The following is a 72089-nucleotide window of genomic DNA, read 5'->3' on the forward strand; positions in this document are numbered from 1 at the left end:
AAAGTAACAGAAACTAATAGTCCCTTAATAAAACATGAAAAACTTTTAGCTGGAGCTCAGAGTAGACTGTGTGGTCTCTTTTGGCACATGATTGGATTGTTTCATCATTACCTCGTTACCTCAACACCATTTTAACCACATAATCCCAACAAAAGCACAACCTCAACAAATTTTCATAGAAGTAATTGTTTGTTGGTTCAGTTTTATATAATAACCCTCACTGTTCCCCAGTTATGAGGACTTGACATCTAATTTGGGCCATGGATCTCCTTTATTTTGTAAGTGCATACATTGCAAATGCTAAACTAGATTTTCTGTCAATGTGATGAATTTTATCTATATCTGAGTGAATATTCAGAGTGTCTGAAACATAATGCTCTTAATATGTAAACGTTTAATATGTTTAGCAAATATTTTTCATTAACTTCTTAAAGTTAATGAAAAGAGATTTAATCACTGTTGTTAAGTTCCTTGTAATAAGTAATCCCCATTCTGGGTTTTATTTATTTACAAACAGATGCCAATATCCCACTGCACAGCCTGATGTGGTGACCATAAGCAACAACCTTAACTTTCATTCAGATATGGGGGAAGTAAGACTTATTTACTGTAGGTTAACATATACATATGCAAAATATGTATGTATATATGTGAGAAGTATATTTGCATACATCTGTGACTCACAGAGATTAAACTGATCTCAGCTTTAGTAAACATTTTTAAACTCGGTTTTCCTCAATTTGTTGTCACTTCAGCAAACCAGGTAGGACCAGGATGGTGCTTTAGAGATGTATTAAGTATTCTGTGTTTCAAGAATAGAATCTCTGTCCAGCAGAGGTATATTTAGGAATGCATTGGGCTGTCTTTCTCTTTTGTCTCAGCTGACAGCATCTTGCAAGAAAGGTTTTACATCAAGAAAGATACTGCTTTCCTTTAGAATATCTCTGTATTTTGGCAATGCTTGGTAACTTATTTTGAATCAAGCCAAGAAACAAAAAAGCCAGTTGTTCACTTTACAGTTTAGGAATATCTGAATCTATTCCCTACTTGCAAACATTCACCATTTCTGGGCAACCTCCCTTCTAAAGATAACTTTGCCTTGACTGAATTTAGTTACAGTGAATATAATAATTCAGTCTCTGATTAATCTATTAGAGATATTATTAATATATCTTTGATTTATTACATATAAATACATCTGTTATATATCAGTCAGTGAATTTATCTAGCAGAAGTTATCTTGCAAAGGAAATGTGCCTCTCCACAAGGAATACTCTTACACAGTCACAGTAGTTGTTAAATTTAGGAAACAAATCTCTCTGTGATTTGACTTTTCCTTCCTGCTTCAATCTGGTTTATTAAGGATTAAAAATGGTCTTTATGTCATAGTATATAAGCATGGCAAGAACTTGTCCTGCGCAGAGTTCACAATATTCCATGTCAATAAAAGCAGACACCTGTAAAACCAACAGTGGGAGATCTGCCATGCACACTGTGAACCACAGGAATCTGATCAAAGACAAATAAAACCTCATCAGCATGAAGAGTTAAATGCAAATCATTCAGAAATTTTTGAAGTGCTGCAATCACCTGTTGCAGTTTTTGTCACCCAGGCCCAAGAAGGGCTTCAACTTGGCCAAAGACCAAGTCTATTCTTAAAAAGAACAGATAAATGAACAACAATAGATAGCAAAACCAGAGTTAATAGAACAGCTATATCCAGGCTTCTATCATTTGATGTAATTCCAGCTTACAGGACATTTTGCCATAATCCTGTTCCATTTGTCAAAACCAGTAGTCACTTACATGGATAAAATACAGATTTCATATCCATAAGAAAGGAAGATTTTTTTCTCATTTTCATGAGACATGACATTGTGGTGAGGAATTAGTGGCACAAAACACTTCAGAGAACTAAAGATCCTACTACACAAAACTCAGCTCCTACTACACTAAAACATTCAAGCAAACAAGTCTCTGAAGATGTGTCCACCTACAACCATAATTTAAAGAACATGAGTACAGAAAAAACCTCAGAGAACTGTTTCCATTCCAGCTCTGTCTCTAGATCATCATAACCAGTCAAATAGTAACTCAAAAATTATATACTTTAAAAAAAAATATCTAAAGCATTTTAGTTTTACACCTGTATTTTACCAAATGGTTCTAAAAAAGGTCTTGGGCAGACCACATACAAAAGTATGTTTGTGTTTTAATCCTTCCAAAAAGAACTCATGCTGAAATGCTGAGAGTTCCTTCCAATTGAGGGTGAGTGTAAGCTGACCTTGATTTCTGATCATTTAAACAACCTCTGAAGTTCAGGGCTGGTTTTGCTCCATAGTGTTGGAAGACTAGAAAGGGAGTTTTCCTTGGGATGAAAGTTGCTACAGGCAGGGCTTAGTGAGCAAATCCAGCCTACAGAGTTCAGTACTCCTGGAACTGGCACCTTAACCACTTGTCAGCTAATTTCCCTGAACCAAGTAGGGTAATTTACACCTGGGAAATGTCAAGAAGGAGGAGGAGAGGAACCCAACACTAAAACAAAGTATGGTTTTTGTGATAGCTCTAATATTGGCAGGTGAAGTACAGCTAGCAATCTTATGCGCTGATTGTCACAAACAAAAACATGAGGAGATTGAATGGAGGGAATGCTAAGAAGCTTTCTAGTTTGCATAAAAACTTAGCTATCATTTTCTTTTTATGATATTTTCTTAGTGTTTGATTTCTTTTCTAATGACAGTGTAATGCACATTGACACCTTTTCATTTCCACATCATCAAAAGTTCGCTAAAGGCTTACACTGAATTCTCACTGCTATAATCACAGTGGAATCAAATTAGCATCCTAATGAATTCTCCATGGACTTGTGCCCTTATGTATTTTCCCCATTCTAATCTCATATCATAATAGCACCATAACTGGGTCCCTACAGATTCCTACCACAATCATTATGAAACAGTTAACATGACAGCTACACTACATTAAACTGAACAGAAAGTAAGAAGCATTGTAAAAGAACAGATTCTGAAAAGTAACTCCTAGATAGTTATAATATCTGGTTTGGTGTTTTGGGTTTTTTCCCATAATATTCCCAAATAAGTAAGTGGGAAAACAGCTACCAGGTAGCCCCCTAAAAATTTTAATATTAAAGATATTCAACTGGAAAAAACTTAAACCATGCAGCACAAAAGCATGTTAGCTGTTAACTAAACCAGTGTTTAATGGTCAAGTGAATGAACATCTGGAATGTAGAATACAACCTTTTGAACATATACACCCCAGTATATAATTAAAAGTGAGCAACCACCATGCAATGGGTTTAAGGATGAAACCAGAATTAGTACTATGAGCAGCCCAGAGAGTTGTAAACATGTGCTCATAATAACCATATTCATTATATCATGGCAATCCTATCATTAGACATAGAATCACAGAAGAAAAAAAAATAATTCATTTTTCCTTTTATATGGCTGCTGAGTGATAAGAGGCACCAAAATATTTGGCATCTGTACCCAAGGCGCTCAGTCTCTTTTTGCAGACCTCAGTTATGATTCCTGTTTGAAATAACTGTCAGCTTTTTTCCCTCCCATAGAGTTATGTCACAGAGAGCACTGAAGAGAAGCTGCACATCTTTCCTGTAGTATAGCAAAAAATATGGAGAGAAATCCAAGAGGAACAGCTAAAGTGATTTTCATGGAGAAGCAGAAATATCAGTAAGATGGAGCCCCATAAATTCTTATGAAAATCCTACATCTCCACTTCACTTCTATCTGAATTGGCAGTGGATTAATTGCTTAGGTCTATCATATTTTAACAATCTGAAGGAAAAAAAATGACTAAAGTTTGATGGTACTTATATTCGGAACAGAACAGAGTATAATAATTAAAAATAAATGACAAACTTGGCCGTGACAGAGTGTTACTCAAGGAAAGGTTGAGTCACTAAAAAAAATTAGCTTATTAAACTTCTCAAGTACCACATGAGTTACAGTGGTAATGGATAGCATTAGTGACAGCTTGCCATAAGACAGAACATTCTGACAGTCCTTTTGCCATAAAGACTCTCGTACAAAGGGATTTTGCAAGTATTTTTCAAAGATGAATCTGTTGAGGGCTTAGATAGCAAGGCAAGAATAGCTGGAGATGAAAGTGGTATACAGTTTACATCTGGAGAATGCAGTCCTACAACAGCTCACACTAGAAGGATGAAAGGATGAAGTAAACTCAGCCAGTTGACAGTGTTCAGCATTCCTTTTGTAGGCATAATTGGAAGTATTCAGGCCATGTTGTGGAATCACTCTTCATGTAATCAGGAAGCAGACTGCTCTTGAAGGTATGAATTAAAGTGGTCAGAGCAATAATGCAAAATCCAGGCTGATTGTCAGTTGTCTGAACTGATTTGACACATTTTCAGGCATCCTGAACAAAAAGGGAAACTGAGCCTTCTCAAAGTTTGCCCTGGTCTTTCACACGGTTTCATTAACTATGCCTATGTTTATTATAACTTACAATGCCATGAAAAATTAAAGATATTTAGAAATTGAACATTTCCAGTATTTTTCTTAAAAATACACCATAAAAATAGTGTCTTTTTAGCTTATAACTACAAAATACAACATAGGTTAGCTTTTGAATGATCTTTCACAGATCTCTAGCTGAACACAGAATAGAATCACAGCTTTTTCTGTCCACTTTGCTCTGACATGCCACTTAAGATTCTCTAATGTGAAAAAACTCCACAAAGAAGTGGCATGTTTGTACAAGAAACCTTGAAGTTAAATGATTTCCAAGTGCAATAAAATCTTTGGCGATATGTTGACTTTCTCCTCCAAAAGAACTTCATCTAATTGACAGAAAAAAAAATGGTTTTGCTACAGATGCTGTCAAGTTAAACAGGTTAAAAGCTTAATTTAAATTTTGTAAAAAAAGAAATGTCCAGAATGTGATGGAATGATCATTTGAAATTGTTTTTCTGTTTTGTTTTTTTTTTTTTTCTTACCATGTTGGGGGCTCAATTTGCACAGTCTTAACAGTAGTGATTTTAATCTTAGCCTTATTATGGCAAGAACAACAAAACATAAAAGGAAAGATCCCTCATAATGACAAAGGAGTAGGATACATATGGGCCATCGAAGTCTAGTTAGAACCCAACTGACACATTTGTCAGTGCTCTGGCAATAAAATGACCAAAATAGTTTTGCTGTTCTTCTTATACAAAGAAAAAAACCCTAATTGAAGGAAAAAATGGCTATGACAATTTCACTTCTGAAAATGCTATGACAATTGAAAACCTGAAGTGTTATTAGCAGTCTAGTAAATGCATGAAAAAGACAAAAAAAAGCTGCCGGTGTCTTGCCAGTGTTCCCTTGAAGGCAGAAATTACTGTCCTGTTCTTGTATTAGTCAGTGCAAGCATTCCCTCTGAAACCATGTGGTAGCTATTTGAAGCTACATGATGCTGTCTGCTTCCATCCTAATTTAGTGTGTGGCTTACATAGCCTCCACATCATTAGTACTTAGATAGGTAATAGTACAATAGGTAATATTCCAATATGAAAAGCAAACTGGCTCCTCAAAAACCCTGCAAGGAAATTGGTGTGTAAGTGCCAACTGAAGAGAAAGGCAATATTGTGCTACTCACAGATTTTCACCAGTGCACAGCACAGGAGGGGAAGGAACATTTCCTGGGGCTCTTATCTTACCTCATGCTTCACACACTTACACGACACATGCCAGAGAGTCAGCTACGTATGAGTTTTCCTGGCAACTCTAAACAGAAACAAACTGCACAGCCTTGACATTACTTCATGCTATGCTGCCTGACAAACAAACCCAATTAACTTTTCACAAAGTTTAACAGAGATTCTTAGGGATTGCTAAAATCACCAGGATCAAGATGTTCCTCCATCTTCTCTGGAAGCACAGCAAAATCATCACAGCACAATCTACAAACACCTCTAATGGGCAGCAGAGACCTTTTAAAGTAACACAGCTCCAAGAAGAGCCGACTTCAACACTGTAAGGAAGTTGTAAAACATTTTGAAAAGATTTCTTGTCATTTGAGCATTTATAGGTAGCTCCTGCTATTGCCTTTTAAATATTTCTCTTAAATTCTATCATGTAAAAATTATGAACCTGGGAATACATTTTAAGAAAATATAGTAGCATGTACTTAAGTAGGCAAAGAAAAAAACCCCACATCATCAAGCCATTTGTGAATAAAAAGACTTATTGAATGGAGTTTTATGTCCTGAAACATGAAGACCTTTTGGCTTTTTACACTTTCAGAATATGGTAATATTTTATACACTAAGATGTGCATAAGAAATAGCACCTCTTCTACTTTGATAAGCATTTCTCCACACAAAAGCTCACAAACACTTCCCTCATATCTATCCAGGAATTGCTACTTAAAAAAAAAAAAAAAAAAAAAAAGATAAAAAATCTGCACTCTACCCTTAAAACAGGGTTTTTTTGAGGAAAAAAAATGTATCAAGCAGTCTCTTTTGCAGACCACAGCAGTTTTACTGAATGGCAAACACTCATTGTTATTCACTGATATGCAGAAGATATTACTGACAATTCCCCAAGCGTTCCCTCTTTCATAAATAGACTGTTGATGGCTGATGCATAATCCATCTGAGAAGTGCAATAAATGGAAAAGTATCACAAATTGTATACAGGGCAGTCCAAAAACTAGATGCCAAAACTGCTACAGATAGTAGACAATGTATTTTCTTGACTGCACACAATTCTCATAGTCAATGGCATTATTTGTGAAGAAATGTAAACTCTTACACCTCACCAGTCAATCTCTGTGCTCACAGAGACTTCTCAAGCACTGCTGGGTTGTAAAGAGCATTTCACTTGACACAGTATTAAAAGTTAAAAAAAAGTATACTGATATGACGTTGACAAAAGTCTTGTTTTAATTCCTTGTGGTGTGTGGGATACCACCTGAAAATATACTTCTTTATGGTATAAATCTATGGAACTCTCATGCCTAGACAGTCCTAAGTCAAAACACACCAAATCCTACAGAACATGAATGCAGCAGCAAATCACCAAATGTGATGATGCTTTTTGGCCCCAAGTATTATTTGTAGAGACATTCTTCATATAAATATTTCATTTTACTGTCTATACACACAGCCTTTAGCATACTGGTTGTCTTAATGTCAACTTAGGCCTCCAGGTGCTTTTGTTGTACGAACCACAGATGCAATGAAAGCTGGAGAATTATTTATTATGAATAATTTGTGGCAAGTTTTACGATGTGTTTTGAAACCAACTGTTCACAAAGACTTGCAATTCCAAACAGTTCGGCAAAGAGTGAAATAGTATCAGTAGATAAATCACTGGACATTATTCCAGCGTCAGCCTGCAGCCAAAGCCCTCCCCACATGCCCCTGCAGCCACCAAGGCTGGCTGTCTCACTGGAAAGCTGGAGCAGTGACTGGAACCCAGGAAAACCCCAGAAGCTCTTCGAGGCCATTTCCCCACCTCATCCTTGGTCACAAAAGACAAACCTCCATTTGGGTACTACAGAGCAGCCCCAGTTCTGAGAAGGGCTGCAGGTGGGTATTGTGTTCAATTTTTTTCCACAAAGGTTGAAAACATTTCCAGGGCTGCAGAGAGAGAGAAATAGTCTGGCAAAGCAAGGCAGAGAGCGAGCAGAGCTGTGGCCAGTGTGCTGGCACAGAGCATGGAGCAACTGGCACAGCCACGCTGGCATCCCGTTGGGAGCACAGGGAGCAAGAGTCACTGACGCTGAACCCAGTTAGAGAGGGGTTGGCAGGAACAGCTACAAGTGAACAGATCCAGCAGGAGCAGTTGGTAACAAGGACAAGCAGGGACACCTGCTCCTGGCCACCACAGCTGTGAAGATCAGCACTGTAGATGACCAACTCTAACAAGATTATTATCTAACAGAGCAACCGTGGCTAAAGGGGTTTGCTTGGACCCAAGGAAAGTCAGTGCCCAGTTTAGCAGCAATAATCCATGCACCTGAGCAGCAGTTGACTGACTTGGCAAGACCCTCTTGCCCAGATGTTTTGAGGGAGAGAACAAGGAGAATGAGAAAAAGGAAGGGTCAAGGAAGGCAGCCAGAAAACTGTCTCAGAAAGATGAGTTTTCTGTATTGTGTTATCAGAGACAATGGCTGCTGTAGGATTGGGACATATGCCACAAGATCCTCACTCTCCACACTCCCTAATTCCATCTTCAGCAGCAGCAATAGGGTCAGCAGTTATCCCTGTTGGCAGGAAGGCTTAAGGCTAGTCTGACTCCTTGTTCTGATGCACCAGAAAATCCGACAGTTGATTTCCTTGCACCCCTGCTGTGTGACACTGACACAGCCCGACCTGCTGAAACTCTGGGCTGACACCAGTTCATTTCCAAAACCACGAGCAACAAATTCTGAGTGGGATCCAAAAACTGAGCACAGGAGCTAGCCCATCTCTGCAACTCCTTTGTCAAAAGTACGAAAAAAGATTTAGTTGGGATGATAACCATTTTGGAGAGGTGTTGGGGCAGAGGACAGGAGGTAAGGAAAATAATTCTGCCTGCTTTTGGTGCAAGAGATTTTTCAAAGTGATCTGTTACCCTGCTAACTGTCTTCTCCCCTTTCTCCCCTTTGTTTCCTTAAAAAGAAAAAAAGTCCTTTCTTCTCTCTTCCATCACATGTATTTAATATAAAAGCAAGACAAAGCCAGTGCAAGAGATAAAAGGAGTTAAGGGTTTATTCACAATTAATGTCACGAATGACTCTTGGTCAAGACTTGATTTCTGCTTTGTTTTCCCATCACCATATTTTTCATAGAAGTCCTTCATGATAGCATTCAAATATGTTAGTGCCTTTTGCTCCTGAAATACAAAATCTAACCTTTGTTTGTGACACACCAACTCATATTGTGCAGCAGTAATTATATAAGCGTGATGTCACTAAGACAATTCTATCAGTTCAGGTGAAGGTTAAACAAAGAAAATCATAGAACATGTATAGAAAGGCTTTGCTGTAATTTTAATACTTTACATATTTTTCATTATATGTTTGCTATTCCTTTTGAGTCATAAATTTAAAAAAAGTGTGAGAACACTACTGTCCACAGGCTTACTGGACTATGAAACTTGCCTCTGTGAAATTTGGTGCTATGTCTCAGTAGCTGAACTATGCTGAAATGTCAGCAACATATTGTCATAATTAATAAAATGTCTGAATTTAATCAGACTTGCAACTGGAAAAGGCAGAACCCCTATTTCCAGCCTTAGAACATTCAATATGCTATCACTGCTCCTAATTCTGCCTAAGTCCCATTTATAAAATAAAATTTGTTTGTTTCTTTTATGAACATATGGGAATTTAATTATAACAAAGCTGATGCACACAAAAATTTGCACAAAGCATTAAATATATATAAGAAGTATATTCACTTTCAGTTTTCACAGTTCTGCATACAATGATATCAGATAAATTTGTATTCCATTTCTAAACTCAGACATATACATCACAATTTCTTCTAATCGAGATATATAAAGGTTACAACCATCTGCTTCCCAAACTGCCTTCCTAAGTTATTAGACAAACTGAAGTTTTGAATTTTCATTGCATTTAAGGGGCTAATTTATTGATATTTGGGGAAAAAAAGCCTACAACAAAAAACAACAAAGGTCAAATCAATAGCTAAGAACAGTTCTAATGATGTTTTGTGGTAAAGTCAAAATATGACTGATAAGGTCATAAAGTTCAGTACTTGAATAAGCTTGTTACACCTGTACTCTTGAGAAGGCTATATTCCTCTTCATACTATGGAAATTACATACCAGTGCTCTCAACCTTACTAAGACTCAACACAAGAAACCAAAGGAAAGTAAAGAAAGAAGTTTTCAGCAAAAGTTAAAAAAAAAAAAAAATCTATTAAAGAAACCCCTTCTCTGAAGAACCAGTTAAAAGGAGAAAAAATTGATGGAGATCATTAACTGGGGTTATGCAGCATCAGCTTTCTTATTAAAAAGTCACAATTAAGAGAACAGAAAATATCACAAGAAAGGCTACCTGCATTTTTCCCTTTGAAATATGTTACCATGATATATTTTTTAAAGAATAATTACATAATTGAACCATATGCTGCGTGGAATACAATTAGATCTTGAAGTTGCTTTGGATTCCTGATTGCTGCTGCAGTTAATACTGGCAGCCCCAATGACTGAAACGTTCTTCAGACAGACATCCACACAAATGGGTACTTCTCTAAGTAACACATTTTGTTTCTAATTATTTGCCTTATGTCAGTCGATAATTTAGGGTATATATAGGACACATTTCCCAATTAATCTCTCGGAACCCTGAAGCATGAATTCCTTTTGTGTAACAGCTGGCATTTTCAAACGCAGAAATCTAAAACAGGAGTTCAAAATCCCTCCAAGATACCTTGAAAATAGTTTTTGTAATATTGCAAACCAGAAGCTAATGTTACTAAAAACAAATCCCTTCCAGCCTAAATAATGCAATTTTAGATTAATGAAAGAAATAGATCAGCAGAGGAAGAACATTCACTTCTCAGGAGCAGTGGAGTATGTGCTTTCACAGTATCAGAACACAGATGCTGGTGAGCTTTACACACCAGGAAGGTTTCCAGCTAAAACACAGGCATAATGCACAATGACCAGTGCTAACCTATTTAAAGCCCTATGTAGTCACACTTCCAAAAAGGTGTTACTTTTGGTACTTCCTGTTAAAACTGATGAACAGGAATGGTAACAACTGTGGTGTATGAACAAGCTTTACACAGCCTTCACCAAGTAAAACTCAGCCAACTTTCTTGTCGGTAAACAGACTTTTTTTTAGATGTAGTGAGGTTTTACCTGTAAGTGTCAATTTGATGAAGCCAATCTGAAAATGGTTTTTATGAGCTTCAGAATAAAATTTCTAGTTGGGGACAAAAAGATGCACACATGTTTGCATTTACTACAGATGAGTCTAAAATAATGAATTTCAGATTTTGTCTCCCTTTGCTTCAGGCCAACACTGTATTTCTCAATTTTCCATGTCTCCCTTTAGTATCATAAGGCTACTAGCTGTTTCCAAGGAGGTCTCTCAACTTTTCCTGCTGGAGCTTGATGATTTCCCACAAGAAAACCACAGGGTAGAATGAGACACACCTGTGCCAAAGGTACAAACCATGTGTCTAGCGCTTGTTATGGGATATGGAAAAGAGCAGATCCAGGATATGACGAGAGCATCCCAGTTCCCTAGGTCAGTATGCTGAGCTATTTTGAGTCTTGCTCTTGCCATTACAACACTGATACTTTTCCCCTTTTGACAGGTGGAAAAATAGTTGTGAAAAGACACTTGCATGGCCATGATTTCACAAGAAAACACAGTCTCTCCCCTTAATTTACACCTTAGAATCTAAATTTGATGTTCAAATACAGTACATGTACCTCTACATCTTCAAATGCAGATCCATCTTATAAGGGGTGTTACAAACTTCTAGATTTCAGGAGACAGAAAGTTGAATTTTATCACAGATTAGCTGTTAGTTTCCTATCTCCTGTTTTAAAGTCTGGCAACCTGACAGGTTTTTTTTTCAATTAATTTATTCTGTTGCTATGGTGATGGTTCATCTTGTCAATCAGCAGCAAAAGATGAAGGCACACCTTTCTGTTAGCAACTGCAGAAAGGCAGGATTCTGTAGCCACAACAATTAAGAAATTGGATTAGTTTTGAGGAAATTAATATTTATCCTCACAGTAGGAAGTCCAAATGATGTTTATCTCCTTATAAAATTTATTTTTGTCATTAGAGTGCACATGGGTGAGGAAATGCAATCACCTGAACCAAGCATTTGGATGAATGATCTACCCAAGCCCTGGGGAGAGGAGACTGCTGTGGTGAAGATGGGACAAATTTGATGAAATTTTAAATTATACATTTGAGTAGGTATGCAGTAGTGGAATGCCTGTAACTTTAATAAAATAGCGGGATGGGTATTAAATTGAGAATACTGTGAATGCTACTTGGAAATCTTTTCATACCATATATTAAATGGCTCCATTCATAAAGCAGCTTCAGAGTAAGCCTGGATTGAAAACTGCACTTCCCCCCCCAGAAAATGTGCCAGGCTCACTAACGACAGAACTTTGGTTTGAAGATTATCTTGTTAGGGTGCAGCTCAAATCTCTCCCTCTTACCCAACACTTCATTTTTTTCACTTCATTATTTTAGATCAAGAGAAAGCAGACACAAGACCATCACAACACTATTTAACTCAGCCAACAGTTTTCAACACTGCAGTAGATTTTTCTCCACTGGATCACTTATTTTTACTATTTCCCATTAAATGTAATCTAGCAAAATATTGAGTAAAAGTCGAATACTTTTTTTTTTGTTTCAAGACTCTTCAGAGTTTTGCACTTTTCTCATTTTTTCATATAATTTTCTTTACAATTAAACATTTCACCATGCTTATTCTTGCAGATATTTTGAAGAAATAATCTTACTATTGTTTGCACTATTCTTTATGCTCACCAGTTAATCATTTTCAATTGCTTTATTAATTCAATTTAATTAAACTAAGTTACAATATCATTGCTGCTAACAATTTCTTAAACATTTCAAATTTCTCTATTAAATGATTCACTATATGTTTCACAGATACTTAAATTCCTTTGGGCATTTTAATAGTCCCTCAACATCAGCTGCTTCACAATCAAACTTTTGTTTCTTTATTTATTCTTAAAGTGCGCATTCAGATAATAGTGTTATCATTAGTTCCTCCATGCTCCTTTTTTTTTATTAGACTTGTCTTCTTCACAGGATTAGCTCCCAAATAGCCTTTAAGTATGCAGATTTTTCCTCAAATTCTCTCACTAAGCAATGCAGTATTATCATCAAAAAATGTATTTTGAATAATATAGTTATCACGATCGAAATCTCAAGAATAAAATTCCTTCATGATCAAAGTTCTGGCTCTCCTGCAGACTTTTTTCTTCTAAATCAGTAATACATTTTGTTATCTGCTTTTCTTAACTGCCCTCAAGGGTTATAATAACTGGATTGCTTTATTATTCTTATCTATTAAAGCTTTCTGATGTATCAGGCAAAACACATTTATTTCACTGTAACTGCCCAACACCATCTCACAATAGAATCAAAAACATTGCTTTGCTTTTTCTTGTTCCTCCCCCAATAAATTTTATAATTTTCAATGTTAAATTGTCAGTGATTTTTCTTCCTGGAGAAGCTCTGATTTCTGTTTAGGATACTGCACTGCATATGGTCCTGCATTTATTCTAGGCAAAGACAGGTGTTTTTTCCTCTTCACATTTTCATTAATTCTAATAGCTTAAGCATTAAGGGCTCTAAAGTTGTACTTTGTCTTCATTTTACCCATTTTTCTTTATATCTAGTCTAGAAGTGTGTGCTGCATAATTTAAGTCAATCTGTTGTCTCCTCTCAGGACTCCTGTGTGGCTTTGAACTGTTTTACCAATGTCACTCTCCACAGACATGCAAAATCACTCCAAAACCTGACTGTAAACTTGGATTCCCAGCAGCTCCTATCACAGCAGGACCATCTTTATAATGTGTTGCACCAGAGAAAGAACCACACAGAGACAGAGATGAAGATGATATTGCTGAGGAGGTGAAAAAGCACTGCCAGGCAACTCTATTAACAATTGCATATACTGGAGTCAGGTGGAGGGAAATAAAAGGGCTGCAATTGTTATAGGATGTACATCCCAGGAACACCATCACAAACAAAGGAATTATTATGCTGTGAGTTGATGGAAACACAATACCAATGGTGATATTTCCAACTGATATTTTAGTTCCCAACACACACAAAACGATTTATCTTAGAACAGTGATTATGCTACAGCTCCAGATTTTAGAGGTCTCTGTTGCTGGTTTTTATCATGAAACGTGCCCATTCAAGTCTTTGGTGAGGTAAGGAAAATCCCTGGGTGCTTTTGATACCATCTCTCTAGTCAGCAAATGGTTGCTGCTTTTGAACAATCATAACACAGATTATATAAAAGCTACCAGCCAGTCATTTGATTATTTTTCCCACTAAATCCTGTTTATGATTCATTTTCATCAACAACCCTAACATACTAGCAATATGTTAACTTTGTTAAAGACAAATTCCATTTAAATATCGTTCTACATACTCTGGGTTGCTCTAAAACAGAACACTCCTGCGATACACTTCAGCTGTAGGGACACAAGAACTTCTGTACCCAATGTAAATGAATTTTTAAAGAGATGTCTGAGGAATGGCAGGATTTGGGTTTGGTTTATTTTGAAAAACAGCTGTGCTGGAAAGTCCAAGACCAAAAGCTTGACGATGAATACCCAGAGAACACAAAACTATATGACAGTGGAAGAGGCCAAGCAAGGACAGACGATAAAACTTTTCTATTGACTCCCTGTATGAAGAATCAACTTTTTCATCTTATCTGCTGTGAAATTAATCAGATTTTCACATTATAGCAGTACAAAGAGCTACCACCTGTGCAATTTCCTGAGCTCACTGGATTTTCTTTTGTCTGGCACCTTCTGTGCTGCCCAGTGTCATTCCTGTTTTGTTCATAGGCTTTGACAGTGTGAGTACATTTTCTCTGCAGAGCAGACAGCCCCCAGCTGTAGCTTTCCACATTGTGAAGCTGACACCACACAAATCAAGATGTGCCTTAAACTTGTCCTTGAAGTGCTTCACTTCTGTACTGACCCCTCAGCTATTCACGACAATTTTATACCAAACAAAAAGAGGGGGACTTGTAGCACCTTTTCAGTATATACAACCCATAAATAAACCAAAATAGATAAATCTACAAGAGTACTGCCACAATAACATTTAATCTCACCCTCAATTCAGCTTTTCAAATCTTTTTCCACAAATATCCAGGTACCTAAGGATATTAAGTATAAAAATACCTGAGATCTTGATGCAATAACTATATATTTGTTAAAATTTTGCAATTTCATAGAGCAGCAGTAACTAAAGATGACTTTGTAGAAATTTATTTCTGTTTGAAGTTCATTGATTCTCATTCTAGACACTTTTATTTCACCAGACAGTAGTTTTTGAGTAGTTTTACTATTGATCACCTTCTGAAACAGCAGGCTGCCAAAGAAAAAGTTAAACTAACTAGAACTAATAAGCAGTAAAACTCCCTAGCACAGGTCCAACAGTGGCCAGTGTTTAAATGTTGTGGTGAAATGCTTAGAAATTGTCTGGATAATGAATCTGAATGGATCTATCACATTAAATCAATAAAAACATTTTAAAACAATGTTAAAAGGCATACTTAATACACAAATTAATTCAGGAGAAAAGAAAATAAACAATAAAAGTTGTGCAAAAGAGTCTTATTTCAACTTGATATACTTCCCTTCACCAAGAGTAAATGTAATACCTTCCTTCTTTAGACAAAATTAGCAATGTCCTATGTTAAAGTAGCCTTTTAAGACCAATTGAAAGTACTGATGACTGTTTCCATATACTTTCAGTCTGTGTGAAACTTTTCAAAATGAAGGTTATTTCCCCTTTTTTGTACTTTTTTTCCATAGTTCTTCAACATTTCATGTGTTTGTCAAATGTTCTTTGGATCTTATAATTTCTCTCCTTTCCAATGAAAATGTAATTAATTCCTGAAGGACACAATTAAGATTTTGAGTGAAAATCATGCTGCAGGAGTGAGACAAGGAAGGCTGGTGCAATGCCCAGCTAGTGATTAGCAATGTTACTGTTACATCTCTGAAACCACAAGCCATCCCAATCCCTGCAGAGAAGAATGAGTATTTTAAAAGTTCAGTATTCATTTATTACAATGTATGCAAGACAACACTTTTGCTGACTAGATATAAACCAAGTGTTCTTATGATGCCTCTGGGCTGTTTTGAGAGCATTCTACTGCCACATAGGTGCCTTGTGACCACAGTGAGTAATATTGCCTTGGAATAACCAAATTTGTACTGGAACACTCTTAACATTAACACAGCTAGAACTTGGCTTCACTTTTTCACTTACTGACATCCTCATCCTCTATAGGTGAACACCAGCACTTTTTCAACAACATCATCTGCAGTTTGCCTCACTACTTCAGCAACTTCCTTTTTTTTCCTTTTTCATAGAGTAGGTAATTTTAAAGACATTTATCTGCAAAAACTGAAAGGTTTCTGAAATCAGGTCAGAGTCTGCTACATTTATTAACTTGCCTTTTCCTCTTGCATTTACAGAAATCTGTCAAAATACATCACAAAGTAAATATAGCTAAATATTAAAACATTAATATTACACAGATATACATTTTGAGGCTTTATAGTATCAAAATACTGGAAGAGACAATAATCATCTCCTAAGAACAACCTAATTAGTAACAAGGAGAATGATTAGAAGTGTTTCTAAAAAAAAAATTTTTTGCCTGTAGATTTTAAGGAAAACAATGGTGTCACAGAGAGCTTGAGCTTCTCAAGAGCCTGAGAAGTGTCAAATAAGAAGAATATAAGATGGAAAGAAAAAAAAAAGGGGGACTTTTTGAAAGCTGAGGAAAAGCCTGAATAGACAAGTCTAATGAAAGGAGATAAAATCTTACAGACCAATGTAGAAATATTTGAGAACTAGATCCAAGATGAAATCCTCAGGCTACATGGGCTCCCATATGATCTGGGTAAGAAAGAGCTGGTTAATTTTCTTGAAAATTGGATTGCAAAAGCTTAACAGCTTGCAGTTGAAGATGACCCACTTTGTGTTGAAAAGACATACAAAAAACCCTTTAAAATGAGAAAAGAAGGGGAAAAAAAGAAAAATAAAGAAATCCTGAGTAGGAGGCAGCAGTATGCTTGGCCTCTCAGATCAGAGATGTAAGGGAAAGATCTTCCTCAAGGCAGCAGTAAACTTAATGAATATACTTCATGTTTCTTTTTAATTCTTTTCCTTCTGTCTTATGTTCTATCACAGCAGCAAAGATTCAGATTAGCCCTGCCAAGGATGAGAAGTGTGGTGGCCATTTGCACTTCTGTTTCACAGAAATAAAGTTTCACATTTCTTTTCCAAGCAAGATTGGGAAGCACAGGACATGCATATCTATGACAGAACACACATCCCTCTTACAACATTCTCTGCTGTTTCAAAGACATTCACAGTTATACAACTTTGAAAAATTCCAAAGAGACACAATCCAATAGTTCATAGTATTAATTAGCTCAGTTAGTTAGAGCATGGTGCTAATAACACCAAGGTCTTGGGTATGGGCCATTCACTCAAGAGTTGGGCTTGGTGATCCTTGGGGGTCCCTGCCGCTTCAGAATATTCTGTGATTCTGTAGTGAGACTTCATAGTTAAGTCTTTTTTTTGGAAAAATATTGCTTTGATAAAAAAAAAAAAAAAATCAGCTCCAGGTTTTGATCTTTACCACCAAATATCAAATGGTATCAAATAACAAGCAATAAATACTTCATTTCAATACTGGTCATGACCACAAATGTACTGATTTTTTCGAATTTTCAGCTGTTCTGCACATCTGAAGACAAGGTCTGAGATATGAAGTAACCCATATGAAAACTTAAATTAGTGAATCACTGACCTCGCTTTCACCACAGGATGCTGGTCAGCAGCTCACATTTTTTCTTCCCCATCAAAATTCCATGGCAGCCTTCTCAAATCACACAAACCTCCCAAACCCAAAAACTTTCAACAACTTTATCAAAGCAGTTCTATGTTCAATACCTACTAGAGTGACACAAACAAACATTCAAGATAATGGCATGTTAAATTAAAATGCCATACAGATCTGGTATTATCACCTGACTTTCTACTGCTATTAGGAAAGACTAAAAGATAGAACTGTAACTTAAGATAACTGTAGAAATTTTACACTTCAAGAGTTCTCCTCATATTAGTTTTCTTAATTGTTTTCACTCACATAAATGAACATGGGATCATACAACATCTCATAGTTGACCAACTGTCTCAAAATCTAAATTAAAACCATTCCAAGTTTTCAAAACCAGTTTTTGTAGTTCGACCTATAGTATATGTTGATCTTTTCTAGGTGCCATTCTTGATTCTTATTTGTAGATAATTTTTCTCCCTTGTACCAAGTTATTCTTCCTTCTTTCAGAGATGTATTGGTATTGTCTATTTAAATCACTATTTATCCAATGTATTCAGCTTTAAGATACATAATTGACCTACAGTTTAAATAGTCAATGCCTAGATTTCTCTGAAAGTCCTGTATAAAGTCCAATTTACTGCATTTAGATCTTTATTTAAATGAAACATGTTGTTTCTCACTGTGACTGTAATGAAGGGAAAAAAAGAAGCTACTTCAGCTGAAATACATAATTAGAAAGCTACTTAAATGAATTTTGAAAAGATTCTCGGAGTTCTTTTGGAGGTTTTATTTGTTTGGTTTTTTTTTTAACGGTTTTAAAGATTTTCGAAATGGTTAGTTGGAGAACATTGGTCTGCATTCAAAAATATAAAGTGGAGTGTATAATCAAAGGAACATAGCATTTGCGATAATTATTTGATTTTTTTATTTTTTTTTTTAGATCAAGTGTGTTTTAAACTAGTCTCTCATGTGTGTACGTAACGAAAAAAAATTCTATTTCAGCAGATAATTTTTCAGGTGATTTTGCTTGCAGCAAAACAAAATGCTCAGCTAAACAGATGATAGAAGACCTAATGTGTTAGTTCCATTTTTTAAAAAAATTACTACTCTCATGGTTGGAAACTAGTGATTTCTTTATCGGTGACTGAAAAAACATGGCAGTGTTATTCTTCTTACTGTTGAGATAATACTGCTTCGAGAACCTCCTGTAATGTTACTTAACTGTATGACCATCAGCATTAGCATCCCAGGCTTTGACCTTATAATTTTCTTCTCCTTGCAAACTACCATTCCCCACTCCACAACATGCAAGAACCCAAACTCCACCTAACAGTGTGTTACAGACAAAGAATTCAACAACTTTTAAAACTGAGTAAAACATCCATTCACTTCTCAGATGCCTCAGTTCTTGAAAATGCCACATACCCTTTGATATAAATTTTCATTCAAGTTCATTAAGAACTTGTAACTCTTCACATCTACTTTTCATGCCATGTTCTTTTCTAAATGTTCGACAATGATACTTTCTGGATAAAATTTGGGTCTGAACTACAGGATTATGCAGTTTTTTGTCTCTACCTCAATTTCTGCTCAGATATAAATATATTCTGCTGTGCCAACACGTTCAAAATTCTTCCTGAACTCCCCTAACAAAGCTGTTCTTTCTCCTAAACCCCCTTCATAAAGTGTACTTTTAGTTCCAGGCCTTTAACGTGAGTTCCTTCAGTTCAGTTTAAGCCACCTCACTATCTATCTCTTCTACACATTTTTCTGTCCTTTCCACAGGAACAACAAAAGCAGTTCTGAGCTGCGTAGCTTCCAGAAGTCCTGTCTGTTGACATACTAAGACTGCAATCACATGAGTACGCTGAGGTTGGCCTGGGAGGAGGGGAACAGCAGATTAAGGCAGCAGGCAGATGTCTGATTTGTGCTGTTAGCCCTGCGATCCCCTGGACGAGGGGCTGGGCTGCCTGGGGAGCAGCATGTATAGGCAGTTTTGTAACAAAGCAGACAGCTGTCCTCGTTGTTCCTTTGATATGTTATCAGCCAAGACACAGAGTGCTACTAGAGAGAAAACTGGAGGCAGTTTTATGGCTCCCTGTATGCCATTTCCTTCTGCCCATCTCCACATGATTCACCTCAGCAGCAGCATTCATCATCTCTCACCCCTGTGTTTATTGCTAGCTAACCCTGAAGCACCTCAGATATTCCTGAAATGATACAACATGTGCATTAAAAATCAAAACAAACACCAACAACACAAAGAACCACTGCAGAATCTAAAAACCAACCAAGTCCCAAAGAAAATGAAGCCTATAATTCTAAGCACCCACCAGCAACACAACTAAGCAAAATAGATGACAGTCTGTGTAACACTCATACACACACTCTATATGTCACCAAATTTCCTTTCAGTGACTGTTGTAAGTATTTTAAGCCATGATATTTGGACAGAAAAATTAGACAATAATGAAACACGTGAACATCACAAATTACCTAAAAGTAAACTTTTGAAAAATGCCAAGAATGTTTTTTTTCATAAATTTCTGCCTAAACTCTAAGACTAGTGTTTATGAGCAACCCAGAGTCATTCACTGACCTACACCACAAGGGACAAACAGACAAATTGTGAAAACAGGAAGTACCACACTATCACAAAGAGAAAAATTTTCCAGGGAATTCAAAACCTTCTTTTCTCATGAAAATAAAATGACAAGAAAAGAGTGACACAAGAAGAGTACCAAGCCTTCCAAGCATTTGAATATTACGCAAAGGTTGAATCCAAAACAGCAAAATAAGACCATAAACATCAATTTATATCCTTCAAGTCTTACCTTGTCTTCCCAGATCTTGATTCTGAAGCTACATCAGTTCCCTGGATTGGAAGAGAAGGGAGAGCAACGTTTAGCACACAAAAACTATTTCAATTGATAAATAAGAGCTGTCAGCAAGAGTTTAATTTCAATTTAGCAGTTAAACATTTCAATTCTCTATCAGCAACACAACTAAAAATTATCTTGAAGAGGAAAATTATTTTTTTTATCTATATAGTATAGGAGAAAAAGGTGTTAAACTCATTCTGGTGTCTTAAAACTTCTGTTGTTATAACCATGTTGGATTTCACATATTTTCAAAATTTCAAAGTTTACTTTTCCCAAAGAGAAAAGGATAACACTTGTGCCTATTGGCAACAAAGTAGCCAAGGTTTTACTTCAAATAAGACAACGTCCTTCAAATAAAGACAATGCAGAAAAGGTCAAGACAAAAAACTCAACATAGTCCTTCATATCTTTAGCATTTTTGTCCATGCAACATGAACCAATGTTCCTGTCATGACAAGAGGAATCAACCTTCAACAAATACCATTAGGTACAACTTACATCCACTCTGCAAACTAAAGAAACCACATTACAGGAAGTAAGTTAATGTAATACAATACAATATTAAGCACAATGAATACTTATCAGTAAACATGATTAGCTCTATCAGCACCTCAAAATATAACAATTTACAGATCTCTAGAAAGCTTTCTCCTTTGTCTACAAAACCATTTCACTACTGCATCAACAATAAACACAAACTACTTTTGCAATTTCTATTCACGATAAATTAAAATGCATCTGAAAACATCTATCAATTCAGCAGATTATTCAAGTGAAAACATTCAAAAAAATATGAATAGGATAAGAAGTGAAATCCAGAGTTCAATAATTACAGATATAGCTCACTTTATTTTGACCAATCAGCTCTTAATTGTTTAGCTTAGTAAGACAAAAGTCAATTAGTACTTCTTTAATAGACTAATCCTTTTGCTTTTAATTGTCATATCAATAATACTGGCATATCCCTAAAGAAAAGTCAATAGTTATTACATCAACTAATTAAAATCTGAGTTAAAAGGTAACTCACTGAGTGTTCTATTCAGAAATCTGAAGTTCTTAGACCTAAAACATCTTGTTATAGGAGGGAAGGAGGGAAGGCTCATTTTCTTCCGTGACAACCAAAAATGTGTGGCTGTTCATACTATTAGAAGTGACTTTTTGATTGGCATAATGAGAAAAACAGTAAAACAGATGGGTTTCCTGTGAAGATGCACAAGATTCCCACTGGATAATATAAAATGCTGACAGATAACAAAAGAATTCCACACTTGTTATTCACTGCAGATTAAAATTTAAACATTGTCTGAGCAAGCCAAGCAATTGAACATAGTTTCTTAGCACAGAATTATAAAATACAATAACCTGCAACAGGAAATAGCTGTTTGAGAATACAGGTCTATTAATGACTTCAGGAAAAAAAAAATCCCTATTTTTCATAATGAATCCAGGAACACTACAAGGTTGTTACACATTCTTCTGCTCTACACAAATTTGAAAGGCTTTCATAGGAGCATTGCTCTTAAAACAGTCTGGGGAGTCACAAGTAACAGCACGACACATATTACTTGCTGAAATGAGTAGTCAAAGCAGACACGAAAAGATCAAATATTGTGCCATGTCAGACTTTTTCAGAATGATGCTATTGAACAAGTTTGTTTATGTGTTAAAAAAAGCCCAAAATATAGGAGTATAGAGTTTGATAGCTGAGTGTTAGCCAAAATTGCTGCAATTTTTTTAATGTTTCTCTGGCAGATAAGTAAACAAAATCCAAAAAAACCAAAACTCAAAGCACCTAAGATATCTGAAACCCCAGGATTTATGGTTGAACTCAAAATTTATGTCAAAACTGAAAGTCAAAAAAAGACAAAGCTGAAATCTTATTTCTGAAGAGAGGTGAGACAAAGTAATAAAAGAATAATACATGTAAGTGAATCTACAAAAAAGAAAATGTGGGAGAGGGAAAAGAGTAACAAACATTAGCAAGAGGAACAACGCCATGAGAATTTCAGAGATGAATGATCAATGATGCTTTTGGGAATACAGTAGTTTGTGGAGATTAAAAGAAATTTTGAAGTGCCCAAGTTAAATAACCCTGTATTACATGATGAATAACATCCTGTGTAACAGAAGAAAAGTTGACATTCTTCTCCAACTGCAACTACCATCCAAAAAACCCCCAATATTTTTCACAGGTCAATTTACAAATATAGACTATAAATAATTGTGTTGTGAGTTCATATACGTTGTGCACAGATTCCTTCACTGTGTTTCATAGCAAATACACCTCAAGCTGCAATTCCAACATGATAATTTCTAAATAAACTTCTACTTAGGAGTAGAAATTGACACAAAATTGACCTTGATTAATATCATAAAGCAGCCACCAAATACAGTTGGCACATAGAAAAAAAATACCATTAGCACACACCTTCAAACATGTATATTCTGTATGAAATAACTTTAGATACAGTTTAGCTCATATATTCAGGATTAGATACAAATCTCTTCTATTCACAGAATATAACTTGGGTCTGATAAAACCAATTTGATAAAATTAAAGCAAACTCATTGAGGAGCTGAGATTAAGGGAGAGGCAGAAGAAAAACATGTCATAAATGTCAGATTTTTAATCCTCTACACCACCACTAAGTGTTATATCTCTAAAGGAAAAAAAAGAAGAGATGCAAAAACTAGCAAGTTCAAATTTTGGCAAAGAGGACTGCTATGAATAGAATCTCCATATCCTTGATCCTTCAGCTTCAGGGATATAAATCTCTAACAACTTTTAGCAGTTTTTTTCTAAACAACATTGATGATATTACAGTTTTCATGTTTATTACACATATATATATATACATATGTGTGTGCATTTCACACATGCAATGCACACCAGTACTAAAGTACTGGTAAGTCCTGGCTGAATGTTTTACCATAACAATAACTGGAAAGAGAAGCAGCATTTGTGCTCTCCAGGAAAAAATAACTTCAATGATTCTCATGCAAAATCCATCATCTTTCTTCCTGCAATATATCACATTGTTTTTATGAGTAGAAGAGCTAAAAAGCCAGCCTAAAAAAATTACTTTATTGCAGCCCTGGAACAGATTGCTTACAGAAGGTGTGAAGTTACTATCATTAGAGATCTTTTAGTATAAGTTCTGCCAGCATCTATTTGTGCTTTGATTTCATCGTGCATCAGGAGACAGACCAGACAGTCTCCTGAGGTCCCTCCTTTTTTGCAGATCCACTTTTCCTCTTCATACTATGGAATGCATAAGAGAAATCAGAGGAAGTGCAATGGGATTTTTATTCATAGTAAATAATACTTATGAAAATAGAATTTAGGAGGCCTATCTATCACTTCTGTGATTTGACTACTAAACCACAATACTTCAAAGTACGTAATCTCTTCCCTCATGACCTAGTAATGCATTCAGGAAAAACTGCAAGAGTCAGAGATTTATTCCTCTTCCAAGGCGTGTAGTTTGTTGTATGAACCAACTAAAGCACAATATATATTAGAATTAAACCCTGTCCACCTCTTCAGAAACTACTTCAGGAAATTCATATCAAATCTGTCTGCTGCAGTTAGTTTTTGTGACAGAACTATTACAGAGAAAAAACGTGCCACTGGTGAAAGGAATGTCAAGCTGCTTTGAATTGGCTAAACAGCATCTGATGTCCTCAAGGATTATAGTGCATTATGACCCTGCCCTGCCAATCTGTTTAGCTTCTGACGCTTCACCATATGGGGTCAGAGCAGTGATTTCTCATATAATGCTAAATGACCTAGAAAAGCCCGTAGCGTTTACATTGCAAACACTTACAAACATTGCAAAGACTTCAGCACAGATGAAAAAGCTTTAACACACGTATTTTGATAGAGTCTCATTACATTACTAAATTGGACTATCCCTATTCCTCAGTGGCCAGGATAATCAAATAAACGCCCACCTATGTGTTTGTCACATATACCTGGCACTTCTTTTAACAGATCTCAGCTAGGAAATGCACACAATGTTTCTGATATCACCTTGAGACTCGGACAGTGTCATTTTTCACTGATCATGGCATTTCATGGAAATTATCATGGCTTGGTAGGCTAGCAATGCTCCCAGGGAAAACAAAGATAAGGTGATAAAAATAAGAAACTACTGTTCGAGCTTAAGAAAAGCATTCTGAACAAATAGCACATTGAAATGGTCATTATAAATAAATAAAAATACTTTCTTGTGATGAGACATAGTTTAGCAAAGCAAACAACAAGGCACATATTCCAAGTCAATAAATGATTCTTTTTTTCCCCTTTAAAAATCACAACATTAATTGTAATTGCTATTATAGCTTTTCTATCTCTGAAGACAGAAAAATAAATATGCTAAATTTCATAAAAGAGAAAAAAAATTTCAAGTTTGCCAAATGGGTAGATGCAAAGAAACTGGAACAATATAGAAGTAAAGATGATCCCACTAAATATGTATCAATGCATTCTTTAAACTTTCAACACTTGCTGTTTTAATGGGAGTACCAGTCCAAAAGTATGCAGGCTGCAGAAACATACATAAACAATGAACAGAAGGAGCTTTGAAAGTTGAAAGGTTTTATCAAGATTTTATTTCCTTTTCTTCATAAGATAAATTGGTCTGTATTCATCATTAACATTCATAAACATATCTGTTAAACCAACAGAAGCAATACAATTAAACATCCCATTCCTTAAAAACAAATGATGATGTTACTACTACAAAACACTACTATATCCCCCACAAAAAACTCTCTTTTGGAATATATGCATATTTTAATCTCTAAGACTAACATTAACATGACAGCTATGGATAATGAGAAAGCAAAGAAGAGGAATGGGAGGAGAAAAGCAATGTAGGGGAAGTGGTAACAGATCAATAGGTTAACCATCTTCAGCAGTTATTTCCCACTGCAACACACTAGAACATCTTAAATTAGCAGAAATGGCTCAAAAGGATACAAAGGGGTATATTCTACACATCCGAGAAAGGAATTTTGATGTGTTTACAAGACTGTCAAAGGGAGCAATGTCAAATAATAAAGTGGATATGATTTGATTTTATAGACAATTATGGGTGAATGTTGAGTGCCGTGTTCAGGAGCAGAGACCCAACCTCCATTACTGTTAATGGGAGCACTGACTCCAGCTAGAATTGTAATTGTGCTAGAACTGTAATTGCTTGGCCTCCACAAACCAAAGTGCTGCTCAAATAAAAGCATATTGAGGACTTCTCAGATGTGGAGGCACAAGAAAAACTACACCAGGTGAGTAAGACACTTCAGCAGGGAAAGAAACCCTCAGCACCTATTAAAGTATTTCCTATTTTAGGATTATGCCTCTTGCTAAGAAATAATTGCCTGCAATTGTCTGCTTCTTTGTTCTCACACGTTTTCCTTGCCCCTCTTACATGAAAAAATATAACAAAATTGCATTTATTTCCCAATTTACAAAGTTGCTCTACTGCACTTTCACTGAGCCTCACCATCAAACCATTATTTATCATCCATGACTTTCCTTCCCTACTTTTTTTTTGCTTAAGGGAAAGGTTGACTAGAAAACAGGAATTCAATTTAGTGGGAAACAAAGAGCTGGACAGCTTAGAAATGTTTTGCAAAACAGGCACCACTCTTACATCCCACACATGCAGACAGTAAATCTTGCAGATAAAGCTCTCACCTGTGATATGGCAGACTCATGTTGATATCACTGTTCTTCCCAATAAACACACAAAGAATGTAAGAACAACCATACTAACCTATCTAGCTCACTCTCACCTCACTGACAAAGTTATATGTTACATGTTTTCACCCATAATACAACAAGCTGCAGCTCAGGAGCTTCTTAAATATTTCTGTATTTAGCAGACTGCAATGATTTATTTTTCCTCTAAGAATTAGTCCAGTTCTCTCTGAACCTGTGCAAACTCTTCACATCTAGAGCATCCTGTGGCAAGGGGGTCCCAAAGCTTTTACTAAAAAAAACCACCCAAGTAAGGGCCACTCTCCAGCTCATTATTTCCCATGTAGGGCTAAATATCTCCTCAAACTGACTATTTGAGCTATCCTGAGTGTGCCTGAAGACCCAAGCTAAGAGCTCTCATTCTCTTCAGGAAGCATTCTACTTAGTGTAATTACAAACACTTGCCCTAAGGCCCAGCATGAGAGACTAGTTTTGGTCCACTGACAAAAGCACTCAAGGATCTGGAAGAACTTAATAACTGTAATTTTTCCAACAGAAAAAATATATTTTACTGAACAATTCACATCAAGTTGCTGGGACAGAGTAATGACCTTGTCCTCATCTTGAAGGAAATTCCACCTTTAAAGTCCACCTCTATTAGGAACCACATACTGTCCCCACAGATGGGAAATAAAAAGGCACACCACAGAGGCCAGAAGTTGCAGAACATTCCTATGTTTGAAAGGGTAAAAAAGACATTTCTTAATCCTCATGTTCTCAAAACAGACTAACTACTGACTGGATGGAACCAACTAGATACTGACTACAAGACTAGAAGATACCTGACAATGTAAATGGTATCAGCAATAAATGCAACCAAAAATGTAAAATCAACAATATATTACTTGGTTGTTTGGTTCCTTTGAACCACAGGACAGGCAAATCACACAATGCCTGTAGTTCTTCAGAGCTTTGAATCAGTTGTTTGCTCAGCAGTTGACCCCTCTTTGAGAAAAAAGTTATCCAATACAACTCAGAGTTTACTGCTTAGGGATAAGATGAAAACTGATATCAAAGTTTTGTGCTGTCATGAGCTTTCAGGGCAGTATTAGCATTTGAGTAAGGGAGACCTACAGACTTCAAGGCCACTTGGCACAGAACAAATGAGAAAGACATTCACAATACTGCAACAAAAACTCGTTGGAGTAAAAAGAAAAAATAGAGCCAAACATAAGAGTGTCCAATATCTGCCCATCACTGACTTAACACTGAGAAACAGGAAAATTTAAATTCTAGACTATTACATTATAGACCAAAAGGGAACAAGAGAGAAGTATGCTTTACTAACTTACTTTTTCTGCCAATGAGACAAGTATTTCTCTATGAAAAAGTCTTCCTGTAGTGCAAGCAATAAGTTTGGGGGGAGGAATAAAACTTCATACAGAGCCCCTTCTGTATTAACCAAAAAAAAAAAAAAAATAAATAGAAATTGTGTAATGAGTTCTACTAGCCAAAGAGGTGTTTACAAACACCTTGCCTTCCCCACTTCACATAAAAACTCACAGAAGTTCAAAATACTCAGGTGCATTCCCAAGCATTCAATATACAAATTTCCTCTTGAACATAAGCTCACACCATGAAAAATGGTCAAAATTTTAAGTGCAGTCAGTTCAAGTAACGAGAAAATAGCCATATGTACATAATATCTATTTTTTTCTTTATGCTTTATGCATTTGAAAATACAAATGCACATACAAACCCACAATTTTTACAAGTCTAATTTCTATACTCCCATTATTCCATAAAAATACCAGCAAGCACAAACAGCATTTAAAATAGCAATACTCACTGAGAGTATAGACAAACAAGTCAGCACCTATTAGAATGACAGGAGCTTAAATTGGTTGGAGTTTTGACAAAAATCCATCTAGACCTTTCCTTAAAAGCAAGCACATCAAAAAGATCAGAACAGCTTTTAAGCTCAAATGCCAGGTTTTTTGAAAACACGAACAGAACAAATAATTTTTGGTATAGGGAGAATTAAAAATTACTGAGATCAGAAGTAAATGAGATTTGTAAACTACTGTCTTCCTATTGCATCCTTGCAGGGTTTTCCCTTGCTCCCAAGGCTTGCTCTGTATCAAGCTATTCTTGAGGGCTTCCAAGGCTGCAGAACACACACTCTGGTATATCTCTAGGTAAAAGCACATTCTAAGCACATTCCATGTGCTTCCTCAGCAGCCTCAGCCCCTGGTTGCACTGTAGGTTTCCTGCATGATCACTTCTGTCTTATTCTTGCCTCAGATTGCACAACAGGAGTTTATTTCTCCTTGAATACATCCATGAGAAGGAGCAACCCAGTGCCAGGTTGCTCCATCTGACCCTGTGTCAGGACAAGACAAACAGTCTCTATCCATAATAATTATACCACATATCTCTTCTGATTGTAATTCTGTTGGCAAGTTTCTGCAGCAAAATAGTATCACAGCATTACAGGATGTAGTTCTAAAAGTAAGAGTGTTCTAGAAACTGATGCATTAGTCAGGAGAAGTTCTCAGAGCAGTGGGACAGAAGGCCGGAGCAAGTAGGTGCCATAAGGCAAAACTTAAAAAAAGTTGCATAAAAGCACAACTATGTGGGTTTTCCATATTTTATGATCCATGAAACAGTTGTGCAGTTAGGTCAGATGTTAATTTTGAGTTCCTCTCTATCCTTGATAAGTTATTTTACATACTTTTTAATACAGGTTATTTTTAGAAACATAAATAAATAAGCACAAAACAAAACTGAAAAAAACCACCACCCAAGCAAAATCTTCCACTCGGAATTCTAGAACTATGGTACAATTCTTCCCCACTGTTGTTTACTTCACAAATAATTCTTCTGCAAAACACAGTTAACATGCACAGAAATAAGTGGTGTAAATTGTGGCTCTGATTTATCCAGTATATTGGTATTTCTTCCTCTTAAAAAGGATACAGTCAAGGCCCATCTCATCTATTTATGTCACATTTGTTACTACAGGATAGAAACTCACTGGGCACTCATATTTTTGCCTCTTACAGAGAGGTACTCCTGCAAAGAGAAGCTGTCTCGAGCCCAGGACAAGCCTTATTTTCCCAGGACTATCATGCATTCCAGGAAAGTAATAGCTACATCCATTACAGAAAAAACAGCAAACAAACTACTGTGTAACAACAAACACAAGCAATAAACCTGACAGGATGCAAAACTTTTCTTTTAGTGAACGAGAGCAGAATGTATTTCATCCTCTACTTACCCTTTACTAGTGACAACGGTAGACTAAAATATTACTAGTTAGAAACATAATTTGAGATCAGCTCAAGCAAGTCATCCAACTCCACCTGGCCCACTTTAACATGCTTTTAAATTCTATCCATTTAAGATGTTCTCAAGGAGCACTAGCTTATTGAACAGTTGTGCCTTATGAAATGGGGTCTCTTTTGCTTTCATAGGCCAAACAAGATGAGGCTTTTTACAGGTTTTATTGAAATATAACATGAAGAATATTCATATTGTGGCTTTTCTGTAAGGCAATGGAACATATCTACAAGACAGTAGGAAATTTGCACTATTTTCCTCAGTATGCCATAACTATAAAGTCCAGCAGTGATCTAATTATCAGTTCTAGCATTTCCATTCATGAGTTCCTTGATGCTATGCTTTAACACCCAAGAAAGATACAAGAACATACTTTAATCCCTTTTTTGTTCTTCAAAAAGACCTGTCCAACAGGAGTGGTCTGAATTACACTTTTTCATCTCAGACTACTGTGTTTTCAGTTTCTCCATTTTCTCACCTGAAGGATTTTTTTGTTCTATTTTGTTGGAAACAAGTCTCCAGTTTCCTGGAACTTCCAGACACTAAGCAAATAGTAGTTCTACAGAAAACACATGGAAGTCCCAGCCCAGCAGTCACAAAGGTGTATGTAAGACTAAGGGCAGGAACACTGTCTGCTATGTCCTGCTTTTGATGTGCCTGCACTTCAGGGATTTTTGCCCTCCCAGCTATTGTCCAGGGAGTCCAGATGAGGATATACAAGCTCTGTCCTCACTGAAGAAGATAAATATGAACAAGAGCAAAAAGGAATTGAACCAGAATCCCTCAAGTACTTCTGGGACTTCCTGGCCCAAGCATGAAATAACCTGACAAGTAACAGAGTTGTGCTCCTGATGTTGATATTAACCTCTCAAGTTCCAAAGAAAGGGGGCATTTCAGTGCAAGATTCTGATGCAGATTTGAGCTTTTGAGAATGCAATACATAAACAGGGTCTTATTGTATGAAATTAAACCAATTATAAGATAATTATTAAGTATTTGAAAATTGACCTACTCTATACAGGTGCATCTTCTCAGAATGAATATTGTCCTGCTCTGGTTACAAAGACAGAATGCCTTAAAGAAGTCCCTTAGATCACTCACTTGGTTACAATCTCCATTCTTATCCGCACCATTGGCCCTTTATGTTGTGAATGAACAGTAAACATTAATGAAACTGGAATCCTTACTTGCAGATCCAACTTAATACATTTTTTTTAATATAAATAAAATTGGAAGCACTACTTCTAAACCCATGAACAAGGTGTCACCATGGGAGAAATCTTCCAGAAAGATGACTTTTAATGTGATGTGATACAAAATTATGAAAAGACACAAATATTTTTCCAGTTAATCTGTGCAGTGAGGTCTGAGTATATCTGTAACCTAAAAGTCTGGCATATTTTAAGGTAAACTCTTCAGATTGCTGAGGGGGTTTGTTGGTTGAGGGGTTGTGGTTTTTTGTTTTCATTTCATTTGGGGTTTGCTGGAGTGGGGTACACATTTAAAATGTGATAAACAGTTTGTAAGAATTATTTTGCTAGCCTAGATAATTGAAGAAATCCATTTCTCTGTGGCAAATCTGTCAACTTCAGAATTATTATAACTTATCAGTAGAAGCATTTTAGAAAGTGGGTTTTGAATTTCAAATATCTGATACGTGAGCATTTGTGCATCTACTTCTAAGACTTTGGAAGTGAGAAAATTTGGGAATATACAAGCACAAAGCACTATCTGTACTACAAAAAAAAAAAAAAAATCTGCTCACAGCTTTTGTACTGTATCCCTGAGAAGAACAAAAGTAACCAGAGACATTAAATTTGTTCAGTGTCTATGAACCTTTTACTGTTGGTTTTCCAGTATGAAAACTTTAGTAAACAGAAGTAAGGCAAAACTAATTGAGTTTCATTATGAAGACCAAAATCCAAGCATGCCTTGCTGGGTCTTAACAGAGCACTGCTAACATTCCATTCAATCCTTAAGACTTCAAGTAAAACACTAAAACTGATCTGTAAAACAAACGAGAGATGAGCAATAAGACCAACAAACCAAGCAACAGACCATCTCACCAAAAGACCAAGGAAACATTCCACAGCTTTGGAAAAAAAATTCTACTAAGGTTTAGTCCAGAAGTCATATTCCACCCTCATTTGTGATTGACATCAGGAAACTGTTTGTCCAAATTAGAACAAACATTCTAAAAAATAAAAAAAATTAAAAAAAATGAACTGATGGAAAACTAATTTGAAAGCTGCAATGATCCAACCAGACAACATGGATTCCTAAATTTTTCAGGTCTATTATCACTTTTCTCTGATGGTAATGTCTCAAAAGTGCTCTGGAAATACACAGTAAACCTGACTTATGAAAATCAACAGATTCACATCTTTATTGAAACCAGTACTTTCTCTAAAAGAGAAAAAAAAATCCAAGAATCTAAGAACTTTCATTGGAATTCATGGTTTCATTTTGCTTTGAACATTAGAATTGGCCCTCTAACACAACTCAAGGCAGCACACAGGGTACTTTCTGATATAATTTAAACCTGTTAGAATTAATTGACCATTTTACAGCTGTAGAAAAACTGGACAGCAATGATGAAAATTCACATGACATTGTTTCTATCAGGCAGAAAAATGCACTAAGTGAATTGCACATAATTGAGAAGACTTGATGTAAACTTGGAAGTTACACTTGCTTTGAAATAGGATTTAGTGTATTTTTTCACTTTCTATACAGATGGGGAGAAATAGTGAAGCACAGACCTCCAACAGCTTATTATTTTACACTATATAAAGTCAGTCTAGCCAAAAAGTCCTTCAGAAAGCTAAAGACTGCCAAAATGGGAAGCTGGGAAACACCTCAGCACTTAATAACGGAGTTTTTTAAGTGTAAGACCCTGTAAGAAATTTGAAATTAGCTGTAAATGGAGTTAAACTGCATCTGAATCACTCATTAGAAGTTTGACATAAGATTTCTTCCCTAATAAGCACTTAACAATTAAAGTTTATTATTTTACTTCTTGGTATCAATCACTTGTCATAATTGTAAGCTCCAACAGAAATTTATCACTCAACACTATCTCAAAGCACTTCAATGTGGGGGGCAAGCAATCTAGTTTTGTCTGGTCTGTTTTTACAGTGAGGCCTGCTGAGCTCTGTCTTGGGCACAAAGAAGGTTTGTCTGGAAGCATCTGGAGAAACATAACATTAATATTTACTGAGTGTAATTACCAGTTGTGCACAGTTAACAGAAACCCATTTTCCCTTGACTTTCAAATTTGGTACCACATCACCAGCACAAACTGTTGTTATCTAATTATTCAAAAGAATGTGTGTCATGGTTTGAGAACCCCAGAATCCCCCCACCACAATGTGACTTTCTGGAACAGCATAATGTGCAGTTTTATAACCAAATCTCTCTGACACAGGTACTATTACCCTGTATGGGTTTAAGTCTGCAGTGGGTTTGGAGACTGACTTAAGAATGTGATAATAAACACACATCACCCTCCAGGCATGTCATCACAACTGCTGAAATCAGGTACTGGATATAGCAAACAATACATTTGTGACTTTTGAGACACATGAATTAAGTCTATTGCTTCACCAAAAGTGAGGCTAAATTGTGTGGAAACAGCATACAGGGACTTTAAAGAGAGTAGCAGATATGAAAAGTTTTAAGAGCGGGACTTTCCTAATATAATAGAATGCCAGAATATTCTGAGTTCACAGGGCCCTACAAGGATCATCAAAATCCAACTCCTGCCCCTGCACAGGACAGCCTCAAGAATCCTGCCACATGCCTGAGAGCGTTGTCCAAACACTCCTTGAACTTGGTCCTGTGACCACTGTCCTGGAGAGCCTGTTCAGTGCCCAACCACCCTCTGGGGGAAGAACCTCTTTCTAATATCCAACCTAAACCTCCCCTGACTCAGCTTCTTGGGTCCTGTCACTGGTCATCAGAGAGAAGAGATCAGTGTCTGTCCCTCCACTTCCCCCTGCGAGGAAGTTGTAGACAGTAATGAGGTCTTATAATGTGAGAGATGGAGAGAACATTCAGAAAAAGAAAAAGTGCATTCCTTTGACTTTAAAAGCAAACAATCAGGAAGAGTTTCATTGCATGGGCTTTGTAGAGATTCACTGCTATAGCACCAACCCTCCTCTTCATCTGGTCCCCATAAACACACACAAACTTAGTGCCAGCAAAAGGAATCATTATTTCTTGACTTTTGGTTTTACCCCAGGTTGCCTTCTTCTGTTCCTGTTTGCTTACAGGAGGACTAACAAGTAGTCCATCTGCACAAGTAGATACCACAAAGCATTTAACATAGCCAAAAATTCACTTAGAAGCAATTAGCACACTTTCCATGGGGAAAAAAACCCCAAATAATTTTTCAAACTAACATTTTCTCAACATTCAGAGGATTTAGTTTATTTTGGTTTTGACCAGTGATTAGCTAAGATTTTTCTCTAAATCCTTCTTCCACCCAGACCAGTTTCAATAAAATTTAAATCTGTGAGCATATTTTCTAGAAATATCTAGTGGAACTTATTAAAATAGGTGCAGATAATATTGGACTTCATTGGCAGGCTACCAGGAAGAAAAAAATTATAGCCAGAATGTTATCTCAGCTACTGTGAATATAACAGGTCTCAAGTCAAATGACCTTCACATATGTCCTCTTCATCAATCTGAAACACTAGATTATTCTGTGTAACAACATCTGCTTGATTTAGACCTGGCCTGGACCTCTGAGCTCAGGTTGACAGGGAAAAGCTATTCCCATCACCTCAAAACTGTACTCATTGCTCGGAACACTGTCAAGTCCTCCTGTCAGATCTAATCCTTCAGTGGATTTCAGAAATACAGCAGTTTTAAAAACAGATCTCTTCTTGGAGAAGAGATGCTCCATGTGCGTGCTCTATATTGGAGACTGACCCACTGCCTCCTGCTTTTCCTCTGCTTCTGTGCCTCATGCTGTGCAAACATTTCCCTGAGATTATTTTTCAAGTGGCATCTTAGAGTGGAGTAGATATTCCCTTGAGTGTATTTTCTTTCTTTACCATCACTCCTTTCTATACAAACAACAGATTGCTCTGCTGCTGCCCTTTAAATTTAGAGAATAAAAATCCCACACCACAGATGCCTGGTGAAGTGAAGAGGGTTGTTCTTCCACAAACTTACTGGGAAGTCAAAGAACTCCAGTCTTGCTCCTTGTCCTTCTACAGAGGATACAGACCTTCAATCTTCCTCTTCTGATGATGGTTCTCAGTATATGATTTATAGACCATTGTTAGAAAGCAAGATCATCCTAAATACTCCTGAGCTAGTCTGTAAATTTTCTGGTACTATTTTTATTAACAGTACAGAGTTAATGTTGCATAATTGTCTGGAAGGATTGAGAATTACTGGGGTTGAGCTTCCCATAGAATTGTACTAGTTGCTTAAGAAGATGATGATAGACTAATCAAGAGAAAGAATGGTTTCAGTGTATGCACCACAAATTCCATTGTCTAGACTTAGTTTCATTATTCATTTTTTCACTAAAAAAATTAACTCTACTGTTTAAGAGAGCAGAGGTATCTTCTAAGCATCATATAAAATTAAGACTAAGGTTGCTTGCATCCCTGAAAAGAATATGAATAATGAAATGCTTGGAGATTTAACAAAATTAAACTGTAAGAGGATTTCTAATAAGGTTATAGAGGCCATATACTATGTCTAAAATTCTCTACCTTCTACTACAGTTCAAAATGTTAACAAAAAATAGCATCTAATAGTGTCTATTAACACAGGAAACTTCCACCACTGTGAGAAAAAAATATTAAAATGTTAAACTACTTTCACAGTGACATAAAACAAACCGGAAAAGAAATTACTTCATAAATGTCAGTACTGTCAGTAAGAGTGTTTCTAGATGTGTGTACACACATATAGTACCCTAAATAAGGATGTCCTCGTGGAACAGCTGAAGCACACCCATACATAACGGAAGATGGAGCAACCAACCGGAAAAAAAAAAAAAAAAAAGGCCCACACTTCCAGAATTTAGTTGGATACCTTCCCCCAGCCCATCTGGTGAACTCTGTGTTTTACTCTTCAGTTTTTGAGAAGTTATTTTAGGAACAACTTCTGTATCCTGAGTAAACCTCTCTCTCTTTCTCCCACAATCTTCCTCAATGATTTAAATAATAATAAAATAATTAAAATACCAACAGTAATAAATATTATAGTAGTAGTATAGTATGCAGTATTGATATTTCATTTATTCTGCATTATTTCTACAATTTCTGTTATAAATCAAGATTAAACTAGATCCTGGATTACAAATATTTTTGAATTTAAATTTCCAAAAATCGATTTGTTCAACTAGTTCAAGATTGCTTGGGGTCTTTTTTCTGTTTGTTTGGTTTTGTTTCTGGATTTACAACTATTACAAAAGACCAGTAATTTCCTAAAAGTTTTTGTAAAACTAAAACCAAATACCTTCACCCTCCCCCAAATCTGTTGCACGAGAGAGCCATAAGGCCTTAAAGATGCAATAAAGCAACAAACAGAAAATAACCTGATGACTAGCAGCTGAGGAAAGGTGTAGCACAGAAATGAAATTGCCACTATTAAAAATACTAACACATAGATAAGAGAGGTAGAATGTAGTTCAATTACATCGGCCAACAGTTATACATGTAAAGAGATCTGCAGGCTCATGAGAAATATTAGGTGGGATTAAGCAACTTTGGTATAATTCTGTAACATACAATAACATATTTCAACATATCAATGATCTGATTGAATTTTAAGGACTTATTAACTACCAAACAAATGAACATTAATATCACCTCTATTAACAGAAATCATGAAATCCAAACCCACAATTTTCTTGTAAATTCTCTGCAGATTTAAAACAGTCTCCCAGGAATTCTGTTTGATGTTGTGTCTCTTGAGCAAATATTTATAATTTCTTTTCCATAACCATTCTGAACAACTTCTGAAAGCATACACACCCTCTACAGAAAAGCTGTTTCTGCACATGATAGAGAAAAAAAGATTTACACTGGCATACCTCCATTCACCTCAACCTTCCTTTGGGGTTCAGGAAAAAAACAAATCTGAGAAATATAGCCCCTCAGATTTCCATCATTTGACACAGGACTTCTACCACATTTGCTCAGTAATCCATCCAAAAGCATTTTATACAAGCACTGCTCAGTTCAAAGAGGTCATATAAACAAAAAAGCTTTAGACATAGGAGCATCTGTTATTAAAAATAAAACCCAAGGTTCTCAGAAAACTCTATTAGTATGTGTGATGGTTTGACCCTGGCTGAACACCAGGTGCCCACCCAAACCACTCTATCACTCCCCTCCTCAACTGGACATGGGAGAGAAAATATAAGGAAAGCTTCTGATTTGAGGTAAGATAAAGGAGAGGTCACTCACTGATTACAGTCACAGGCAAAACACACTCAACTTGGAGAAAATTAATCGCATTTATTACCAAAGTCAAAGCAGGAAAATGAAGTTAAAAAAAAAAATCTGAAAAATACCTTCCCCTCACCCCTTCCTCCTTCATGGGCTTAACTTTGTTCCCAATTCCACAGGGAGACAGGGAATGGGTCAGTTCATCACATGTTCTTCTTCTGCTGCTTATTCCTTCCCAGGGAGACAAGTCCTTCTCCTGCTCTAGTATGGGGTTCCTCTGATGGGAGACAGTTGTGCACAAACTTCTCTAACATGAGTCCTTCCCACAGGGTGCAGGCTCTCCATGCTTTTTTCCCCCTTCTTAATTACCTTACACCCCAGAGGCACTGCCTTGGCTGGCAGCAGGTCCATGTTGGAGACACTGGCATTGGCTCTATGGACATGGGGGAAGCTTCCAGCAATGTCTCAAAGAAGCCACCCCTACTACCCCCCTGCTACCAAAACCTTGCCACACAAATCCAGTACAGTGTGCTACGTATTTTTTTCAGACATATACAAAGAGACGCTTTTAGCTACAGAATCCTCAGTCATGTTAACCATAATTTAAATCTTGTTTGGGTTTTTTTGGTCTGAACCACACCAGCCCTTCCCACACTAGAACTCCCAGTCATCTTTCCCCCACCCAAGTCATCTTGCTTGAAGTTCACTCCTTCTAAAAGTGTAGATTAAAATTCAGTACAACAAACACAGGCTACAGGGAAGAAATGCACAAGAAGTGATGGAATAGCCTGGAGAACCAACTGCCTCTCAAAAACCCCAGAATTGACAAGAATTCTCTCAAGCTGCAGAATTTCTTACTGATGTCAGTTTTTCTGCCCCTCCAAAGACCACAGATTACAGATTTTCAGGGTCAGATAAAAAGCAGGTGTTTTCCTGCTTGTCAAGACACCTTCCAAACAATGCAGCTGTCTCTGTGCAGAAACACTATGTCTTGAGAAGGAAGGATGACTCAGATCTGCAGATACCATTATCCATCAAACAAGAAAAGCAAAGCAAACACATGTTTGGTTTTTTTTTTCCCCTGGAATATTCTCCCTTCTCTTCTTTTAGCTTGTTTCTATCATAAGCTATTCTTTAGGAAAAAAATTATATATTTTCTAATATTCAGACATGCACAGTTTAATTGTAGAGAAAAATGCCAGATTGACTGTTCTGGAGGTGTAACACATCCAGTCACAAAATACTACCAAAAAAATCAGGAGATTCACCCTTATATTTATCTTGCCAAAGCACATTAAACCTGCTTCAATGTAAGATCCTCAGGCAGTGAAACCAAGCCATATTTCAACTGTTAATACTATTTAGTCATTAGTTTGTCTTCGAAGACATGAATGTTCAAACATTAATTCGTGCCAAACATAACAATTCTACTTTCTGACCTGAAACTCTAAGACCAAAGAAAACATCAGTTGATACCATAAGATCTGACTGGCTTTGGCCCTCTTAGACACAAACACCCAGAGCTAAATACATTAGTATCTAATAATCCTATTTGAGTGCTCTTAATTTAATATGGCTTCATGTGATTTAAATCAGTTCTCAGAAAAATATTTGCTTACTTCCCTTCCTCTCCTCCACTATGTTTTTACACGTGATTCCAAGTTTATGGAGGAAGATGACTGAATAAACTTAACATACATATGCTGTGCCTGGCAGAACATCAAGCATCACTTTGTTACAGTAATACTACATATGTTTTGCCCAGATTTTTACCCCTAAAGTACCTCATAAACGGTTAATCGAATAAAATAGTAGAGCAATACTGAAAGATTCAATTGTTTCCAGAAGTTTCAACTATTTTACTGCCAATATATTTCTGCTTTGGTTCCTCAAAAGTACTGCATAGGCTTCCAGAAACAGCTGTGAATTTGACAGGAAGGAGACCCTCCAGGAAGACTGTTTCAAACCCGAAAAAGGAGGGAGTAAGCAGTTTCATTTTGCAATGTTTTCCTCTAGTTCTAAAACTGGTCTCTTCCTGCTTGTCAGAGAATTTTTCATAATGCCTTTCTTCTCCAGAAGTCAATGGCTTAGTCAATTCTCAATTTCAACGTCCTTAACAACCATTGACTTTTTTAAAAAACAAAAGCTTATTTAAACCTCTGGCTATGATTTCTCAAAGTACTAAAACTGTGGTCAGCAGCCTGCACCACAAAAATAGCTTTTCTGCTTCTTTACCCTCAAACCACTTGGTGATCACAAGTCTGCCGACCCTGATATCTTCTTTTGCCTCTCTGTTCTCAGAGAAATGTTGGGTCAGGAAGTTAAAAAATATAAGAATGTTCTTTTTTATCATCAGTCGTTGTATACCTCTGGGATTTAAGGGACATTAGCTACGAGCCATACTTTCACTATGGAGAAAGGGAGAAGGTAAACATCAGAGATAGATAAAGTGATAGAATAAAAGCCAGTAAAGTGCTTTGATGACAAAGGTTATGCAAGCATGAAGGAATGCTCTTACACTTCTCATCAGTAGGGAGGAAGGGACTTTGAAGCACAATTTAATGGTTAAAAAAGAAAGCCATGAACTGACCGAAAGTTTCATTTGGGGCATGAAGTTCAACAGTGAGAGAATAAGCAATGCTACCATATATCACCCTGCACAATTCTGATGTGCATAAAAAAGCAGCTGATAAAACATTAGACCTTTTAAAACATGCAATTTTCATGTCCCAACCTCAGACAATGCTGACTGCACACCCTAGAACCCTTCTCTGCAGAGAAGCTATGAATCTCTAAATTGCACAGCAGACCAAGAACAAATGCAGCATTGAAAAGCACACAATACACACCAGACTGGAAGAATCAAAGAAAAATAAAGGAATATTGTAAATATTTCAAAAATTGATACTAGGATTTTATTTAAACACTTAAAATTAACACTGCATTCTTTGTCCTGCTGTATTGCTCCAAAGACAAATGGAGAACATATTAAATTATGTAAAATATATTAAAATTAGATATCTTACTCTACATTTTTTTTCAAGGTATTCTATAGGAAATCCCTGTTTCTTGTTAAAACTGAAATTATTCCAGTCTGTTTTGTTTAGGATATGACACCAGGCCACTGCTCACTATCTCACGTGTCCTTCTGGGACAGAATGTTGTCTGGTCCAATATCACACCCATTTTGCAGTGCAGATGAGATGCATATGACACCTCCTGCACCTCATGCGCTGCAAGAGCCCTTTTCCTTATCCAGAGCCCCACACACGAGACACAGGCAGAAGGAAACCCAGAGAAACCTTCTACCCCCCAGACAAATCCTTACCCCCCTCTCTGCTGCATCCACATATAATCCTGTCTGCTGAGACCATACGGACGAGTGAAAGCCTCCAGAATGAACCCTAAAGCTGTCAGCAGGACTTGTTCCATCAGTCCCTACACCACCCCTTAAGCAGCAAGATTGTCAGAAACTGCTAATGAAATCCTTTCCCCCATTTAATGAATACGGTAAAGAGTAGATGGAAAATATCATATGGAGGCCACTAAATCAAACACAATTTGCTTACTTAGCAACAGTAAGGCAATTAAAAGTTTGGAATATATATATATGTATATAAATAAAAGTAATGGGAGAAAAAGGACCTTTAAATCACCCATAAAGTTCAATCTTTTCTCCTGTTTTCCACAACCTGATTTATAAATCTAATATTTAAATTTCAAGCAACTAAGCTTCCAAGAAAGGGAAACAGAACATAAAAGAAAAGGAAAAAAAAAAAAGGCAAAGCAACCACGCAGAGGTTGTTAAAGGAATTTTGTTTTCCTATATTTTTTGTTTCCCTTAACTTCATGGTTGTGGTAGATTTTTTGGTCAGAGCCAGGTCATGTTTCTAGAAATAATGGACTCTCTCGGTAAAAATCACCTTTATTCTTAAAATTACATAAAAATCAAATGCAGATTATACCAACTTCTCTTCCAAATTATCCCATGAAATAATTTTGATAGATTTTAATAAATTTTTAAGCAATGTTTACTTCTAAAATGTAGCAATGGCTCATGACATTTCTTTGATGTATACTGAATTTTATCTATTTTTATTGTACTATAGAATGCACCTGGTTCATATATTGACATCTTTTGATGTACTGAAGTTTTCATACAATTTTTGTTATGCATCATATTTTAAAAAATGGATAAACAAACATATGGAGAATATTTATATACTGTATGCACCAGATCACAAGTAAATTCAGTCAGTTTTTCATGAATAATGGAGAACAGAATTCTGATTGAAAACAACTGCGTGCATCTAAAACTAGCATTACTTATACCAGTAACCTGTGTGTTCTGTACCAGCATGAAACAGTCTATATGTAAATTCTCTTAGGTATACTCATTCCCTAAGAATCGTGGAATGATCTGGGTTGGAAGGGACCTTAAAGCTCATCTAGTTCCAACCTCCTGGCATGGGCAGGCACACCTCCCAATAGACCAAGTTGGCCAAGCCCCATCCAACCTGGCCCTGAACATTTCCAGGGATGTTGCACCCACAGCTTCTCTGTCCAACCTGTTCCAGTATCTCACCACCCTCATAGGGAAGGATTGCTTCCTAATCTGAAATCTAAACCTGCCCTCTCTCAGTTTAAAGCCTGACTTCAAAGTGTTGCATGCAAACAAGGTACAATTTTCTCCCCTCTTTCTACTCATCACAAGAAATGTAAAAAGGGTCACATCCACTGGCAGTTCCATTTCTCCTCTGAAAGAAGCAAGGGAAAAAAAAAAATGAAGTGCCAGCTACAGACCCCAGAGAACAGGAGGACTTCTCTCTTCCAGGCAGATTCCAGGTCTATGCTCTCACACGGCAACATACACAGTGTACATACAGCCCACCTGTAGAGCAGACAAATCTTGCCCAAAGTTCAACACTGCTTTAAAGGTGACCACTTCTTCACAGATCACTGGACCCAAGCCAGAAAAGCATTCAGGTGAGCTTCTCATCTCACAAAGGAAGCATCTGTTGCAAAGCATTCTGCTGGCAAAGGTGATTAAAAAGAATTCTGCCAGTGCCTGCTCAGTTGAGACACCAGGGAAATGAAACTTTGACAGCTGCAATCCTCTCAGAAACAAAACAGAACTCCTGCATTGGGCTTGGCTGAAGTTTGAATGCATTACAGACAAGTGGCTGTACAAACACCTGGAATGCAGGTGAGAAAGTGGGCTACGCATGTCAAAAGTAGCCCAAGGACAGAAAGCAGCTCTAAGACTGAAAGAGAAAAGGAAACAGTGTAAACAGTGTCATGCAACAAGAAACTCAAGAGGTTGGCCAGAACAGAAATGGTGGCAGGTGTGTTCCCCCACTCATGGCACACATCAGGGTGGGTAATGGAGATGAAGGGGGAATTTTAGCCTCCCAAAAGATCATGAACGGGTATCCACTGGGAGAACACACAGACTTTGAAAGAGAGTTTGTAACATAATGGTTAAAAGATCAACCCAGAACTTTAAACAAATTATTAAGCATAGGTACTTACACAAAAATCTATACAGTATATGTCATATTTGCATGTGTTAAAAGAACATAATAAAGTTCCACAGGTTTTTATCATCACTTTTATGACCTGGTCTTATTTTCAATTATGTTACCAAAATCTGCTGCTTCTCCTCTCCCCTTTCTTTGTTAAATAATTAGTTCCCATGGAAACCAAAACACTTCTGGTACGGACACCTAGTTTTAACAGGCAATGTGAAAGTCTCCTCTTTCTGTCGATAGATAGGGACAGTGGTGACCATGAAACAGACTTCATCTTATAAACAGCTTCACAGTGTTTGTGATGACAAAGAATATTAACTTCAGATAACATTGCAAAGCTGTGTAAATAACAGAATAAGAAAAGAACTTATGATTATTTTTCTTATTTTAATGGAAATGTGCTTAGAGCAAGTATTTCATCTCCCTCAATTTACAGCTATTTTAACAGGCTCATTGCTTTTCAAAAGTAAATCGCAATCAAATCTACAAAGGAGGAATTGGGTAACTCTTGGACCTCAAATGACAACAGGGTATGTGGCTTTTTCACTTCAGCTACTTTGTAAAACCTGGATAGCTGGTGAAAAGAAGTTTCCTATCATTACAGGAATCCCCTGTATCACCTCAGGAGAGTTAGTTTTCAGCCAGTAATCAGAGCCCTTTCATCAGCTCCTCTCACTTCAAGTTATAAATGGCCCTCAGAAATAAGGGGTGCAGAAGCACTCATGTCAACATTTACCCTCACAGGTATTCCTATGCAAATAAATGCATCCTGCTGCATGTAGGAGAGCTGGTCCCAGGAGTGGGAATGTGCAAGCCTACCCCTTAATTAGAACATAGCTTCCTGTCATTTAAAAGCTATTTCATATGCAGATACAGTGAGAGACAGCTAAATGAAATCATTTATTCCTGTGATTATTTCGACATGAAAAGGAATGTCAAAGTATGAAACTATAACTGAAAACTGACATGGTTTTAAGGTTGTAAATACTATCCTGCATTTTCAGAATTCTAACTGCATAAATATAGTAATTATTTTACCTTTCTTTGGCAAGGAAAAAGTCATAACGATTTGGGAAGATATGAAATAATATGGAAAAGAAGAATAATCATGTTTTAGATTAATTTTGCATACGATCACTTTAAAATATTTAACACCTCACAATATTGGGTAGTTTTCTCAGTCTTGCCATTTTTGTCTTCCAAATACTTTGTATTATATTAGCTTGAATTATCAATTTATTTAGAGTGCTTTTCCTGTAACCTATGTAAATGGATGAACAGAAGAGCAGAAAGATGCAGGGATGAAGGGAAGAGCAAAAATAAAAAAAGGCAGTCAACAAGAAATTTTTTAAAAAGTGAAAGTCCTGTTTGCTCAACCTATTTCTTCAGAAGCTAAAAAAGTGAATTTCTCTAAAGGAGCTAGAGACAGCAGGAATTATATGTAAAACCTACAGTGATACAGGAACAAGATAAACATGCGGAAAAATTGGACATCCCAACTTTTTTTCTTTGGTCAGTTATTTTCACTTTGTTTTGTTTTTTATCATTGATTTGGAAGAGCTTAGAGTCTCTCAAAAACACTTTTGTGTTTCATTGATTAAAATGTAGAGAAGAACTGAATATATTTATTTTCAGGCATTTTGGATTCTGGCTACAGCAAGTTCTCCATGAATATGTTTTCTTAATTTTTATGTCTGTTCTATGCCATCATGTAAATCCCAAAATTTGGACACCCTCAGCTGCTGACACTCATAAGCCCATTAATGAGGAGGATCATGGATGACACATGCTTCAGTAAACCCTCTTTTTTCCTATTGGTAGTGGATAAAAATCTGCTTTCCCTCCCACCATAGGCATTAAGCATGTGCAATACAACTCATCCAAGCACTCACACCTACCTGAACCTTGTTACAAGGGCCCCAGCCTTCCATGAAAGACTGAGGTGACACCCACACCTACTTATCTCTGCCATTTCTTTTCCTTAAGGGAGAGTCATAAACCATGTAAAGAACTACAAAGACAGCTCAAGCAGCCCTGCCACCGCATTTGAAAGAAGACACCTCGAAGTTGCTTATGGCAGCTGGCCAGAATGTGTCTGCCAGCAAAAGAGTAAGATAGGAAAAGAGAAACATTAAAACATGGAATATCAACAGCTGGACTTCCCTTTAACCTGTAGGAAGAAACTCTCTAACCCAGACTGATAAGCAAGAGGAGTTGGAAAATGTGAATTATTTTCTTTACATAGTTATTATCCAATAATTATCCAATTATTAATTGTCAAAAATTTGTGACCTTATGCAAATTAAAAGACAACAGAAATTAAAACTAATTGTTTTACTAAAGTATTGGAGACACTAAAACTTTTGACTGTCTACTCAGACAAATCCATAATTAAGCTTTCAAATCAATGTTGATTTTTGTGGCACTGTACACTATATTGGTTCTCACTCCTTCAGCAATCAACCAACAAATCAGAAAACATTAAATGTGTAAGCTGGTACAACTACAGGACTATACACATGGCGTATGGCTGCAAAAATACAAGCACTTAAATAATAACAGCTCATTAAGCTTTTGTTCTTTAACACAATGTTCAGCTGAAGCCCATGATTTTGTGTGTGATCCTCACCCTGAAATGCCACCGTCACATTGCAGCAGAGTGATTATTTCAGCTGCTCTCTCAATCCTTCGGTTACATTCACACTGTAACTGCGTTCAAATCGTGACCGGGCTGAACCTGTTAATGGGATAATAGTATCACAAGGACTACCTATCCATGCCCTGATGTCTATCACCGACCTGCAACATAACAGAGTAAAGGCTTATTGAGAAACTACAAAAATATCTGTAACTATTCACCAGAAACTATTTCTAGCTGTTGCTAGCAGGGCATTTTAAATTTTTTTGCCCACTTTTCTAAGGAAAGACAGCTGCCACAATCCCACTGTGAAGTGCAAATTGGCAGTTTAAGCCCCCATCACACTGCTGGATGTCAGTCATACTTGATAACTTTTGAGCTGATTGACCAATTATAACCACTCTGACAAAAGCACTGCAACTTCACAGACCATTAGATTCCTGACTGGGGAGGGTGGGGTGGAAGGGACAGGGAATTAGCAGATTGATACAGATATCATACCAAAATTAGTGCTCTTTACAGCAGTAAAGACTTCCATGTCAGTTCAATAGTTCTCTCATCAACCAATCAACGATTAATCAACTAGAATTAATTATAGTGTTCATTATCTATTTTTCAGCTAGAACATGGGAAAGGCTTGAGAAGGCTGTGGAAGAAGGGGCAGTTGGAGGTGGGAGGAAATGCATGAGCTTGTTAACACTTCAGGAGAGCTCAGAAAATGTGGAATATGGTGCTGAAGTGGAAGAGACTAACATAAAAACCGCAGGAAGCCCAAGTCCATTAGGCACAAATCAATTCTCTAATCATCTGCCCACCAAGCACTCCAAGATATTTGAGAGCTAGTTTCTTCTCATAGAAGAAACCATGTTAAAAGCAGTATTTTCAAAATTAAGTTGTGGGAAAAAAATATGCTGCAAAAAGATGCAAACATATAATGTCATCCTTATCTGTCACATACCTATCTCATAGTTTCAGAATTTCATCACCTAGCACTTAATACCATGCTTTGCTATCCATCATCAGTTTCAGTGACATAGTTTAATGGGCAGCAGAGCAATTTTTCCCCTCAGGAATTATTGTAATAAAGAGAGTAACTGTGAGGATTTATGAAATACACAGTTTTGTACAAAGTGAGAGTATATACAGGAAGGTGGACAGAAGGCAGGAGCAGGCTCAGCAGTCGGAGTAGATGTTGGTATTTCAGAGTCTGAAAAGCCACTCCACCTACAAGGCTCAGTGCCTGATCACTTATTTCTTCCCCCACCCCTTGTTTCTCACCAATCAATTTGTATTGCACTGAGGAAGGAAAGCCTGATGAAAACGAAAAGGTAAGTATTTGGGGAGACCCATCAAGAGCACTCCTGCTAACAGATTAGTACCTCATTGATCAAGTGGCTGAGTTATTTCAGAACAATGATTCCTTCCAAAAGAGCAGGACTGCCTTGGCCCACTGAGGGTGTCATTCGCAGGACCCAGTGGATGCACAAAGTGGTACTGAGGTTTTGTAGGGAATAGTCTCTGGAAGGTGAAATCCCGAGCAAGCACTGGCAAGATAAATGATGGTAGGATGACCAGATAATATAGAAGGTGAGGAAGGTGGAACAATATATGGTATTGCTGATATTGTTGAGAAGAAACACTGGCCAACGACCAGGCAGAGGAATGGTGTCTGTGTTTGCTTTCCCTCAGCTCACCACCAGCTGTGCTGTTCCACCATATGAAGGATACAAGGGCCCATCCAATACTACTTTCTAACAAACCTCTCAAAAACAAGAGATAGAAAGCTATGAACAGACCTCCCACCATGTGCTTGGGTCTGATCTACCTCTAAATTTCTGTGTGTGTGAGTTGGTTTATACGCCTTCCTCACCATTTGCTCTCCGAAAATCCTCTGATGTTCCACAACTTGCATTGGAGCAATGATACACCCTACAATGACTTCATTTCCATGTTGGATTAAGTTAGTTTACAAGGAGAGCAGAGTGGGGCACATTTCCTTGGCACGAATTTAGGTCAAATGCAGTTCTACAAGAGTGTTCAAGTACTTGTGTGTGAAATATTTATACGTGGATGAGGCATATATTTTGACACAAGGAGTACCAGACACAGGCAAATATCTATGATCTGCCATCTTAAGTGGAGGAATAATAATTCCATTTCCTTTTGCACTATAGTCTGTTTGACAGCTCAAGTCTAGAATCCACAACACTGACACTAAGCCAAACTGTCACTGACATTTCCATGTCTGAGAAATCCTGAATCTCACAGGTAAACTGTGAAAGCTGAGAAGCAGGGAGTGAAAGTGTGAGGCTCATAACTGCGACTGTAGACAAACTCTATAAAAGTCACTTTGTATGACCTCTGCTTTCTTATAACTGGGGGCAGCACAAAGCTGGGAAAATAGGAAAGAACGAAAATTCGCAGAACTTTTTGCAGACAGAAGAAACATATGCTCTACGTAGTAAAAAAAATTACTCATATGTGGTAGACTAGATGAGCTAGACATTATTTAAAGTGAAACATACCTTTTATGTCTGGATAAAGAATGCAAGAAATACATTTATGTTGCCATTTTTATACTCTGTTGAGCAGGCAAGAAGGAACATATTACAAGTCTGAATTTGCTCAGTTGATTTTTCTTTTGTACTGGTAAGAAAGGAGAAGGTACAGAAGAACCCTCAGTTCTTAGGGTCAAAAGAAGAACTGAGACCTACTGACCTCTATAATTACAATTTATTGATTTAAGTTAGGTGTTTATATCCCAGCAGCACATTTACTGCTGTAACGTTTACACGGTAAGATATATCTCATTTAGATGACACACTCTCAATATTCTCCCTTTCTCAAAAGACAAAGAAAAAAAAAATCTCTTCTAGAAGACAAATCACATGCCCTCTCAGGGCCTCAGTAAAGCTGAACTTCCTCAGACAAAGGAGAAGAACAAAAGCACATCTTATCTGTAGTGGCTCTTTATCACTTCATTTATACAAAATCTTTCAGACACAAAATAGCTTCCTCTAAAAAGGAGAAGGGCTAAAGATATTTACTGGAAGCATTAAGGACCAGCGCTTCAGGAGATATATTTTGTCAAGTCAATTACTCCACTAAGAAAACAAAATTTTCAGAAAAACACTGTTTGAAATGTTTGTTTTAAGCATACACTTGTGCATTATATAAATCCAGGAAATATGCCCAAAGGCAACAGTTAGCATTTCATAAAACAGCATTTTTACTGGTATAGGACCTTTCTCCTAAGAATATCCAGAGGATGCTCACAAAGGAAGGAAAAGGTTTATTATCCTCTTATTAAACACAGATAAATTAGTAATAAACCCACAAAACAATCAAAGTCTTACAACAGGATCATGAAAGAATTAGAAAGAGATTTCTACCTTGAATTTTTTAACTGCTCCTCTTAAAATGTTTTTTTCCTAAAAGTTTTGAATAAAATTCTGCAAGAATTATACCTGATTTGAATACGCAAGGAGTACATCACTTCCTAAAACTGTATTTTATAATTTTAATTCATAATTTCTTTGACTTCAGAAGAATGAGAGACAACAAGTGCAAATTAAGACACATGACATTTCATCTGAACACAAGAAAACGCCTGTCTGTCTTTCTTTTATAAGGGTTGTCAAACACTGGAACAGAAATGTCTTCAAAACCTGACTGGGCACAGCCATAGGCAACATATTCTGTCTTGACCCTGTCTGAGCAGGGGGTGGACTCGGTGATTTTAAGAGGTGTCTTCCAAACTTAGTGACTCTGTGAAACTTGTGATGAAGCAGGCACCGGTCATACATTTCCCATCTCCGATATTTGGGGGCATTGACTAATATATAGTATGCATAAAACTGAATGTTATTACCTAAAAATTCTAAAGTGCTCTGTTATTCCAGAGTGGAATTCACTTAAAACCAAAATGCCACCCCCCTCCCAAGCTGCACTCAATTCTTTGAAGAATTTATTATTTGTCAATAATGTACACTCTCACTCTTCTGGAATGCACTCTGGGGATCCAAGTTTTACCCCAGATCTGCAGGGAAATTTAGGGACAATTTTGCAACCATATTTTGCAAAGCACATAATTGGCACTTGTATAATCTTGTCCAAATAATCTGCTACTTCCTACTGAAGATTTTGTACCCAGTGTTTACACCCTAGTTGGCTTTCCACAGTACTGTCACCCAGCCTTGAATTTTAAAGCCAGTTTATTCATGTAAGCCGTCTTAAAATACACATTTTATAGGGGAGAGCTGTCAGGCATGGAGGAGCTGAGTAACAAGCTAAATCAGCAGTACAAATAGGAGCACTAGAACTACCTGCTTCAACAGTTTAAATAATTGTGTGATGGATGAGGAATAGAAGAGGCACATTTTCCTTAAGAAGCCATGGAAGGCATGAGAAAAATAACTTTGGCATGAAAACCGAAATTCTCTACTCATCAGCAGAACTAGTCCAATTCCAGGATCCTCATTCTGCTACTCCTCTGTCCTTCAGCATAACCTAAAAAGCATCTGAAAAGTAGAGGAGAAAAATGTGTAGAAAAGTTCCAGGCTCATTAAATTCTTGGCCAGAACAGACAGAAATGCCTGAGTGTAAGTACTACCAGAGGAAGAACTTGAACTGGTGACCTCACATGGGCACTTGACCAATTCCCAGAGTTAGAATTTACAATATGACCTAACCTGTTATTTCAGCAGCAGCAACCAAGAACCTGAAGTGGAAAACAAATATACACATTTTTAAACCCATGAGATAAACAATTCAACATGTGTAAGACTAAATTTATAAGATAAAAATACATAAATATGATTACAAGATCAGCATCTAAGTGACTAAACTCAGTGTTCAATTTAAATTAACTTCAGGGAGGGAAGGTCTCAACAAAGGTTTGCAAAAGTTTGTTAATGTTTTCCAGAACTGAGTGTTGTGTGAAGACACTGTGCTAGGCTGCCAAACTGGACAGCCAATTTGGATTATTAGGAGTTGATAAAGAGTGACATTTTGTGTTCAGGAAGCATCTGACAGGAGCTGCCATGCACCTTGTCACTCTGCAGAGACTACAACTGCTGATAATGGTGAAAAAACGGTATTGAAACTGTTCACAGACACACACATTAAAAAAGAAATCCACAGTAATGTCTTCAAATCAACAGATTATTATAAGAAGAACTATGTATTAGTGGCCTCAAATTTTTGAGATTTGTATATTTTATTCAATGAAGAAAAAGGTAAAATAGGAAGTGCTTATATGCTATGCCAGTCTTCAGTTTGCTTGGGAATGCTATACTAATTTCTTTTCTAGCTCTCATGAAAACAAGCTCTGTATTTTGGAATGACATTTGGCACTGGGCAGAAACATACACACTGAATAAACACAATTATACACGAGATATTTGCAACTATTTCTGTTTATAGCTGGCTATACAGAAATGACTGGTTCAGTGCTCTGAAATGTGACACCATACAGAAACCACACACAGTAAGTCAGAAAGTACACAGTTTGTATTTCAGCCTCTTAATTTCATTACAGCTCCACATAATTGAGAATTTCCCATATTAAAACACAAAAATCTGATTCCAAGTAATTTGTAAACCCAGGTAGATAACTGGAGTACAGCAGGGTAGTTCTGAGTTTCAAGTTAGAGAATTCACCCAGCACCTCATATGGATTTATTTTACCACAGGCTGCTCATGGATTATCCTGAGAACAAAAACGTGTTGCTGAAAAAATAACTTAGCAGCTGTGATCCACCTCTGCACTGTGGAGCCCGGACGCTTAGAAACATCAGGTCCATATGAGCAGTTACTTAATCTTTGCAATTTATCTGAACTTCCAGATAGAAGACAGAGCCAAGGAAAACTCAAGCCTTCTATGGGCAAGTAGGAGTTTCTGTCCATCATACACCTTGGCCAAGATCAGCTGAAATCCAGGTAGTCCATTTATCTGGACTACAAAGCATTTAGCTGATTAGGAGCATGCTGGATTCTCCCCTCTGAGACATATTTATAAATTTCCATCAGTACTGAGCAAGTTTCTAAACTAAGAAGTAATCTTATTGCTGCCTTTCCAGCTCTTATTAGCCTGCTAGATTTATTTACACACAAAATCTTTCTTTATTTTTAATATGCAGTTTAGTATATGCTGCTATGAGAAGCTTTTAAAGAATCCAATGAATCTTTTGCAACAGACTATGCAACTTCAATCAGCTCGTATTAAAACATGATTGTTATAAGGACAAAATGGATTAATATGTTAAAGTTCTGTGTACTACATTAAGTTAAAGAATATTTGGCAGATGTGTATTTATAGCAGAATTACAGAGACATATAAATTTGTTGCACAATAAAATGTCTACAAATTCAGTACACTGCTGTTCTATTCCATTTATATAATGATTTGTAGTTTCTAAAAGTTGTTAGACATTCTAAAAGTCAAAGTATGAATGGGATTACAATCTATACTAAAATTTACTGCATTCAGTAAAGTAGCAGAGCACTCAGGCTTTGAAGTCATGTACTGCAAAGGCTGTTTATTCCACACATAAAGTCTTTCAGGGTATTGTACGGATGAAGATATAAAAAGGTTGTGGTAGAACAGACTGCTAAACAGCTCAAATATTAATTTATTAGCTCCCAAAGTTGTATTCAGAGAGCATACAGAATGAAATAAAATGAGGATTGGTTAAAAAGAAAAAAAGAGTAAAAAGAGTACAAGAATCTGGCATAAGTAGTTGGCTGTTCTGCAGTTTAGAGTTTGAGTATTCTAAGGCTTTGAGTTATGTGAATAGAAGATGAACATGAACAAATGGATTTATAAAGTAGATTTTTTAATATATATAATTAAGGTTATTTTATTTCTCTACACTTACAGATGCAAAAAGAGGTTAAAGCAAGTAAAAGAGTTCTAAGGAGAAGATGCTGGAGCAAGAAAGGGAACAGCAAAAGCAGCTTTGTAAAAGATTATTTCCCCTCCATTAACCTGCCTAAATACCATGGATTTTCTCCCCAAGTTTAATGACAGTCAAGATGCCATATTCTCTCTTCCACCTCTTGCTTCTTCCATATATTCCTTGGATCATGAACAGAAGAGAAAAAGTTGTATTCACACTGGTACATGGACCCCAAATATCCACCAATGTAGGTCTGGAAAACCAAATATCCATTTCCAAAATCAACTATGATAAGATTTTTTCTACAAGGCAGCAGAGTGAAATTTATCTGCTGAGGTGGAAGCCTCCATTAAGCTTTGTATGCTTGTCTGCTAACATTGTTTTAACACCTGAACAGCCAGAGGGCTTTTCTTGTTGGGTTTTGTTCTCATTTTGTACAGGTTACATAAAAGGTTTGGATATTACCTGCAAGGTAACACTGCAGAACAGCAACCTTATTGTCCTTTTGATTATGTAAACCTTGGAGTAACCTGCATTACAGGTAGACATGTTAAAATATATAGCAAATGACCTTACATAAGGTACTATTTCTTTGTGTGTGTCCTGGATTTGCAGGTGGAAGGGAAGAGAAAAGAAGGAAGCAGAAATGTTTCCAGTCTCAGCCTAACTCCACTTATAAAGAAATCTGCATAAGTTTTCAGCAAGCAGCTCTCATTTCTTAGAGTTCAAAAAACAACAGCAGAGAGACAAGTGACTTACCAAAAAACCCAGAACTCTAGATCTAGAATGAGATAGCTTAAAACTCAAGTCCTGTATTTTAGCCAGAAGAACAATTTTTTTCTCTCTGAAAATTATTGATTAGTTCCAAATGAAGCATGGTCTTCACAGGGTGATTTTCCATACCCAGCAGCTATGAGCACTAATGAGACATCCAACTGATATTAAGAACGCTGCTGACTTCTGTAATATGGGCATCTTTGTGGCAGGAACTGAACTGACAGGCCAAATCACGTTATGTATTTCACTGAGAAAACCAGAAGAAATCTTTGTGCAGACAAATGTCTGGTTGGAACCCATGATCTGGCTGGTAAAAATCCCCAGACCTCCCAGAATCTAAATAATAAAATTTTAGTGCTTCATGATGCCAACACCTGAATCCTTTAAATAAAAAGCTACTCCACAACATGAATTGTATATTGGAGATGTACTTCCAGTCAAATGAAATGAGTCTAGAACATACCTATTATGTAACTGAAGCAATCAACCTGCATATTCAAAGGCAGCAGCTGCATAACCAAGATTGCCAGTAATTCACTGTCTCCAGTGACAGAATCTTTTTTTTTTTTTAAATAAAGAGATCATGTCTGTACCAGGAATTCTTATGCAATTTATGCCTTCTGGACCAAAAGAAGATTGTATAGAATGTGTTGCTTCTGTGCATATAGTGAAGAAAATGCAGGAACCGAAGACAAGAAACTTTCAAATTACAATTATGAAGAGTGTCTGGGGGTGTTGCATTAAGTGCACTGAGATTCTTGTACCGGACATGTGAGCTACAGGAATTTTTTTGCAAGTATGCTGTATTGCAAATGTCAAGGTTCACCATATCAAGGTGCTGACAATTTTCTTTTTCTTGCAGGAAACTGGGCCAAGTTACAGTATCAAGAAACAGTCTGTTCAGCCACATAATACTCTGTATGGCACAGCACAAGCAGTAAAAAGACAGAAAATCTTTTTCCTGCTAGAGAGAGAATTTCTTTTTTTGCAGCAACAGAAGACCAGTTCCCAGTACTAAAAAGAAACCAACTTCAAGAAGGAGACTGCAAGAGAAGTGCCATCAAAAGCCAGTTTGATGGGAGAGGCTTCTGGTTCCTTACTAATACACAGCTACACTCCAGTCAAAAGCAACACAGATGCTTAGAGCAGTTACCTTCATGGAAATTTGTCTGAAAGTAATAATTATTTGCCAGCATACTGTTCCTTCTTAGAAGTACACAGAAGCCATGAAAATGTTTGTGTGGATGCAACATGAGAAGTTTTCAACGAGAAAAGCCAGTCTGTGACAAACATATACCATGTGCAATGATAAGGACTGTGACTCCTCTGGGTATCCTGTGTAAATTATGAGCACAGTAGCCAGTTACACACTTTCTAGAACGAACAAGCATTAATGAATTGCTATAGGAATATTGTTCATAATTGATATATCAGATCTCTTCATCAAGTACTTTCAAACTGCCATAAAAATCAAAGTCTATTCTTTATCTCTTTCAAAATCATATGAAGTTATTATTGTTTCTTAAGGGTAAGAAAATTTAATAAAGATCCAAAAGTTCAATATTTGCCAATGACTGTATCTGCAGATCCAAATAATAAAGTATTTTTCTAGCAAATTTTCTGGATGACCTGCAGAAAAACTCGTGTGAAAACTGCATGCTCAGTTGTCCAGATCATTTTAAAGTACACACCAATTTTCACCGTAACAACAAAAAAGAAATCCAGTGAGTATGGTTTCCTTAGCAACCAGATATCATCTGTGTTATTCATATTAACATTATTTACAGTACTCTATAACTAAGAGATACCAATTCACAAAGAGCATACACATTTCTGATTACACAACTTGTTAGCTTGGAAAATTCAGTGACGTTTTTAATATGTCATAACATTCCCATTTAGCTCTTCTCTGCAAAGACCATACCCTGCTGTTTTGTGCCAAACTTAATGTCCCTTTTTTTTTCCCGAGTACAGTTCTGTTTCACAATGACTATCAACTCAGTTCAAAGATGTTTGACATGAATGAGTCTCCTTTTTCCATTCTGAACATGCTCTACATACAGGTGTGTTGTCCTCATTCCACTGAGAGAACAGCTCATTTCAGGCAGACATCTGTTTGTAAGATTTCTTTACAAAGTAATCTTAGTAAGATGAAAATCCTTCTCACTCTAAGGGATGTTCCCAAGGGATCTGTGGTATTACTTCTGCTGTGCCTTTGAAAATACAGGTATCCAGTTCAGTGGGAGAGACATTTCACCAGTATGTTGCTGACATCAGAGACATTAAGAAGTGATAATGATTTGCCACCGTTTTAACTGAGGCCATCCAGAAGAGACTTACATTTCCCATTTTATGGTTTTAGACATCTATCACACAGTGGCCTCAATACTAAAAATAGTGAATTTCATTCCCTGCACAAGTTATTTACAGTAGTGAAGAAAGCAGCCACCTTGATTTCCACAAACATGCAAACAAAAATGTATAAAAACCAATAGTAAGGATGAAGTACCACTAACACATTACATATTGTTAATCAGTGTTAGCAACTGTTTGTAGCTGTACATTTTGAGCAGAAAATGCTGAAAAGTTTTGAGTTCAGTGAAAAAACATCCACTGAAATTTTACTTAAATGACATATGTAATTCCCTCCCCTTAACAATCTAAATGTTAGATCAAGTAAGGTTTCTGTCAACTGCCCTACTCTTGAGGTGCCAGACCCGTGATTCACTGCATAGAGGTGTTTCTGCTGGACTTCTCATAATTTCAGAAATGAACATGTAGGAAAACATGTGAAGGAAGAACTGAGGAAAATTTTCTAATGTCCAGAACTGAAATATGCACTGACATCTGGATGAAAGTTCAAGGGTCGAAATGAAGTTCTCAGTTTTCCAAACAGTTCTGACTATTGCTTGCACTTCTCAATTACACATAACATTTGAACAAAATGCAAAAATACAGCTTCAGCAACATGAGCCTACAGTGATTAGATTCATTATTACAAATTGCACACACATCAAAAATAAAGATCAGCACACTGATTCCATTAGTTATCAACAGAACCTTGCTAACATAAGGGTTATAAACACTAAACTTCAAAAGACGGGAAAAACATTATGTTAATCTTGTGTTCTTATTGAACAATTAAAATCAGAATCAGGATGACACTAAGATATAACCCCCAAACATAGGGAACAATTAACCAAAGTTTGAACTGATATACTGTGAGATTCTCTTAACGAGGGTCATTTCAGATGCATAAAAGGTTTTATAAATAGGATGTCAAACTGAGCAAATTTAAAAAATAGCATAGCTCTTCAAGCATCTTTCACATGAAAAGTGCTTTTTTTCTTAATGATTAAAATTTAATTTATAACCAATACAAGATACTTGTGTGATTACATCTGCTCCTTAGCTTTTCCTCACTATTCATGTCAGAAATTGTTCTCCTTCATGCACTTTGAAAATATGAGTTTAAAGAGACAGGAGGAGACTGAAGTGTTCAACAGCAGATACGTAGGCGTTTGCTGAAACCGGGCCAAGACATACCAGTTTTCTGATCAAAGAGGGTAAAAGCAAGTTTTGTGGGGGAAAGAATTTTTTTTAATGAGGCTAACAAAAAAAAAAAAAATGACACTTACTAGGAAGAATCAATAGCTCAGGGGACTTATCAGACCCTGAACAACTAGAGTGAAAATCGGCGCCCCTTTGCTAGGGTTTTATTCCAATAGCAAGCGAAGAACATTCACTTCCACTGCTCTCCAGATCAGCTCCAGGAAACCAAGTCATTTTATTCTCATAAAAGAGCAAATGGGAAATCAACTATCCTCTACTTTCATGTACTACCCAGATGGACATTCCAACTACAACACTCTACACTAAATCTCAGATTTTCTTGTAGAAAACTAGATCAAAAATGTCTCATCAGCAAAACGAGAGCACATTTCTTGTGAAAGGCATCATTAGGACTAACTCATTCACCTCACTAGAGAAGAGCACTGGATACAAGTCAGATTTCCTCATGCAGTCTCTCTCCAAAATGTATTTATTTTTTGCTCCTTTAACTCTATTTAAGAGCGACAAAATAATCTTCACATTCAAACAAATTTGAAAAAAAGAGGCAAAAGACACAGGAATGCTAAGTCCCATATTTTTAACAGTTCTATAAAATACTTATCTCGAAATAGACAGAGTTCTCAGTGGTTTCAAGCAGTTATTTCAAAGTCACTGGACATTAAATGGTTAAGCACTTCTTGGAAAAAAAAAAAATCAACCAAACGAACACCTCCATCCCCAGGAAAAAAACCCTCCAGAAAACAATAAGGGAAAACATTCCCAAATGTTTCTGCATCAGTTTGTAACTAAATGGCTTTATGGAGTTGGCTTAAAATTTTTCTAACAGCCCTAGATAACCCATATGCTTTTACACATAGTGTTGTTCTGCAACCTTATTTATTTCTCCAGCAAAAATGCTGATTTCACACCTGACAGTGTTTTTATAGTTATTCAGTAAACGAAGAACTCAAAGGGAGTCTGTTTAGTTCCTGGTCTCATTTGATTTCCTTCCTGGTGCTTAACATATCCTAAGACACCCAGTTGTGGGGGTTTTGCATTCTAGTAGTTTTTTGGGGTTTGGTTTTTGTTCAGGTTTTTTTTTTTTTTTTACATATTTGTTAAACACATCCCTCTCATCATCATATAAATCAGGGGATATCTCAGGATGCCCAAATTCCTACTAATCCTAATGCCATAAAACATGTTTCAAGGTGCACTTCACTACAACTCTTCAGGAGGTGACAGAAAAAGCAAAGAGAGAGAGAGAAAAGGTGTGAACTTAATGTTTTTTACAGCTAATCCTAAATTAAATATAGATAGTGCTGGGAAATTGACTGAATGTCCTCCTCTCTCCTTTAAAAAAAAAAATCTAAATTCAAAACAAAAAAACAACCCATTGAACTTGAAAGGTTATACAGAGGAAATTCCAATATCCCTTTCACCTATGCAGAATGAACAAATAAAGCTCAAATTCTCTAACTTATAAACTTATCCTCTCCATTTCTTAAAAATGTTATTTTTATTTCCTTTCAGGGGCAAAAGATTTATTTGTTTTTTCCAGGTAACCGCTACCTTGTAAAAGCTTAGCACACATGGATTAGCAGCAGTGCAAATAGTTGTCTCTATCAAACAATCCCAATCTTGTGTTTCTACTTAGACTTTTCACCTAGACCAACCTTGTTCATACAGAAATTCACTTGCACTTGCACTACATGGATACACCAGTAGCTCTTTCAGCTTCTGTGTTTAGCCTTGTCCTTCAAATATAAGTTAAAGGGGCAGATTTACAGCCTGAAAAACAAGGTGCTTGAACACTAGCAGCTTTGGTGGAACAGACCCAGAAGGCTTGCAATAATTCTGCACATGCTTTTATACAGTTATTGGATATCCTTTCTTGAAAGGAATGCTTGACAAGGGACATAGCATGTGTTTCCATTCCCTTCAGGAATTTGAGATAGGGTTTGCTAGAAACCCTGGCAAAGGCAATGTGAGTCCGTTTATCAACTGTGCAGTGTTCTCATTTCAAGCAAGCAGCTGGGTGATCCTTTACAGTCTGACCACTCTGTGACACTCAGGTACCTTATAGTAGACAATAGTAACATTGCACATGAATCAGAAGGTACCAGAGTATAATAACACTGACATAAAGGTGCAGAATTCACCTATAATAGGAGTAAAAAACTACATATAAACAGAAATCCCACCTTTTCTATGCTTAGTTCCACCTCAGCCTTAACAGAAAGTTAGTTACAAAATCACAGGTTACAAAAAAGACCAAGTACCAACTATATAAGGTTAAATATCCTGAAGTACATGATAACCTTAAGAATTTACACTAAATGTGAATGAAACCTAATGCTTCACAGCTTAAATAATCTCTGAATACCAAATGTATATCAGAGAACAAAGAGTACATGATGTATTATAACTCAGTGTATGTCTTTCAGCTTGTATGTATGTCGGTTATCAAAGTAACAGCAGATCACAGCATTGGCACATAACAATACTAAAATTCACACACACCACACTCCTTTGCTGTAGTTTTCCAGGGTTTTCACATCTCCTGAAGCAGAGATTTACGGATGTGATTCTGCCTAAACAATTATTAACAAAACCACAGGGAAATCACCAAATAAAATTTGGAATGCAGGAACCATAGAGAGGGACCAAGCCACATTCCCAGGCTTGTCGAGGAGCATATTGTTGTCTGCCATGAGTATATCAAGTGAATTATACCTCTTGAAGCTATACAAGCTCTATGCCTGTTGCACTGACCCTTCTCTGGTTCGTTTACACTTTGTTCATTATAAGTACAAACAATCTGAGCCCACCACATGTTTGGTTTGCTTTGTTTGTCTATATCAACATGTAATCAATATTGGACATTTAGAGGAGAAGAAACACATACAGGACATGGAATTGCTAGGATTCATCAACCTTCTTTCTCCAGGTCCAGCTGACTTACATAACTTTAAGGAAAGCAGATTGACAAAACAGAACAAAATCCCAAAATAATCACCATGACATAGTCTTATTTTTAAACACTGGTTTCTAATAACTGTATGCATTATGGCAAACATTAATCTTTTTCCCTGAAATCTATTTTTAGGAAACATGTTTATATTCAGGCTGAAATTTTGTATAAACTTAAGCATGTTGCAATTGAATAAATTAATAAAAGCAAAACAACAGAGTCTCAGAAATACTGCATCAGCCTTTGTAATGACAGTGAAATGGCTGAAAGATTTTGCAAGCTGTATCTGATCCAGTTTGAATTTATTGGCAGAATCTTACAGGCAAGAGACTAAGCTACTTTAGAATATAGAATTAAATGGTTGGATTTAATATCCACATAATACTACTTTGAAAAGAAATCCTTTATTCTATTGCTGCTAGAACAAGGGAAATGCAGATTTTCCTCTACTGGCTGTCAAGGTTTTTTTTCCCTTATGTACATGTACTGTGTGAAATTCAGCAATTTCATTTCACAGGGTGTCTTTGGCATTAGCCACAGTGTACTGTAACTGGAACTACTGAACTTCATCTGATTTCACACCTAACCCATGCAGCCTCACCAATCACACATTATTCCAATAAAAAGAATCATAAATTGCCTAAGTTTTGTCTGGAAACAAAGCCCATATTCCTTTGAGTTTTCTGATCGAGACAAGCTTGTCAATGAACCCAACACACGTTTTGTAGTAAAATATCCACACAGAACCACGAGATTTTCACATGGTTTGATCGATGTCTGCATCAAGTTGTGGATTGGGTTTTTTTCCTCAGAAAACACAAAGACATTTGAAAATCATATTTCACACACAACTGTCTGAATATTGTGGAAAAGTAATTTAAGACTTCCAAATGTGGAACAATATTTTCAACTATGTCCATATTTTAAGCCATCTTAATTTCTTCGACCAAATATAAACAAATATATTTGGAGGAGACTATACAAGAGTCTAAAGTGGAGACTCTTAAACTCCTCTTAATCTCCTCTCCACTAAAGAATCAGGGCTTTTAAAGCTTTCACAATTTCACCCAGAGCACCATAGTACCCTGGATTTTATGATCTCAGCTTCATGCTCCTATCACACTGCCGCCTCAAATCCTAAATTATTCCCCCATGTTTTGTTCACTTTGCAGCCTTCTCCAGCTCTAATGATACATTCATTGTCCCTACTTTCTGTAGGGTCCTTCTGTTCTGTGCCTCATCCAGAAATGCAGATTCCAGCAGTGGTTCAATCTGTGTAAGGTGCTGCAAAGTACACAGCAGAAGGAGCACAGAAGCTGAAAGCTCTTCCCAACTAGAAGCAAACAAACCATCCTTGTTCACCTCTTTATGGTGCCCGAGTACAGGCCCTTACCTTCAAGCACGTGCTAAACAGAGAAACGGCTCTCAATTTATTCCAATTTATTTCAGGGTAAAATGCTCTGCATATTCTGGGGTCATAAGACCAGAATACTCATTTGAAAAAAAAAACAGTTTATGTCAGCTGGAAAGAGACAACTGCACACTGCTCATCTTTTGTTCATTACAGACAATTGTACAGTGTGTTTCTAGAAACGCGGGAGAAGTAGCATAATGAATTCTACCACAGTAATTTCAGTTGCTGAAGGATTTTCAGAAAGTAGCCCCAAAACACACATACCAGTTGTCACTGGTAGGGATAAAAGATAAGAAGATTCAGGGACATCAGAACATATTAATCTCAAGGAAAAGTATCTCTACGGTAACTCTGTTTGAAGGATATTCACTGCATATATCTTTAATTACAAGTCGACATACATTTTATCCTTTAGCCACAATTTATATTCCTTTTATCACCTCTGTTGTGAAACAACAATGTGCTTTCCCACTTTCATGTAGAATCCACACCATTAGATACCCAGCACTGTCATAGCATTTCTCTGCAACTCCCTTTTCCCTTAACAGTCAATCAACACCAGCAAACACACAGAGAGATGCAGCAGGATGTACAGTTCAACTACTGCCGTTTCAGATGTGAAAACACAGAATTTCAGGCAGAAAGAATTACACATCAGTAGGTGGGGGAGAAAAAAAGAAAAGAGAGAGAGAAGGAGGTGTGTCTATTCTGGTACATCTCCCTCTTAAGATTCACATCTTATTTTCCTCATTTGTTTCAGTCTTCATTTCTGGCTGCAAGGGAGAGCAGCTTCACTTTATGACCCACTCATGTTTAACACCAGTAAGCTCTTTATTTCACCACCCTTTTACTACCTACTACCAGCCACTATTTTCACTGGCAGCCTGTTCAGTGGCAAAGTGATAGGGACAAGAACACCAGCATTAATATCACAGAACAGATCATTACATTCCTGCTGTATCCTAAAGCACAACAAACTCCCAGCATCCAGGAATTATGGATGCAGACAGTGGTTAACCAGCAGACACTCCCTCTTTTATGACAAAAAGTAATGGTATATCTTCTTCCTGGAAGTTGATTTGTTATCTATATCAATATTTTTTTTTCTTATAAATCACACAGATACACTTAAGAGGAATAGAAAATAACATTCTGGATAAACATCCAATGTCACTTTGAGACTTGCAACTCTGCATTTCATGAAAATAAATTTTAGTTTCTCAATTTGGAATCAACTATCTAAACTGAAATGAAGCACATTGATGAATTTAATTAGGAAGATAGCTTACAGCCTGAAGTTATTAGAAACACATACACTCATGCCCTGGGTGACATATTCACTATTTTTATTATTATTGTATGATAAATTCCTTTTTTTTTTTTTTTGTACAAAGCTCTCTCTGGACTAGGTAATTGTTCATGCATGTTTTAATAGTCTTAAAAAAAAAAAAAGGTTTTCCAATAAAGGCTAGCTGTAGGAAAGACTACTTGAACTGCATTTATTCCTATGGCAGATTTCCCTAGTTGGCCAATTAATTACAAAGTATGAGAGTATTCTTAAAATCACTTGAAAAAAAGAAAAAAACAACACATAACCTAAGAAGAGTTATGGTTCATTGTTCCTATCTTGAACTGTTTCTGCTTAAGGTACAGAGAACTACTAAAAATAGTTCTACTACTAGAAATATTTAATATTTCTAGTACAAGGCTCTAAGTTTTCAAAAGTAGCAAATAAAGCTGAATTTCAACATGCTAATTTTCCCTCCTTCAACTAAAGCAGATCACATAATTAAAAGCAATATCACAAAAAGGTCACATACTGTGCCTGCCTGTAACTACATGAACAGTATATTCTGCTCTATACATACTGTGTTCAGAGAAACCACAATTATCCAAGGAAGTTACAAACCAGCATGACAAATAAAGTGTCATTCTAAAGAAGTGATAGAGTTCTTTCAACAAAAAACGTGACTGTAGTGCAAACACAGAGCTTATATGGGAACAAAAGACAGCACTTGACTCAACTTTTATCACTGAAGTCATGCATTCTGCAATGTTAATTTTGGTATATTTGCAACTCTTCCCACTGACAGTTTTTACACACAGATGTAGCAAAAAGAATGGCAACAGATCAGTTTCAGCAAGAGCTTTCATCACTGACAAATTAGACTTGCACATTCAGAAAAGATGGCACTCCAGATACCTGAGTTACAGGACTGAACAATTAATGAATCCTTTATTCTCTCCAGGTGTAGCAAAAGGTCTTCCTAACCAGGTGAAATTTTTTGTAATATTGAAGTGAAATTCACAACAATTCCTTCAGGCACAAACATGCTGTAGATTCCCTGGCTGTCTGACCATAAAGTTCAGGCACTACAGCAATGCAAGGTATTACAAGAACAAGAAAGTTCCTCTGTTTATACAGAGCAGCTGAGGGATCTACCTTCTTGACTTCTACCACTGACCACTTCCTTAGTAGCTGTAGCTACCAGGAATGTAGTCAGGAGCAAAGTATTAGAGAAAGTGCTCAACAATCCAACCATCATCAGAGGCTTGCATTTTAATTCATATGGAAAACTAAAGTTTGGACCTGTAGAACCGTGATGAAAATTCTGGTAGTTATGTTTCAAAGACGTGACCACCAAAGAGGCAACCACAGACATGAACTCTGGCATGATTTGGCTCTGCTTGTGAACATAATTTTCCTTTTGCCCATGCATGCCTTTTGTAGAGCTTTCTAGCACTCCTCAAGGAAAGCAGACTACTTCTAAAAAGAGAAAAACTAACATAGTAGAGGTAAAACATTCGAATTTAAGGATGTGAAAAAGATACCACCAGATTAATAAAAAACAAAATCAACAAACCGAGACAGAAAAACTAATTGGTGAAACCTGACTTTAATTTTTATCATTTCATCAGCACTAACGATTGATGAACAACTGTTTTAAGATGATGCTGATGGCAGAGGGGAAGAAAAAGCAAACTGTGCAGAGTTTTTCTGGGTCTGCATCTGATATAATACTGCCTGGCCTGACACAGCAAGAGAAGAAGATTTCTAGCAAGATTTCACAATATATACACATAAAACAAAGACTGACTAAATGCCTGTACTAACCTACTGCTTTTCATTCAAGTGTCTACAAAAAAACAATACCCAGAGGTTAACAAGCTATTTCCAGAAACTCAACAAGCTAAAACATGAGGAATGACCCAACCAAAGCTGAGAATAGGGAATTAATTGCCTTTTTGAATATGGCAGTGAATCAAGCTCACTGAAATAAGCAACTTTCTAAGCATGACCGCCCTTTTTCTTGTACTTCTTCTTTCTGTGACATTTTTGTGGTAAAATTCTTAAGTACTTTGTTTGCTTTCTGGTACAGAAAGATGTGTCTGCATTTGTCTTACTTCCTTATCCTGTTTAATAAATCTATTCTGTCCCCAAATTTTTAGCAGCATATTTTTTCCTGCTCAGTATAGAAGCTTCAGGGATGAATGGAAAAGCGAGTTAGTTTGTTACGCCTTTTTTTTTTTAATCAATTTTATTTGTTCAGTAAAAATAAAGAACTCAGGAAAATTATTAAAAAAAAAAATATCCCAGAAATAAGTTAGTCTAAATGAGGAAGACATTGTCAATAAGATTAAACTGACAGCTTAAAATTACGGCAGTTATTTTTAGAAAATCAGTTTTTCCAGTGGACAACACACCAGTACAATGACGAGTGTACAGAGTATGTTGCTGAAGACTGTTCCCTTGACAATGTACTCCAAAATCATATATCAGAGATAATACTGTTATTATGAAATTTTTTATCAAAAACTAAAAATCAATGATCTGTGATCGTTCAAGCTTGCTGTAACGTAAGTCATGCAGTATATCAGAGCAAAAAATCTATAGTAAACTTCTCGCTATTATGATTATTTTTGGAATGAGAAAAGGATATAAATAATAACTGAAGCACAATTTGCTAATAAAGCTACCAAAAAAATTGTCCTTGGTGCCCGAAAAACTATGCTGGCCTACGAATACATAAAATATTGAGATAGACTAGATCCTTCCTGTGTGCAAACAGTGCTGTGGGTCTTTTCCTCCCTAGAGGTTTCAAGGGGCTATCTCATATCAAACAGGATTTACTGTGATCTGAACAGCACATGCTTGTGAATGCCAGCAGCACTCAGATCTGTTGCCTAGTGCATAACTACTCACTACAAACCAAACTCGTTTTATTTGTGTAAAGGCTGCAGTTGGATCTTGTCTCCCTGAGAGTACAATGCCTATGTGCTAATGTGTTCTGCTTTCCAATGCTATGTCTGTATCTCTAAATTAATCCTCCCCCGTTGCAATTTTTTTTTGTTATTCACCCACCCAACATGTCATATTAGCAGCATAATTTTCTCTATTTGCAGAAACATTGAATATCCCCAGTGTTCAGACATGCACAGCCAGTAGCGCAGCAATGTAAAATTTGTAATACGGTGGGATGTATTTCAAATTTCCTGATACAGAAAGGATGAAGTTCCAATTCCATGATTTCAAACATGGAGGACATGCATGCTTGGCAGAGATAGTCACATTGTTGCAAAGAAATGGTGCATTCCACCTGATAATCTAGATCTCTAATGATATTGGATGCCTTTTTATTCTCTGCCAATGAACAAGAGTCCTCCTTTGCCTGTTTTTTTCTGAGAGGAATCATTAACTCCATCAATAGATTTTTATAGGAAAAGCTGAGTATAAAAGAGCAGAAAAAAAATCACTGAGCAGCTCTATTAATTTTGAAAATTCAAGTCTGTTCTCAGAACAATACACTACGTATACAAAGTCTCATGACTGCCATAAATATTCATCTTACCATAACCATTAAATCATGATATAAGCTTTCATTGAAAGAAACAAAACCAAAACAGTTTCCAGACTGAATGTTGTTTGGAGTTCAGTGCAAAGTAACAGAAGTTGAAAACCAATTACACTGTCACCAAAGCTTGCATTTTGGAATGACTTTGTTAGTATTTCGTGCTGGGTCTTTTCCCACTTATGTAAATCTGTACTGTTCTGTTAAGAGTTCTGAGACTACCATTTCAGTTGTTAAGAGAAAAGGACAAAAGGACTCAAAAATGTCTCAGAACAACGTGTTAACGCTCAGTCATTGAGGATGGGCTGCTTGACATATGGAAGCTTCTGAACTATGTTATAAGACCATGACAAGATCTATTCCACCCTGTTCAGTGAAGTGGGAAAGCATCACTTATGCCCATTCTTTAGCAGAGGCATTAATGCTCAACACCTTACAAGGTACTCATGGGCACAAACCAGAAAATTTAGTGCATGGGAGTCTCAGCAAAGGAAGACTTCCAGGTTAAAAAAAAAAAGCTGGCAGCTAAGAGCTGCTTTTTAAGCTTTAATGAGCATGTTAATGACCCAAGCGAAAATGAAGAAACCCATAACCCAAGACACTCATCAATTCTGTACAAAATATATTGGCCAGAAATCATTAATGTTGCGAGAAGCTTCTGTAGCTGTAGCAGTTTTAATCAACTCTCAAATCTTCCATAATTATGCACTTACGGCACAGGTTATTTTATTTATTTGGATTTCAAATTCATAACAGAAGTACCCATCTCAGACGCTGGGTTATTAATAGAACAAAAAATTATTGCAGACCTGATATATTACTCCACTTACAAGGTAAGCATAACTTCTTAAGGATATGAATTCTAGTTTTATGCATCTGTAATACACTGTTGTTCTGCTTTCACGGTACAGTCACCTCAAGCACACTGACAAAGACCTGAAAAGGCCCCAGAATTAGACTAAGGGTGTTTAACCAGTTCTACAATCTCCTGCATTTGCAATGCTCATAAAGAGCTGTTAAGGCTTAAAAATAAGTGTAAAAAATCTTTGCCTATACATTTTAAATTTGGATTTGCTCCCTCTGAACATTCCAATTCACAACTGTTTATTTGAAACAAGAAGGTTTTCTAGAGGTTCATCTAATCCAGCCCCTGTCCCTTCTTTGCTACTGGCCATGTAGATCCAATCAAGAGCTAAAGAAAGACTCTGGTCTGAATAGCACACTGACAGAGCTGTTACACAAATATCATATTGTAAAGCAAAATCAACGCAACATTTAGTTCTTGGTGCCAATTCAGAAGTCTAACCAAGGACAGATTTGGCTGGCAGGAATTTTCTGGTTCACTTTCCTGATCTGAATACAAGCTTTATAGAGATGTTAACGTAAAAAAAAAAAAAAAAAAATAAAAAAAAAAATCATCTTTATAACTGTGAAGTAATCTGAATTTTCTCTGAAGTCACTGAGTCAACATGAGATCTTGAAAGATAGTAACTTCTTTTTTGCAATTTTAAAACTCAGAACTCACTTAAGAAGGCACGTTTTAAAAGTAAAATATTACTATTAACATGCAAATCCATAGCTACAGAATTCCCAGGAAAGTAATGAAAACTCCCCTCTAATCATGCACAGCAACCCCAATTCATGGTAAGTCAAGTGAATCTCATTATCTCATCTTTTTCCCGCTACAGATGAGGTTCCACTTCGGAGCAGCCAACAGGAACCAGTGGCCCCTTCACAGGAGGGAAGACCTTTGACAAATGATGACTGACAGCCATAGTTCTTGCCCAAACAATGAAGGAGCTATTTGGGGCTCCTTGGAAAAGAATGGCTTTTCTTAGAAGAGAATGGCTCTTTAAATAAAAGGAGGATGGTCTCTTCTGTGAGATTTCTTTTTCTGTCTTTTCATGATTCATCTTATAGTTCCTTATGTGACAAACTAGGATAAAGGATTTTTTTTAAAAATTACCGATCCTAACAAAAACTTCAGGAAGATGTAATCATGAAATTTAAATTCAGTTGATACAGTAAATACATGCTTTTAGGAAATACCCGTCATTTTTGTCAGTTTTTTCCTCTAGGATAAATGTTAAATATTAGCTTTAAAAGAGACAGGAAAAATCCCCAAGACATAAACAGAGTTTTCTTGGATGGCATTTCCCTAAGGGAAAAGACAAGGTCTTTCATAATTGCTGTAATTATTTTTGATGTTGGGTAAGTAAAGTGATACAAACAGGACACAAAAACGTTGCATTTCAGTATAAAAAATTCTCAGTATGCGCCCTCCAGAAACACATCTCTGTTTCCATCAGTCAACCTTTTAAAAAGTGCTAACTTATTGTTACCTTTAAAGGAGAATTTTCATCTAATGAAATTAGCAAAGCTGAAGCAGCACCTGAGCTGCAAACACTGGTTTTATCACAGATCTTCTCTCGTACAGGGAAAGAAGGTGGTCTCAAGGCACTGGCATAACTGGTGTATTATATATCCCACTTTAGAAATCTGCCTTTGACTTCAGGTGTGAGAACCAGGCCCTGAGAAAACAGAAGGATGGGCAGAATATGAAGGAAGAAATCTTCCTAGAAATGCTTAGATGCGACATGGAAACAGTGACTGACCTATAGAGAAGCTGAGGACAAAGCCCAGCTCTCCTCTGCTTCTGGTAATTGCTGCAACACTCACACACAAAACATGCTGGCCATGAGTCCTGTGCCAGGGCTCCCCTCCCTCCTAGCCAGACTACCATGGAAAGCTGCCACACTGAGATACTGACTGAAAAAGAGAGAGAAACATCATTTAAAAAGTCATTTTCACTAGGGTCAAGTGGGTAAATATTTTTATTTGCTAAAAGCACATCAGCAAAGGAGAGGTGAATGGAGAGGAGAGGTGCATCCTGTGCAAGGCAGGATGCACCTACACGCAATGGGAACAGTCATCTGAGAAATACAGGAACTTTTCAGTATTTGGATGGCATTTGGCAATTCCTTCTAGAAACATCCTGATGTGAGATTTTTTTCTGTCCAAAATTCTTGGCCTCAGAGGGCAAAAAGGGGATAAATTCAAGACAATGTGGAGAATGTGCAGCAATAAAAACTAAAACATAATCCTTAAGAGTAATACAGAATTTGGAGGATGTGACTAAGCTGACAAAATATTCATATATTACAGCAAAGAAATTCACAACTGAGTCACGAGGATTGACTAGATCCAGGTATAGCCATTGTGCAGCTCATCACAAGCAGAGTTCATGACTACACTCAGCACATTAACTTCTCTTGTATGGTTCTTTCTTCCCAGAGACAACATCTTTCCTCCCTTCTTTCCAACAATCATAATCCTTCCTCTCCTCTCACCTCCAGAATGCAGTTCGTCCATTGAAATACCTGGAGAACTTGCCACAAGCAAGATGAAAGTTCTACAGAGTGAAATAAAGTTCCACAGAGTAAAATAACTAGTTTTCTCTTTATTTCATCCAACAAACTACTAGCCTCCACTGCCAAGGAAGGAACAACTTTATGCCCCTGCTGGGAAGCATCCACTGGGATCTAACTCTGTCTGGAAATCCCAAACTCCCAGGCATAAGCCTCTCACAATGACACAACCTCAAACTTTATGGGGGCCACTCCATACAAATGAACTGAATACACTCAGAGGTTAAAATTTACACCAGAACTCATCTGTAAGTTAAATATTGTAATAGTAACTAGCCACCATCAGAAACAAAAAACAGCAGCTTTGAACTGTTTATTTAACATTGTCAACAGCACTAACATAGGAAAGCAATGCAAGCTCCAAGGTAGGAGTGTTTTCTCCGTCTCTGCCACTTGTTTCCACTGAACAAGCTGCTGTACAGTATTTGTGGCTTGTTTCTTCCACTACATTTCCTTTTCTTGACACATTGTCCCAGTACATACCAGGCTGTCAGCTCTGACATCCCAACTTTTTATAATAAGAGGAAGGGCAGTGAATGGGTGTCTTTGCAGACACACAAGCTCAGGAATAACCAGCAAACCCTCTGTACCCTTACAACTTTTGAGAGTTGCTATCAAATCACAGAAGCAGAGAACAGAACTTCTGTAGAACAGGTGATACTACTGTGTTTTTCAGGAGACAACCTCTTGACCCACTGAGGTTTATGTGTTCCAAGAAACAAAAACTGTGACGAAAAGTTTTAACTCTTTAGTGCATCTCTCAAGAACAGGGACAGTGTGCAAAGCAGGTTGCTGAACACCCAGGCTTGGTGCCTGGTCCATGCCTTCCTAGAAATATAGAACTAAGGAAACATCAAAAAAATTTTAAAAACGCCTAGAAAACAACAAACAACCAAAAAAACCTCCACCACATTTAAAGACTGCAGCAAGGGACAAAGGACGTGACTGTGATTGAATCATCCAGGTGTTCTGTCAGTTTGACACTGGTGAGTGAAAGGGCTTGGGAGAAGAAAAAAACAAAAACAAAACAAACCCACAGACTGCTGTGGGCGAAAATAAATTAAAATACTTCAATTACAGGATATTATATGGCCCTTGGACTGCAAATGTTGAAAATAAACATTGCTAGGAATTGAATATTCAAAATTTCTGCATCACTTGGATGTAAAAATTGATTTGTCAGAATATAATTTTAACTTCAGAATTCTGAAATGCAAGAATAAGTGGGGAAATTCTACCAAAGTTTTACTTGAGCGTGATAGTTGTGTATCTCCAACATGTTTCCTTCGTCTGCAAATATAAGCCTAACAATGTACAAAGCACCTGATTTCAGAGCTTGTATTTCAACTCCCAGTTCAGACAGACGTTAAACTCAAGTCAGCACACATTATTCAGGGTTTGAAAGAGAATGTGCTGGTCAGCTGCCACTCAGCAGCACCTGTCAGCTACTGCCCAGGCAGGATTTGCTTCCTCTGACTTCTCAGCTAACCTTCCTGACTTTGAGAACGAAGCTCACTTTCTTCCTTTTGAGCTCACAACTCTCAGCCTAGGTGACTTCAGTTTCCACTTTAATGAACATCTTTCCAGTGCTTCTCATTAACCTTACTTTTCACTCTCGAGCTCTGGACTGTCTTTCACAGTCACTGGCTTGTTGATTCAGGGCCTGACCCAGTAAACTTGTATGCTCATGAATAACTTCACTCCTGGGAATAGCCAGGCTTGCTTTTGTACAATTTCTCCCAGAAGTTAAATTCCTACATGGAACAAGATTGGAACTTTTTGTTTGTTCATTTTTTTTTTTCTTTATGACCTTCCAAGTCTTGTTTCTGGCATCCTCAGTATTACTGATGTCCTCTGTTATTTTATTTTTGGATTTCAGGCTTATTCATTAGACCATAGTGAATAATTTATAAAGCATAATTAGAAAATATTGGAGGTATGTACATGCTATATTGCAGGTAAGTACCTAACTATGATTAAACAGATATCATAGATTCTCTGAAATTTTTTTGAATTCCGTTTGATAAATTATTTGAAAGAATAACTGATTTTCCCTCAAGTCCACAAAACATAATATACAGATTTCCAGTGGTTTTACACAAATAGGCCACGAAATAAGTCATGTGCTGCCTGACTTGTTCATACTTTCTATGCAGTAAATACATGGTGGAATCACACATACCCACTAACACAACATTTGCATTCACCCTCTATGAACATCCATTCTTGTTAAACTCAGTGTTTCTCCACTCTTTGTAGAAAGAAACAGAAGAAAAGGAGTAAACCCAAAAAAAATTGTTTAGAAACTTGAATATTAATTTGCAGGCGTGTTTTTGCTGTATTTAGCCAGCTTTAGTTTTGTGTTAGTCTCCTTACATTCCTGTCAGAGCAATTTTATCTTATATCTCATTGGAATTAATATTTCCTAGTTTTGCAATTCTTTATGCTTTTTAACCTCTTTAGTCATGTTTCCTTAATGTCCCTATATGTTCATCCATGAACTTTCACTTATTTTACCCCCATGATGTGCAGTATGTTCTTTCAGTTTTACTTCCCTCTCTCTTCATCTTTATGACCTACTGATTCTTATAATATTTAACATACTTTTCATTCTTGATCCACCACACTTCTCCTTCCTAACTTTCTTCCTCCCCAACTCCAGGTAACTAGACTTATTCAAAAAAATTAGTGTTACAACTGCCAAAATGATCCTTTAACCCTTATTCTCATTTATTTTAATGATGGAATTAACCCTAAATTTTTAAAAAATACTCTAAATATGGAGTTTAGAGGAATCCATAAGAGTGTCTTCAAGTAAGTACTTTTCTGCAGAAGTATTTACTGTCAACATGCAACATTTTTATAACATGTAGTTTTATATGTACACACTGCTGAGACCGAAAACCTAAATGCTAGATTTTGATTCTAGAGAAAATAAAATAGAAAGCTATTGATGTGGCAAGAATTGAATAGCAGTGCAAACACCTGGAAATTATGATGGCAAAACCAGCACTCTCTATTGGAAGCTGAACAGAGTGGATTATCTCCACTGTTTGA

The sequence above is a fragment of the Manacus candei genome, unplaced genomic scaffold (genome assembly GCF_025592945.1).
Source record: "Manacus candei isolate 608988 ecotype Guabito, Panama unplaced genomic scaffold, ASM2559294v1 h1tg000003l, whole genome shotgun sequence".
NCBI classification, from domain to species: Eukaryota; Metazoa; Chordata; class Aves; order Passeriformes; family Pipridae; genus Manacus; species Manacus candei.